The following is a 72,089-nucleotide window of genomic DNA, read 5'->3' as shown; positions in this document are numbered from 1 at the left end:
AGGTGGTGAACGTCTTGCTCGGTGCATTCACTGAATATCCTATTAGTTTTTAAAAGGAAAGAAAAATTATAATAAGTTATCCAATCAATAGACTTTTCTGATTTTGCCCACGTTTCGAATAGCCAAAAGATGCAGCAGAGGGGCAGGATTCGTTTAGTCTCAATATAATTCAGGAGTGTTTGGCTCCAATAACCCGGTCCACGTACAAATCCAACTATCACTACGAACCAGAAAATTTTGATGTCTATCAATTTAACCACTTAAAATAAATTTTCGTAATTTTAAGAAATTTAGATAAGAAGTAGAATAAAAATCTATGTCCTAAAACTAGAATAGCGAGAAATAATAAAGAAAAAGAGCGCATTGGAAAAAGGTCGAAAAAGAAAAATGGTTGAAAAATAAAAGGTGACGGAAAAATAAAAGAAACTTATAAAACTTAAAAACACTTGACTAACCTAACCTTATTACTACAACTAACTTAAAATTATAATCGCAAATCGAGATTACTAATTGGAATGATAATTGATACATAGGTAAAAGTCGTCTAAAAATATTAAAGCTTACAGGAAAAACTAAATCCCAAATGAAAATAACTTAAAAAGAAACTAAAACTTAAAAAGGCGTCGCAAAATTCTAAAGCACCTAAATCTTAGTCTAAAGAAAAAGCACTTAAGGAATTCTACGGCAAAGCCTAAAAATCTAGAAGTAAAAATAACTATGGCAAAAACTAAGTTTAAAACTAAATATGAGCTAAAAATACAAATATTACGCTAAAACGATTAAAAAGGGACAAAATATAAAAATATACAAAAAGTTGTAAAAAGTATAATTTTTATAAAAATATTATTTTTATATTATTTATTTATTAAAACTATTAATTTTAAAATTTAATTAAACTAATTAAACAAAATAATAATAAAAACTAAAATAAATAATTAATTAAAACCTAATTAGGGTTTTATAATAATAATTATAATAATTACCCGTAATAATGCTTGATTAGGGTTCTGTGTACCCGTGTCAGAGTGGCTCCGCGAGTTGCGGTATTTCAAGCAGCGAACCCCGCGAGTCGCGGGGTTCTAAAATTCAACTCTGGTACAGTTTAAATTGACGCGTTTTTTTATTTTTTTTATTTTCTGTTTTATATTTTTCTGTTTTAAAATTTAAATATTTATATAATAAAAACTTATATTTAAAAACTAAAATAAAAATAGAACTACTTTATAATTTTATAAATAAAAATTGTAAAACTAGATTTATATATATATATATTATTATTTTTTTTTCTATTAGCGTTGCGCTTCCGGCTTTTAAGAGTTCCCCGGCAGAGGCGTCAAAAATAACTTGATGTGGTAGCGGAGTGTATATAAAATACTATTAAATTTTACAAGAAAATACTATTAAATACGATACAATTTTACACAAGATATTTATTTATTTAGAGAATGGATATACTTAAACCTTGCTACAACACTTATAGGCAGTGTACCTAATCGTACAGTAGTGTAGTTTTTAGTAAGTCTGGTTCGTTCCACAGGGAAATCTTTAAACAAAGCTTAACGCTATATTAGTTTACTTTTATAAAAATACAAATATATATACAAGTAATATTATTATTATAAAGGGGGGTTTTTTACCATTTAATGACCGGTTTGTCGATTTTAAAACTTTAGTCGCAGTTAAAACCAAATGTAAAATAATAAATAAATACAAGACTTAATTTAAAGCGTAAAGTAAATAACGATAATGAAATTGCGAATAATAAAAGTGCGATAAAATAAACTTGCGATAATTAAAAAGTACGATAATTAAAAGTGCAATTAAATACAATAACAATAAAAATGCGATAATTAGAAGTGCAATTAAATATAAAATAAAGGAAATTAAATATGAAATAAAAGAATTATGCTTATTTAAACTTCCATAATCATGATGTTTGACGTGTTGATTTTAGTTTTATGCCCATGGGTTAATTATCCTTTGTCCTGGATTATTTAATATGTCCGTCTGGTTTTTGTCCATAACAGTCCATCAGTCATAAATATAAAGTGCGAGTGTCCTCGTCAAATTATCCTTATACCCGAAGTTAAATATTCCAACTAATTGGGGACTTAAACTGTAACAAGATTTTAATACTTTGTTTGATAATTACACCAGGATGTCGACTGAGTGTAACCCAAGGTTTTAATATTTTGTTATCAATTATACCAAGTGTCCTTGTACATAATTTCACCCCTGTTTTAATTATTCTAGTGGCTATTAATCCATTCCCGTGTCCGGTTAAATGAACGATTATTCGTACATATAAATACCCCGCCCATCGTGTCCGATCGAGTGTATATGGTAATTTATAGGGACGCCCAATTGTAAATCTTTATATTAACATTAACAAACTATCATTTAGTTAAACAAATATAAAGCCCATTAATAGCCCATAGTCTAATTTCCACAAGTGTCGTTCTTTTGTCCAAACCCCAATTATGGTACAAAGCCCAATTACCCAATTTTAGTAATTAGCCCAACATCATGATTACTTCGGATTAAATAAGCATAATAATAACTTAGCTACGAGACATTAAATTAAAAAGGTTGAACATAACTTACAATGATTAAAAATAGCGTAGCGTTACACGGACAGAATTTCGACTTACACCCTTACAACATTCGCTAACATACCCTTATTATTAGAATTATAATTAAAATTAAAATTAAAATATAAATTATAAATATAAATATTACGATATAGATAGAGAGATGGATATATAAGTTATGAAAAATGATCAGAATTCGGTTGGCTTTATAGGGAATTTCAGAATTTGGGGCTCCGCGACTCGCGGCCCTTTTTGCCTTCAAACTTCGCGAGTCGCGGAGTTTGTAAATACAGCTCACTCCTTTTGGAGTCTTTCTTGCCGACGGATTTTTATAATTTATATAATATATAAATAATTATAAGAATTATTTAAATATTATATTATATTTATGTGCATAGTTGACTTGTAATTTTTAGTCCGTTGCGTCGAGCGTTGAGAGTTGACTCTGGTCCTGGTTCCGGATTTTCGAACATCCTTGCGTACAATTTAATATCTTGTACTTTGCGTTTTGAATCTTGTACTCTTGTAATTTCGAGACGTTTCTTATCAATAATTGGAACCTCTTTGATTGTCTTTTGTACTTTTGAGCTTTTTGGTCGTTTGCGTCTTCAATTCGTCGAATCTGTCTTTTGTCTTCACCTTTTATTATTTAAACGAATATCACTTGTAAATAGAACAATTGCAACTAAAAGCTTGTCTTTCTTGAGGAATAATGCTATGAAATATATGTTCGTTTTTAGCATTATCAAAGGGTTATCCAACCCATTTTTCATCCACAAAACACACTTCTATCATATTTTCTCTGCCAAACACAAACCCACTCCCAAAAACCCTAATTTCTTACTTCAAATTCGTGATTTCTTCTATCAATTTCAAGCTCCAATCATGTTTTCTAGGGTATGGTTACTTGATTTTCACACTTTTCTTTCTCAATTACTTGAATTGTATGTTTATATGTATAAATTGGTGAAAGATAAGTGTGGGGTGTTTGATTTTCATGATTCATGTTTAGATTAACATACCTTAGTTGTTTAATTACCCATATTGTCTTGATTTTACAAAAATTACATGTTTTTAGGGGTATGCTCATGATTCTAGGGTTTGTAGTAATTGAATCCGAATTTAGGGTAATGAAGTCAAGATATTGAGTTTGTGTATGATGTCAATGAAGCTTGTAAAATGTTTAATTGTTGTTGGTGATATAAATGTCAATTTGGCCGGGTCATAATTTGAATGTTCTTGAATTTTTAGCATATTTTTGAATTGTAATGATCTTATGAAATATGTATGCTTGACTTTCACTTGTTTAGGCCTGTTGAAGTAGATTGATGGTATGGTATGCTATAATGTAGTGCGTTATAATGGTCCTTTTGAGCTAAAATTGTGAAAATTTGTGTTATGATTTGTGATGAATATCATTAGAATGCAAGTTTAAATGCTATGACCTATGAACGCAACATGCTTGAGTCCTAAGTTGATGCTAAATTGTGAATTTGTGATTTTCATTTTTGAAAGTGTATTAGCGAGTTTGTGTTGACTTTGGTTGACTTTGGTTAAAAATTTTGAACATACGCTTTTGCTTAAATGAATCATAATGCATATGAACTATGAATGGAATGACTAAGTGCTCTTGCTATCCGGTTATGTTTTTAGCTAACATTAACCCAACGGTTTCTATGTTCTTGTGGTTTGGTGTTATTATGTTTTGCAGGGACAATCTAGCCGAAGAGGTCAACCCAAGAGAGGCAGGACATCAGGTTTGGTTCCACCACCACCACCACCACAACCACATTCATCATCATCATCTAGCAAGGAAGAAGAGGAGGATCTTAATGATCCTCAAGTTTGGTTGAGACAAGTTCAAAATGACAACGATTATGCAGAAATATTTGATAGGATAAACAGTAGGCCTATAAATGCCACGTGGAACTTTATTTGGGGCCCATTGGATGAGGCGAATATGCACCAACATGTTTCCCGTTTGCTAGCCATCCCCTACGATAGGATCGTTACCTACGCATGGGAGCACATTTTTAGCATCCGCGAACCAATTTTTCCGGTGTTACTAAAAGAATTTTACTCAACTGTACGGTTTAATAATGTTCGGGATTATTTGTCGAATGATTTTCTTCGGTTTCGGTTAGGGGCGAATATAGAAGGATAAGCAGATTTGAGTCGTGCAGAGTGTTGGGGATTTTTGAGGAACTTACCGACAACCAATTGGGTGATTACTTGTGGGGTTCCGATTACGTTGGTCGAGTTCCCTTTAATGAGATTGCTTATTGGCGAAGAATTTGTAGGCCAAATGCATCTACACCATTCAAATTGAGCAGACACAGGTATAATGAGATTGCATCCCTGGATGATAGACTTCTTCATCGACTTATCGCATGCACTTTCAATGCGAGAGTCGAAGGTAATGAAAAGGTTAAAACGTTGGATCTATGGATAATGGATCAAATAAAACGGGGTTACTATACTAATATTCCTGGATTGATAGGAAACTATTTTCTGGCCATCGCTACCGAGACACGGAGAGAAAAGCCGCTTCTTGGAGGCCACTATATCACGAGGCTTGCTCGTCACTTCAACATAGATTTCAGCCGATTGATGGAGTGTACTAACGTCATGAAACCATTAAAGAAAATTTCTTATATCAACGCTGAAATTCTTATGAAGGATGGAAATGGGCATTTGGTAACTTTTGTTGCAGGTGGCTCGAGTAGTAGTAGAGCAAACGTACAGCAGGAACAGCAGGTAGAGGAAGAAGCAGAAATGGAAGCCCAGACAAATGTTCAAGGTCAAGGTCCTTGGTATCCGTCTCAATCTGGTTGGGATGATTTGGTAAATAGTATGAACAGTATTAGGTTGGGTCAGCAAGAAATGGAGCAACGCCAGGTTGCTCAAATACATAACCAGGGATGGAACAGTTATGGTATTGATTGGAATAACCATAACACAGAGTTATATTATTCCAACCCCGATCAGTACTATGACACAACACGTCTGACACCTCAGTACTACACTAATCCAGAACACCCACCTCTGCCATACCCAATTTATAATAATAACGATGCGATGCAGGATGCCAGGAGCCGATTTGAGCAGGAATACCCACGAGGACGCCGAAGCAGAGATGGCTCAGAAAACTACTTTTGGCCTTACAACAACTGAAGGCCTGCGAGCCCATGATCATTTTGTTGAAACATTTTCGAACAATCAATTTATTTGTTATGGTGTGTTTTAAAACAATGTTTGGTTTGTAATATTTAAACTAATCGTGTGGTTTGATAAACGGTTGTGGTTGTAAAAACACCGTTATTTTTAATATTTGTGTAGTTTGTTATTTTGTGCAGCGTGGTTGAACTTCAAAGACTGGCATTAAGTTCAGCAACATTTGATATTATGATGTATGTATGTTGATAATCGAGGAATGGATGATGCTCTTATCCTGGCAGTAAGTTCAGCGGCATTCGTCTACATGTTCCACGATTTACAAGTCAAAAAAATTTGAAAATTTCTAAAAAACACCCTATCACTTTGCCCTCTAAATTTAATCATTTTTCTGATTTCATGCAATGAGGGCCTTGCATGATCTTAAGTGTGGGGTGGGAGATAGAAATTTATCGAGAATTCGTTTTACAAAAATTAAGGCGTTTATGATAAAAAATTTAAATTTTTCAGGTAGCCTTAGAAACAAAAATTGTCCAAAACCATTTTACATACATTGTGTTCTAAAACTAGAAAAGAAATGTTGATTTATGTTTTAAATTATTAATAGTCTTTGAAGTTGCACTATCATTCAATTATTTGAATGAAAATCCTACTAGTTTAGTAAAGCTAACTGGTAGGTCACTGGTACCAAAACGAGTGTAAACCGTGAGAGAGCGGTGATTGCATAGCGTGGTCGGAAACCGGACCTCGCGCCAGATTGAAAACCCTAAGGACGATCCTCATTGTTTCTCCTAACAAGGACAATGTTGCGTCCGACCACTTCTTATGACCAATAGGATGTATCTATTCCATCCTCAAGGAAGTAAAGTCTTCCGAATGACACACTTACTGATTCAATTCAGAAGATGTAGTCCAGACCAGTTGTAGGGTGACGAAAAATCTTGAAAAGTCATTGCTAAAATCGACTGGAAATCTACCAGGCCTCAACATCAAACAGGGAAACTGGTAGTCAAAGCTTTTCTCAATGAGGGAGAATTGCTGGCCAAATGGGAAGCGCACCATGATACACAAAATGTCAGTGAATTGATCAGATTCCCAGTGGATAACCTCCGGAAAGGTAAGATATCAGCTTTTAAGCCTGATAAACCTCAATCTTTACGGTTGACTTAACGGATTAGATGATTACCTCATGATTATCGATGATATCTGGACATAATGTGTATCCTCCTAAACGTATTATTTTCTTACCAACATCTAACGAAGTTAGGTACTGTGGGAGGGATTGGCTTGACCAATAGCGGGAAACCCGCACTCATTTTTCAAAAATTCAGAAAATCCGACAAAATCGGAAAACGTGCCTAGTATTAAAACTAGCATGATATTTTCAAAACCATAAAACGTTTTCATCAAGGTCCTGATTTCCCTAGGATCAAATTTTTCGGATACTTGACTCTAAAACTCCCAAAAATGTGTGTGTGTGTTTCCATTGTGTATATAGCGTGAGTGTAATTACAATATATGTTTGTGTTATACTTAAAGCGTGTGTTAATATAGCGTAAGTTTGCATTTCATATAAATGTGTGTGTTTCATGTGTTTCGCGTGACTTGTGTAATGTTTGTAATCTATATTGTGTAAGTATGTTTGATATTGTTCTACTTTGTAAAGAAAGAATTGCTTGAGGACAAGCAAGGTTTAAGTGTGGGGTGTTTTGATATTGCTCAATAACATTATATATATCTATCGCAATATCGTGTAAAATACTCTCGAATCAAGGATAATGAAAGCGTTTCTACAAGTGATAGGCCAAGATATGCAAATTTGTATCGGAGAGTGATTTGTAAAGAGTTTTGATGATTTATGACCGTGGTTGATCCCGATACAAGTTCAGGTCAAATTAGCGCTCTAAAATGGTAAAACAAGGCTTCAAATGATTGGGACTTCGTCCATTTGAAGAGAGAGTGCAAGAAAGCAAGACAGTAAAATTTAGTACAATGGGACGCCGTCCAGATCTATGGGATGCCGTCCAGCTTTTTACACTTGGACGCCGTCCAATAAATTGGGACGCCGTCCAAGCCTTTAAAATGGGATGCCGTCCAAAACCCAGGACACCGTCCAGAAGTAGGTTTCAGCCTACTTTTTACTTTCTGACCTACTTTCTCCACTTTATAACCTCATTGATTGAAGACCAGTTTACCATATACGAACCAGAGAGTACAGAGACGAATTTTGGGAGCAATATTGGAGAACTCCAAGCTCTTGGAAGAGGCTCAATATCAAGGCATCAAAGATCAAAACCTTCTTCATCCAAGAACTCATTGTTCCTGTAGGTTATTCCTTGTTCTAAAGCAATGATTTCCATTGATAATCTGATTGTTATGTTGTCTGTTACCATGATTGTTGGCTAGTTTTTATAATGTTTGTCTAGATTAATAACCGAGGTATTGGATGTAATCTTATTGATTGTATGTACTATGTGTGAAAGATTGAAGCTTGAATTAAAGAACCATGCTTATTGATGTTTAATCATTTGTATCTAGTTAATTGATATGTTGTTGATAAAGAGAACTCTTGTTGATGTATCATATTGGTTTACAATCAACTTGTCTTAGATTAATTGTTTACTAAACCGGACCAAGGGGGTAAATTAGATCAATACGATTAAACGATATAGGAATGAATTATGTAGAGCGAACGCAAAGACAATTGTTATTTAAGTCTTTGATTTTGCTAATCAACTAGTCACAAACGAAAAGGTCTAGGTAATAGGGAACCCTCACTTAGTACTTCTAGTTTGAGTACTCGCTAAAGAGAACTCTTGGCGGGTCGATTTAGGTGATTAGCACATTTCATAGTTATTTGATTACAAACACGAGAACTATAGAGAAAAGGGAACCCTTGATCTTGTAATTGTGTTTGCGTGTTTATTTAAGAGAACTCTTAGTGAACCTATTAGATAACTTACACACATAATCATTCAATTAGGACTTAATAGCAAAACTTACATCCAATACCGAGGGTAAAATATCTAGATGAACATTTCATCTCTTTGATCTAAATCAAACAATCTTAATTGCTTTCTTTGCACTTATTTTCATTATATAAACTTAAAAGACCAAAAATATTGTTTTTACTTTTAACCTTCTCTGATTTGGCTAAATCGTTAAAAAGCCACAAAAACATAATATCTTGTACCTTTAAGTTTCATTTACTTAGTTAATCATAATATAGTTTCTAATTCTAGTTTGACTAATACAACTGTCCTTGGAACGATACACGGAACTAAACCATTATTTATACTACTACACGATCGGGTACACTGCCCGTTAGTGTGTAACAGTCTTTTTAACCGGTATTTTTCCATACAATAATTTATATACCTGATTTCGCACATTAGCTGACTTTGTGAGTCGATCTACAATCACCCAAATGGTATCATATCCACCCACAACTCTTGGTAACTTAGTAATAAAGTTCATCGTAGTACCTTCCAACTTTCACTCAGGAATATCAGGTTGCACCAGAAGTCCGGACGGTTTCTGATGTTCAGGTTTAACCTTAGCATGGGTCAAATACATAGACACATAAGTAGCCACATCAGTTTTCAAATTTGGCCACCAATATAACTCCTTAAGATCATGATACATCTTCCCTGAACCAGGGTGAATAGAGTATCTTGACATATGGGCTTCATCTAAACAAGTTGTCACAGATCACCAAATTTCAGAACCCAAAGGCGTCCCGCAAGATACTGAGTGCCATCGGTTCGTACCTCAAACTGTTTACTCAAGCCTCTGACCTTCCCGTCACGAAATTCTCCTCCTTCAAGGCTTCTTGTTGAGCAACAAGAATCTACCTTGCGAGGTTTGTTCGAATTGTCATATTAAAGGTTCTACACCTACGAGGTTCAACTCTCTCTTTTTGACTTAACGCATCGGCCACAATATTGGCCCCTCCTGGGCGATGAAGGAGTTCACAATCATAATCGTTCAATAACTCAATCCATCTTCGTTGTCTCATATCGAGCTATTTTTTATCAAGAATATGTTGAAGACTTTTGTGATCAGTGTACACTGTACTTTTGACCCAATATAGATAATGTCTCCAAATCTTAAGCGCAAACACAACAGCTCCCAACTCTAAATCATGGGTTGTATAATTATGTTCATGAATCTTCAACCGACGTGACGCGTACGCAATAACTTTCTTTCGTTACATCAAAACACGACCAAAGCCCTGATGCGAAGCATCACAATAAACAACAAAATCATCATTACCCTCAGGTAGTAACAATATCAGAGCGGTAGTCAACTTCTTCTTCAGAGTTTGAAAAGCAGTCTCTTGTTCATCCTTCCACTCATACTTCTTCCCCTTGTACGTTAAAGCAGTCAGAGGTTTCGCTATACGAGGGAAATCTTGAATGAACCTTCTATAGTAACCTGCCAACTCTAGAAACTGACGAATCTTAGTAGGAGTCTTCGGAATTTCTCACTTCTCAATTGCCTCAATCTTGGCAGGATCAACTTGTATTCCCTGTTTACTGACAACATGTCTAAGGAATTTAACTTCTCTTAACCAGAAATCACACTTAGAGAACTTAGCGTACAACTCTTCATTCCTCAACAAATCAAGTACCAACTTCAAGTGTTCTTCATCACTCTTGGAATAGATAAGAATGTCGTCGATGAAAACAATAATTAATTTGTCCAGATAAGGTCTACACACACGGTTCATGAGGTCCATGAACACAGCAGGTGCGTTTGTCAATCCGGACGACATAACAAGGAATTCGGAGTGACCATAACGGGTGCGGAAAGCGGTTTTTGGAATATCAGATTCTTTAACCCGCAGTTGATGATAACCGGAACGAAGATCGATCTTAGAATAAATGGACGAACCTTGGGGCTGATCGAACAGATCATCAATTCTCATAAGGGGATAACAATTCTTAACAGTAAGCTTGTTCAACTCGGGATAACCAATACACCATCGGAACGAACCATCTTTCTTCTTAACAAACAAAACAGGAGCTCCCCAAGGGAACGAACTGGGATGAATGAAATATAGTTGCAACAATGAAGGAAGAAATATATGGAGTAGTCACATCGGTGGCATAGATATTTAAGGCAATTCTCTCAAAGGAGATAACGAGGATCACGAACTTCAAAGTAAATTTTCATTACATTTCCGAAAGGAAGACGTACAAAAGGTGTGATCTTTCAACGAGAGTGAACTTCCTCGCACAATGAGTGAGTCAACCTAGGAACCATCCTTATTCTTAAATTTAGGTGTGGCTGAAAAGGAACGTGAATCATGGGTTATAACGAATAGTCGTCTCCAGGTGAAATGAATCTCCAAAAATTATTTCGTGCACCTCAAAGTATTGAATCATAGGGTTGATGTTTACGAGGGTGTTGCAATTAGCTGACAATATCGAGAGTAGAAACTTCTCAAATGGTCTAGTGCAATATCTATCTGTGATACCAACTATAACAATAGTTGGGGCAAAAACCCACCCAGTGCCTTTCCTGATAAAAGGATGACCACTGAACGTACCTCAGAAAACTAGTTTATCCGTCCGCATTTCGCTCATGTCCAACCAATTGAGGGAAAATTTTATGAACGTAAAGACTTACCAACAATTTTATAAGACCGCCATCCAAAGTGGCGTAAGAGTTTCTATCAATGAACTTAATGGTAAGTTTCATCCTTAAACGGAGGATGAGAAGAACTGTGATCCACACTCTGTATAGTAATGTGAAAATTTGATAAAATCAATCAAAGGAGTTTGAAAAATCTTTAAATGTTTGATGTGACAACATAAACGGAACGAAGTTCTTAGTAAATTTAGAAGTATATACAACGTGTACCATTTTATATAAAACAAATTGACTTAGTCAAACAGCTCAATAAATGAGTGGTTTTAAAATAATTTTGAAAGTATGAATTAGTATATACTAGCCAAAATAGGTAAGGGTAAACTTATTCATTCGAATCCATACGTACATATATGATTTTATAAATTGTATACATGAAAAAATATTTCATTAATTATATTCGCCCATAAATCTCGTGAGAACCGCCCAATTAAACAAATGTGTAAAACTCCCGATGATAAACAGAGTATCTGTATTTCAGAGGTTACAAGTTGAAGTAAGATCGTGGAAGATCGAGTAAAGGACTTGAATCATCGTGCAACATTTGGCCAACAAATGTTACGAGGTCATGAAAACCAATGAGTTAAATGTTGTTTTGACTATTATCAGGACATAAGTCCTTGGGCTAAAACTGTTCCCGAGCGAAGCTGTTGCTAACAAGCGAGTTATGAAGGATAGAACATGAGATAGATAATCTGGTTAAAAAGAGCTTCTCGTATATCAACAAATAAGATAATGAATATTTTCTCTACCCATGTAATACATCGGAATTTTAGAATGAGTAGTGTAAAAATTTTCTTTGACTCGCTTTCTATTCCTCATGTCAAAATATTGGGACTTCTTTATGAATTAACGTAATATAATCACGTTGGCCTGACGCCATTATATTTCACTAATTCATAGTTCCATTCCAATAGCACTACATGAGGTCAGGACACGCGATCAACCTCGAATTTCCAAACAATTTCTCTAAAACGATTTCTTAAACAATGTGCTAAGGATAGCACAAGAGACAAAATCATCAAAAGTAATGAATAAGAGTAACGATGCCATAAAAATGTCTTTGAAGTATCAAGAATCTTTAAATGTCAAGAATGACGTTTCCGATTCGTAACCCAAAGCACAAAGGCACAATGACACAAAGGCACGTAATATAACAAGAATGTTATATACCTAAACATAACAACTGACATTGAAATGCCGAGCCTTTAGAAGTCAAGAATGACATCTCGCATAATATAACTAAAGCGGTATATACATAACCATAACAGATGACATAGAAATGTCGAGAATTTCAGAAGTCAAGAATGACATCCCTCGGTTTCACTAACCGAGGTGTCCTTATAAAAGATAAAATCTCATGAGTCGGAGAATATGTTTAAATCGGAATGGGAGTTCCTCCCAGATTCAGAACATAACAGAGATATATGTATGGTAACCATATACCTACTTATAGGATACAAATAACCACATATAATAATATGCTATAGGTCGGGATGTAGACTAGACTCACTAATGCACCCTATTGACTCGGGTAACGACATCAATGCAGCCTAATTCCCTACAACCTAGGCTCTGATACCAACTTTAACGACCCGTCAAAATACACTTGACGACCATCGTTATCTTGGTCCCACAGCTTGATCATAACTCTAAATGAATTTAATAAATAACCTTGCATTCTTTATTTAAAAATGATTTCCTATCAAGGAAATATACCAAAATATGTAAGTTTAGAAAAACCATACATAAATACTTAATCAAAAGTTGACCAAAACAAAGTCAACAAACACCCACAATTTAATGTATCAAAATAGAATGCAAGTTAATGTTTAACAAAGCTGCCATCATAAATATGCAGACTCTCTAAGCACAGCGGAAGCAATCAATCATGAACCTAAGAATAAAACATGCGAGTAACTATCAACAAAAATGTTGAGTGAATTATAGGTTTAATATTGCAAACAATATTTAATTTGAACCGTAAAAATTTATGTTTGAAAACATAAAGCCTTATTTTGGACCACAAAAATTATATGCTCGAAAACATATAAAAATATTATTCTATTAACCCGTGAGCCACCTGGTAACCACTTAACTAATTCCACCCTAACCAAACACAATATACACTGAACATGTGTATCTTCAAATAATTACGAAGTACTAAAACATTCTGTCTTCAAAAATTGCTAGCTCGACTAGCACGAAATGGGGTTGTCAAACTCGATAGATCTATCCATAGGATTCGTGTTCACCAGTAGAAACCAGTGATTACAGTTACCAGACTAAGGAATATTTTCGTTCAACTTACAATGAATAACTTAAACCAACTTCCACTTGTGTCCAGTATAAAAATAAAATAAAATGCATGTATTCTCATCCCAAAAGATATAAAATAGAAAAATGGGACTATAACTCACCTTAACGTAAACGAAGTAATAACACAGAACGTGAACCGCATAAAGTAAAGTGATCAAGAATGATCACAACGTCAACCTATAAATAAAGCAGGTCGATATAAATAACTAACTTAGGTCAAGTCTTAGTATGATAGCTATAGTACTTGTTGCAAGTAAACATAGAACATCACTCAATATGCTTCGGTTTGATCAGGACAGCGTAAAAACACGTACTTTCTATTTTAAGAAAGTTTCTATTTTAGGAAAGTTTCTATTTTAGAAAAGTGTCTATTTTAGGAAAATTTCTATTTTTGGAAAGTTTCCATATTTAGAAAGTTTCTATTTTTGGAAAGTTTATAACTTAGGAAAGTTTCCTTAATTAGAAAGTCAACAAAAGTCAACTGAAAGTCAAAGTCAACCGAAAGTCAACTCAAAAGTCAACCTTTGTCAAACATAGTCAACATTAATTTTAAAAGTATAAATTATAATAATAATATAAGTTATAATGTTATTTAAAGTAATATATGTATAATTATGTCATAACATAAATTTAAATAAATTAAATTGAATTATTAAAGTTAACATAATTTTAAATGATATAATTAATATAACATAAGTATTTAATTAATTAATTAAATATTAATCATAACATAAGTATTATTAATTAATAATAAATTTTTAATCATATCATAAGTATTATTAATTAATAATGAATTATTAATCATATCATAAGTTTTAATTATAATTATTAAATCATAAGTATTTAATAATTAAATTATAATTAAATAATAACTAAGCCTTATAATAATTAAATAATTAATTAATCCTTATTATAAGTCTTATTGTAATAATCTCATAACATAAGTTTAATACTTACCACAAGTATTTTTCATTAATAATAAAAGTATTATTAATCATAAGTTTAATTAAAAGTTTCATTAATCAAAATGTAATTAATAATGATATACTAAATATGTATATCATAAGTCTTAAATTTAATTAATCACTTTTATATCATAAGTAATTTAATGATAATGAAGATCATTATTTTATATCATAAGTTAGATGTTATAACCATAAGTTTTAATTACAAGTTCATCGGGTCATAACTTGAGCTCCGGGTATCGGTTTTCGGTGAGTCTTATATATATCCTCGCCTAACCAAACCACGCGACACATTAGTGCACTCAAGAACACTCTAAGAACATCCCCCAAGTCGTGACCAACAGCTATATATAAACTTGGAGCTTTAATCCGTTCAAAAACTTGTTTTAGTCATACCGGGTGATCCGTGGCTCGGATTTCGATGACCCGAACATGAATGTTCATCCAATCATCAATGCTAACACACTAGTACACCCAGGAGAGTCCAAAAATGGTCAAAAAGTCGAACCAAAACTGATCAAGTCGTTTTTATATCTTAATTCCATCAAAACCCTAAATCCGGCATAACTTTTTATCCGAAACTCAAAACAACATGAATCCAAAGCCTAAAATTATTGTCTTGATGAGAGGAACTCATCTATACACTTTATTTAATCAAAAACATCTGTTAAGTATACTGATTTTAAACAAATAACTGCTGTTCGCTTTTGATCAAACCGAAAACATATGAAATCGAGCATTTCTAAGCATCAAATCAACAACACAACAACATACAAGTACTATAGCATCAACATATAATCAAAATCAGTAAAAATGAAAGAGAAATGAAAAATTAGGGTTCATGAATATACCCCAATCAAAGAATCAGAGTATGGTTGCGTAGATCTTGAAATAGTGAATCCGGATATGATAAAAGCCCTAAATCTCCAATATAAAATTGTTGAAGAAGATGATGATGATGGTTGATGATGGTGAACGTCCAAGGGAGAAAGAAAAAGAGAGGGGGAGGTGAAAAATAAAATGTAATTAGGTTAAATGAAGGAGTAGTGAACCAATTTTGATCAAGGGATAAACAAGTTCCAAGTTTTGCCAAATTACCCCTCCCCATGGGGTCTCAGCCGAAACATGCACAAATGCGGGCCCACATGGCCCACTTAGATGTATAAAGAGTTTACTTGTGGCTCAAAAGCTCGAACGGAACCCGAAACGCGAAAACGCCGCTACGCGATTAAATTTTCGGAGGAATAACGCACACGCTACAAATAAAATATATAAACACAATATATAATCATATGATATAAAAATATCATATTTAAAATAATTTGGATTTAAAAATTCCAAAAATTTTGACCGTTGGTTTGAAAACCGAAAAGATTCGCCGAATAGAAATCCACGACACGTAGAAATGCACGTTTTAAAATACGAATACAAATATTCATATAACACATAATAATTAATATATTATTACTAAAATAATAATATAGGTCATAGAAATGACGTGGCACGAATAACCATTAACGGACGTTAAATAATAAACGGTAAAAGATAACTGAAAAAGTAGGGTCATTACACACATACTACACTAACTCAATCACTACACTCTCAATCTCAATCTTTATTCTATATCAAACACTCTCAACCTTCAATTTATATATCCACAAACAAACAAAAAATCAAATGGCTTTGGAAGATTTATTAATTTCTGAGAGCGAAAGCGAGACGGATAGTGATAGCGCAGAGTCCGATTCCGATGAAGATTTAATTCAAGAAGGTTACAACACGCTTAACTTACTCGATTCGCTTGATGCAATGGACGAAGAAGATGAGGCTAGAAATTCTTGTACAATTATTAGAAGACGCCGGTTACAAAGAGATCGTATTGATACGGGTAATCGTTTGTTTCGCGACTATTTCTCGGATAATCCAACATTTTCTGGTGATTATTTTCGAAATCGATTTCGAATGAGTAAGTCATTGTTTATGCGTATTGGTCATGCTATTCTAACGTATAATTCTCAACCGAGACCCGATTATTTTAAATTTTTTGATCAACGATACGATGCAACCAGTCAACTCGGTTTCAATATTTTTCAAAAGTGTACATCGGCCATACGTCAATTGACGTATGGCATTGCGCCTGATGCATTCGATGAGTATTTACACATGGGCGCATCAACGTCTCGAGATTGTTTAAAAAATTATTGCAAATGTATTATTCATATGTTTTCGCGAGAGTATTTAAGGAAACCAACTGAAGGAGATGTTCGTCGATTTCATGCCAAACATTTGGAGATGCACGGGTTTCCGTGTATGTTAGGTAGTCTCGATTGCATGCACTGGCCTTGAAAAAATTGTCCTGTTGCGTGGTAAGGGCATTACCACAGGGGTGATCACGAAGGACCAACAATAATGCTCGAGGCAGTTGCGTCCTATGATATGTGGATTTGGCACGCTTTCTTTGGTCCAGCGGGTTCGAACCATGATATTAATGTTCTTAATGAATCGGATTTGTTCGAAGGTTTATTAGATGGTCGAGCTCCTGAGGTCCGTTACACTATCAACGGGCACGAATTTACTAAAGGGTATTACTTGGTAGATGGCATATACCCAGAATGGGCAACACTTGTCAAGTCGTTTAAATGTCCACTTGAGCCAAAAAAAATGTAAAGTTTAAATGTTTTCAAGAAGCCGAGAGAAAAGACGTTGAACGAGCTTTCGGTGTTCTTCAAGGTCGTTGGGCAATACTAAAACACCCAGCAAGACCTTTTAGTATCAATAAAATATGTCGAATCATGTACACTTGTGTTATACTTCACAACATGATCACCGAAGACAACGAGCGCAACATATGCGACCTCTAAAAGGATTATCTCCGCGAACGAGAAAACATGCCGCGACGTACTTGGACGGAGAGAGTTATGCTCCAAGATCGGGTGGATCGAGAGATGCGAGATAAAAGAGCGCATAATGTCCTTCTCAACAATTTGATCGAACACATTTGGACACTCCCGGATGATTATATTGTTCGAAACAATTAGCGTTATTTATTGTGTTTTTTTTATTTATGTATTGCCTTTTATTTTTTAATTATGTAATGTTTTTAATTTTTAATAATGTAATGTTTTTATTTTATTTAATAAAATGTTATTTGTATTTATTTATTGTATTTTTAATAATTTTAAATTGGTTAAAGTTTGAAATGGAGTGTATGATAGTGAGTGTTTAGTGAAAGGAATGTGAAATGAATGTTAAAGGGTTTGTGCTGATGTGGTGCTGATGTGGCAGTGAAAATGTTAGTGAAAGAGCTGAATGATAGCAAGTGGCCTAAATCAAAATTAAATTTCACATCAGCGTCATCCTTTTCTACAAAAGTTCCTCATTACAACTCCCCTTCCCCTGACATGGCCATTAGCAATGGTCTTAGTAAACACTTTGGTCTTAGTAAACACTTTGGTCACGTGTTATGTTTCGATTGGATCCAAAATTTTACTGGATCACTATTCTATCAAACATAAAAATCGAACCTATCCATGAAGACAACTAAGTTCGGGGAAAATTGACGGAAAAAGGTTGGATTCAGTTGTTTAATTGCTGATAATTATGTAAACAACAACAACAACAACGAAACCCATTCCTACATAAGTGAGGTATGAGAGAGGTAAGATGTAGACAATCCTTTCTCTGTCCTAGAATAAAGAGACGTTATATCTCCACTCAGAATGAAACACTCCCAAGAGTAGAGAAAGTCATCATTCCCAATGTTCTATGGATAGAGAGATTGCTTCTGAATAGACCTAAAGGGTATATTATATGCGGGAAAATGTGTTACATCAGTCTGGTTGAGGTGATACTCGTACCACTCATGTGTGTAATAAACTTTTCGAAGTAAGAAGGCTTACGTGGCACACACGCTCCTTTACGTGTGCACACTACCATATATTTCGAGAATGACGACTTATTTCTAATGACGACATTTAGATAAGTATAAATATAGATATAGATTATAAATAATTATTAATAATGAATAATTAAGTAATTAATAAAAAATAAATATGTTCCCTCCGTCTTAATTTATATTCTTTGAATAAAAAACACGCAGTATTAGAAAAAAATCCTACTATCTTCATTTGTCATCAATAAAATATTGTCTCTTTCCACAATAACCTATTTGAAATGGGAGATGATCATCACACACTATTTTTTAATCCATTTACATTTAATTACTTATTATACCCTTAATTATATATACAATAATAATATAAGTTCAAGTCTCTAGATTGATATAGGGGCATAACTGTAAACTTAGGCACCGTTTGGCTCTCGGAATTCTAAAGGAATTTGATGGAACTGGAATTAAATTCCTTAGACCGCTCCGTTTGGTTGACATAATTTGAAAGGAATTATATTCCTTGGAATCTTGAGATTCCTCATCTATGGAATGTTCATTCCTCCAAGATGTTGATGGATTTGAATTCCTTTCAACATTGAATTTTTTGGGTCGCTACTCTAGAGCGCCTTCTTAGCGCTCATTTTCAAGGCACGTTTTCAGGGAGCTATTCGGCACGCATTTTTGGGCCGCGTTTTCGGGTCGCGTTTTCGGTCCACATTTTCCTGTCGCGTTTTTATGCTGCGTTTCGTGGCGCGTTTCGAGTCGCGTTTTTGAGACGTTTTTCCCGGACCGGGTCAGTTTTTGGTGCGCGTTTTCAAAGCGTGTTTACAGGGCGCGTTTCCGGCTCAAGTTTTCGTGAAGCGTTTTCGCAGGGCGCCCGGAAACGCGTACTTTCGCAGGGCTCCCAGAAACGCGCGATTTCGCGGGCGCCCGAATACTCGCGATTTCGCGGGCGCCCGGAAACGCGCGATTTCGCTGGCGCCCGGAAACGCGCGTTTTCGCGGGCGCCCGGATACGCGCATTTTCGCGTGCGACCGGAAACACGCGATTTCGCGGGCGCCCGGAAATGCGCGTTTTCGCGGGCGCCCGGAAACGCGCCTTTTCGCAGGGCGCCCGAAAACGCGCATTTTCGCAGGGCGCCTGGAAACGCGCTTTCGCAGGGCGCACGGAAACGCACGTTTTCGCGGGCGCCAGGAAACGCGCTTTTTCGCAGGGCGCCAGGAAACGCGCGTTATCCGATTTTTCGCGGGGCGCCCGGAAAGGCGCGTTTTCGCGGGGCGCCTGGAAACGTGCGTTTTCGCGGGGCGCCCGGAAACGTGCTTTTCGCGGGGCACCCGGAAACGCGCGTTTTTGCGGGCCGTCCGGAAATGCGCGTTTTCGCGGGCCGCCCGGAACGTTTTCGCTGGCCGCCCGGAAACGCGCGTTTTCGCGGGCCGCCCGGAAACGTGCATTTTCGCAGCGCGTCCGAAAACACGCGTTTTCGTAGGGCGTCCAGAAAACGCGCGATCTTGCAACGCGCCCGAAAACGCTTTTTTCACAGCAGAAAACGCGCGTTTTCGACACACATTCTCAAATCGTGAATCTAAATTTTTTTTTTTTTTTTTGAAAAAGTGAGTCTGGAAATGAACACAAAATTTAGAAACGTAATTCTTTTTATAACTTTTTAATTATTTTATAAAATGAAATTCAATTCCATTCCATGTAAAATAGAACACATTTTTCACATTCCATAGAATTTATTAATTCCAATTCTTTCGGATTCCAATTCTTTTGACACATTCCATTCCATCCAAAAACATTCCACGAGCCAAACGGGGCTTTAAAGAACAAAAGTGTACATTGATCAAAAAGTGGTGTGTGAGAATCACTTCTCATTTAAAATACAAAATAAACTATTACTCCCTCTGTCTCAAATCTATTGTCCCCAGACAAAAACACACAGTTTAATAAAAAGTACATGACGCATGTAATTTTCTGTTAACTTTTCAGTTTTACCCTTACTTTTTACTATTATTTTGTCTTGCATGTATAAAGTATGGACAAAAATGAATTTTATTATATTATTCTTTTTCATTTATGAAAGTGTACAATTAATTTGAGACATTTAAGAAAAGAATAGTGGACAATAGATATAGAACGGAGAGAGTAAATTGAAACTATCTCAAAAATGTGGCGTATTAAATTGAAAGGGTGAGAGTAAAAAATAATAATAATAATAGTAATAATAATAATAATAATAATAATAATAATAATAATAATAATAATAATAATAATAATAATAATAATCTATACTATACATTAAAAGAAAAACAAAATTGAGGTATACTTTTTTAACAACTTTGAATCTGGACCCTTAGATCAGGAAAATGACCTCCATTGCCCTTACTTGATAACCATTGGATCAACCTATAACCTTATAATTCAAATCAGTCACTTTAAACTTCCCATTTTGCCCCTTATCCATGAAAAAATACGGGACATTATGCTAGGAATAGGGGTCAATCCATTACTTCCATTCACGCAATACGCTCCAATCGCATGAACCTTAAATTCAAATTTTAATCAGCATATAATTCTCTCATCAAGAACATGTTTCCTCCACAACCGATTCACAATCGTATTGCGTTGAACTCCATCTTTTTGTATCTGAAATCAATATCCATTAACACACGAAAAAATGCGCCCCACAATTGGATGTTTTCAGGTTTACCAGTTTAAATTTTTATGTAATTTTCTAATTTGTTTACAAAAATCAAACTAATTGTGTTATGGTTTTGTTGTTTAACAATCGATGGATGCAACTTACCTATATCTGTACCTGTAATCTTGAATTATTTCGTATGAATTCAAAAATTGTGATTGCGTTGAAGTTGTTTCTTCTGAAAATCGATTTTAGGTTATATTTCTATATTTTTAATTACCATAAAATCGATTTAATTGTAAACTGAATCCTTCAATGTTAGTAATATTTTGAATTATTATCAATTAATTTGATTAAAAAAAATCAAACTAATTGTTTCAGGGTTTTGTTGATTCAAAATCGATGGATGCAACTTAGTTATATCTGTAGCTGTAATCTTGAATTACTTCGTATGTATTCAAAAATTGTGTATTGGTTGAAGTTATTTCGTCTGCAAATCGATTTTAGGTTGTATTTCTAAATTTAATTGTATACTGCATCTTCAATGTTTAAATTAATTTGAATTATTATCTGCCTAACGTAAATTCATATGTAATATAAAACTAATGGGATTATTCTGTTTGATTTTTATTTTTTTCGTTGCAGGTAATTACTGAACATGTTGCCTTGAACATGTTAACAGAGGTATGTTACTTTTCTGTATTATTTCACTAATGTAAGCTGTTATGCATATTTTTTTAATTGTCCTCTAAAATCATCTAATTATGTAAGTGTATCAATTCATAATAATTAGTGATTTGTTAAAAAGAATTCAAATTTCAAACTTCACGAATAATTAGGATCCTGGTCAAAAAGTATTCTTTTAGGAAATGATTTCGGTTATTAACGATACCGCGTATTCAAATAAAGCAGTGATAGTTGTTACCAAAATTGTTGGTTCTTATCTTTTGCTAAATTACCTCCATTAACATCATCCCATAACGTAAGCCTTTAGTATAAATATAGCTACAATCATCCATTGAATTCACACCAAACAACTCACTCCTTCTCATATTCAAACACTCTCTACTAAATTGCGACTTGTCCTAACAAAAAATGGAAGCTGTCAGTGAAATCACCCCGTTGAAACTCATCACTGAACAAACCGGTGATGTCATGATCAGAGTTAAAGTGCACATTACCTGGCGAAAAACATATTGGAAAAACCCCAATAGCGCATCATCTTTTGAGATGATATTTGTTGATTCTGAGGTAAATTATGCAATGCAACTTATCGCATTCATTGACAACTGTTATATTTTTGATTTTGCTAATCTTAACTTTTAACAAGATTTTTTTTATACAAATAGGGTACTAAAATACGGGCGACATTGGACAAATCTGTGATGACATATTTTGGTAGCACATTCAAAGAAGGAAACTATTATGAAATTGGTAGTTTTCGTGTTGGCAAAGACAACGATGATGTTCCTCTTCTTGATCATCAGTTTAAGATCCACTTACTACGTGGATCTAGAGTACGAAAAACTCAAGCTTTTGATATCCAGAAGGATGTCTTTCGAGTTGTCAACTATGCTGACATTAATCAATCTCTGTTGAAGGAAGATGAAATTTTTGGTAACTCTATAATACTTTCATTCGTTGACTTTTTAACAAATCAATTATATATATTTTATAACATGCATTAATTATGTCTGTATGTCAAATTTTGCAGATGTGGTCGGAAAGTTAGTTGAACTAAAAGAGCTACGTGTCACACGCAGTAAGGGTATTGAAACAAAGTGTATTGAATTTCAACTCCAAGACTTAAGGTTTGTATTATTGAACTATTACATACAATATTAACTAAATTTGATAACCTTCATGAATACTGATTATATACCTAAAAATTGACAAAGTGGTGAGAACATTAAATGTGCACTTTGGGGACAACATGCATCTCACCTTCATGAGTTTGTTTCTGCTTTGGATGATACATTCAAGAACAATGTTTTCATGCTTATCCACAACTTCCGACTTAAGGTTTGGGATGGTAAGAAACATATACACGTTCAATATATTAATACATTTGTTAATCATTATTTATAATGACGATTACTCAATGAATTTAGATTATTTCTGATATATATAATTTATGTTATAATACAGATGCTCCCCAAGTTAGCAATATGTTGTGGGGATGTCGTGTTTACTTAAACGAGGCAGTTGCACCCGTTGAACAGTATAAGTCATTGTAATTTTTCTTTTATTTTTTGTTTTATTAATCAAGTATACGTAGTTTATCATAACCATTATTAGAACCATTTTATACTAATTTAATTCATATCATGTTTAAAAATTTAATGTGTGTCTTATTGATCAATGTCATAGGATGGTTGATACTCAGATGGATCCGGGGGTGAATCAGTTAACACCTGCTGCCATTAATGTTGGCATGAAAATCACTACTAATGTCGACAGATTCACTGCCCCCACCCCATACCTGATCGAAGTTGCTCTTGCAATTTCAAAGGTCAGCTTAAGTATCCACACAATATAATGCATCTAAATATGTACCAAACGGGTAACATTCTTTATGGCAATACTCATCAAACTATAGACAACATCAACTTATAATTTTTATATGCTTACAGCCAACAACATTCGTGATGCTTGGTAGAGTGTTAGAAATTGTCAAAACTGAAGGTTGGTTTGGCTACAAGTGCAACAAATGCAACGGTAAAGTCATCAATAGGTTTGATGTTGATTCTGAATCCACTATGTTAGAGTGAGTTCAATGTGAGGTTGTTGAAAGTTATAGTCCCAGGTATTTATTAATATCCAAACATCTTATAATTTCTATCAGTTTCTAAAGATTGTACTTTATATCACCATCACTTTAATTTGTTTTATATAAGGATTCGTTTAACATTACGAGTTGGTGACAAGAGTGGAAATTGTTATTGCTTGCTTTTTGATGGCCAACTTGCTAGCATGTTAAATAAAAGTGTTAACTGGTTGAATAAGCGTGCAAAAAGTGTAAGGATTCCATTCTATCTCATTATATGATTTCTAATTAAAATTAAAATTGATTTTAAAATGTTATATATTTCCTCTTTAATTAAATTTCTTAATTAACACTATATATCATAAACAAGATTAAAGTGAATTGTTATTATAGTGTGCAGACCCTTCAGATTATCCGCCTGAGGTACAACAGCTGGAAAATAAAAAGTTTGCTTTCATGTTTAACATCAATAGTAAAAATCTTGAGTACATCAACTCTGGTTTCACTGTCAACGATGTTACAAATGAGGATGATGTTATTGAAGCTTTGGAAGAAAAGTTCAAGAACAAGTAAAGCAACGACGAGTTTAATGATCCTACTGCTTTCCATAGTACTCCGTTGAACACTTTCAAGGTAACATCACAATATAATCTCAACTAAAATATTGTACACATTTATCTGCATACATTGAAAGTTTAAGTGTATATCATAATAACTTAGTTCTAAACATAATTCATCTGTACACAGGTACCTAAGATTGAGCCTGCCTCTTCTTCTGAAGTTAGTGTTAGTACATGGACTCCAGGCAGCTCTGGTAAGAAGCGTAAAAGTGAATCTCCTCTCGAAGATGAAGCAAATGAGACACCTACTTCTGGTGCTACAAAAGCAATTGAGGATTTGAAGATACCTCGACTTGCAGATGAGTGAAGTTATTGTCATTGATTCCAGCTCTGACAAGCACATGAGTGATTGTGATCCTGATAGTGAAACTGGTTTTGATTCAATTGAAGTTAATGATTTGGAAACTACCGTAGCTGATGAAATAATAGGTGATGTTACTGTCAAGTTTAGGATGCCAGAAGGGAACGTATGGGTAAGTGATTGTTGGTTTATATAAATGTAAATTATACTGTAAAGAATCCATTACAATCTTGAAATAGGGTATTTTATTGTTTATTACATAGTACTAATGCATTGTTCCATTTTTGTATCTTGGTGTAGGGTTTACCAAATGATTTGATGAAGGTAAGCAAGTTGACGGCTGGTAGGGATATTATAGTTACAATGGCTGATGGTAATAGTTACAAATGGGGTCTACTTACAAACCAAAAACGTGCATGCAAAAATTTATATGTATCGGCTGGGTGGTACGCATTTGTTCGGGTGAATGAGCTCATAGCAGGTGATGAAGCCGATTTGACGTATAAAGCAGCAGAAGACAAGTTTGTGATGTCTCAAGTTACACGTTATGTGTAGTTCAGTTTGAAAAGCTGTCACGCACCAGCATTTTATTAATCGAATGAAGAAGATCCAAAAATGGATTTTGAAGGTGTGTGAAATGTTTGATATTAGTTACTGATGCTATTTCTGTGATTATGGTGTTTAGGAATATGTAGTTAAACTATGTGTGTCAGTTTGTTTTTATGTTTGGTCAATCTTTTCAAAATCTATTGTGTGAAGGTGTCACACAGAATTCTATGTGTTTTTTGTTCCTAAAAACAGTTATGGTGAATATAAATCACCATGGTTTTGAATGATGTTAAAGGAAGGGACTAATGTGTTTAGTAAATAAATAATGTTACCACTCTGTGATCACATACTTTGCAAATACTATATTGCTCATTCAATTTTTTGTTAAAGAGTAAATGTTTCCATGTTTAAGTGGTTATACAGTGCATCTATCATTACATAGATGTAAACGTCTCATAGACAACACTTACTTAAAGGTAAACAAAGTATCTGAATGTAAGTATTACATTCGTGTATTTAAGTTAGATGTAGATTGTCATACTTATAATGTGGGTAATGTTATGAGTTTAATACTTAATTTAGTTGCTTCAAAACTATAAGTGAAAATATGACTGTATATTTTGATTAGCTATATGAAACAGAATAAATACGAATAATTTCGAGTGATTCAATCAACGGAACAAAACAATCATCATTGTAATATATTTGTTACCAATTTATATTAGTTGGTAATCGATGATTTTGAAAGCTTTGATCGGCGGAAACATAAATCATCTTTGCTAATAATACCATATTGATATTAAAATAGATTGACATTAATGCTAAATGAATTAAAATAGTCATGAGATATAATGCTAAATAAATTAAATAGATTGACATTAATGCTAAATAAATTAAAATAGTTATGAGTTTAATCTAAATTGATTGACATTAATGATAATTCCGAATGGTTTTAACCATTTTGTAAACAGAATGACATTATAATAGATTAAAATAATATTTTAAAAATTACTTATTCTAAAAAACTTCGGAATTTATTCAATAATTGTTAAAGATTTGGTCAAAACAATTGTTATTGTTACCTAAAAAATGATACAATTAACATATTTCCTAAAATAAAATTACCTATTTTATAAGTATTACCAGTAGCAAAGTTTCTGTTTTCTTTCATTCTAAATGCAAGATCTGTAACGAAAATTTTGTAATCAAAATGGTTAAAACAAAGCAAAAAGAAAATAAGAGTGATTCAATTCAAGGAACACAAAGGGAAAAAAATAATGAAGTGCATCATCAACAACAAATCGATGAAAAAATAGTTGAAGAATACGAAATTAGTCATTAGGAAAAGGTATGTATCTCTTGACATTGATTATAATTGTTATTGACAAAGAAAAATCTTAAAACTTTTATGATGTTTCAATTTTTATACCTTTTATTTTCTATAGGTCTTGAAAAAAAAAATAATCAAAGAGAGGCTAATCTGAGATGCAAGTTGAGAAAAAAGGTTACTTTCATTATTTTATTGTATTTACGTTTATATAAATCCAAATTTTATAACAACATGATGAGGAAACCTATAGATCCTTTAATGATATATTAAGATGAAAAAAATGAGATGAAGTAAAAATAAATAATGTTAATGTATATATTATTTGATTTACAGTTATTATTATATAAATAATTCTATTAATTAATGTCACTCTTTTTACATTTATATAATACTTAAAGTTTATTATATAAATTCTTAATAAACGAATGAATATGAAAAACACTAATTAATTTATTTCCCTAATGGTAAATATTAGGCCTATGTAGAGGATTTGGAAAAACAGGTTGAACAACTCTCAAGGCAAATTCAAATACAGCAAGATCAATTTACAAAGGTAATCTACGTTATTTTAATTGTTGGACATTGTCTATTAATAAAGCCTGTGAATAGTACTATTCATAACTTTTGTCTTTTAATTTGAATATGAATATGAATATGAATATGAATATGAATATGAATAACACAATTATTTTTCACTTTTTATATTTGAATTTTTTAATACTTAATTGATAACTAACCAAAAATACCTTATTACAGGAACTCAGTCAAGGAAATAGAAATAGTGGTACATTTATATATACATTACAATTTTAAATAAACATTAATTTCCCCAAAAAAAATATATTATGTTATAATCATTCCTAACTTTATTATTTTTTGTCCAAACAAATCAATCAATGCAAGATCCTCTCAATTTTGCAAAAGTCTACTCGGATTGGTTTGAGGAACATCAAGTACTTATTTATAATTTGCGTAAACAAATAATGATCAACTTCGATGCATCTCGAATTAGACCACTATTGGAGGTTATTTTTTCACATTATAATCAACTGTTCAAAATGAAGCAATCAGCAGCGAAAATTGATATCTTTAGTACTATTTATGGTTGTTTGATGCCACCAACAGCACGTTCTATAATGTAGATGGGTGGTTTCCGTCCTTCTGATGTTATTCAGGTACAAATATATTTTTTTGTGGTTAGATATCATTATGTTTTAAGCATTATAATTTTTGTTACAATATACATTATTATATAAAAATTTTATAGTTAATATTAAATCATGTGGAGCTATTCAATGAACAACTGAAGAGAATGCTAGAATTGAAAGAAAGTTTGATGAAGGAAGAAAGTGATAATACTAAAGAGATGGAAAGTTTGCAAAAACATATATCAATTTCTTTATCAGGAACTGATTTTGTTGATAAGGGTGATGAATGTGCTATGACAAATTTTTCAACAGAAATGTCAACTTTAACAGAAAAATTCACAATTTTAATTGATTTACTGGAAAAGGTAAGAAATTTTGTTCAAATTATTATTATACCATACTACAATTTAAGTATTTCGTACAATAATTTATTTTTCATGTGTATTATGTAGGCTGATAAAGTACGTCAGAAGAGTTTAACTGATATGCAAAGGATATTGAAAGAAAATCAACAAGTCTCATCGGTGTTCACCATGAATGACTATTTCAAACGTTTTTTTTTACATTGAATCAAATGTGGGAAAGTCGTCAAAGAAATACTTAGATAATATTTAACTATTTACAAATAATTGGACTACAATATTGATGTTGAATATGTTTGTTCAAGGTTTGCAATTTTGATAATCGTGTTTAGTTTTGAAACTTTTCAATACAAAGTGGAACAAATTTCGTACTACTATTTAATCATGCTAAATATAACATTTGATACGAAACACCAATGATGCTCCACGAAGTTATTGAGCGTATCACGATGGACTATTACTTTATAAAGTATTGCTACCCAATATACTACAATTACCAATCACATTTTTTGATTCTTCCCTTAAAGCCGTTTTACTAAATCCATTAATACATGTATGGCTTCTATTCAAATGCCAATAAAATAATCATATTCAAATGACTTGGATGTGGTTTATATGTGAACAACAATACATGGATCATGATGATAAACAGATATACACATACAATTAACTTAAACAATGCACACTCAATAAACTTATATTCTAATCGTATTTGAAAAGAACGGTCATATAATCTAATCTTATTAACGTTTTTTTTCAATACATAAATCCTTTATTACAGTTTATATTAAATACTGCTGCTACGAAATTGCTTCTACGAAATTGCATCAAAGGAGTTTTTAGGTTCTACCAGTAAACTTTGCTTATCATATATTTTGATGTTGATAACAGCTAATATCGTTGCAGCATTACACGATATTATTGCTTATAGATAATAATTGTATATGTGATTGCATGAAGTCAACTTATATAACTATTGCCACTTAAAATAAAGATAAGTATTGAAATTGGTCGAAAATCTCTTAGTATTTTATATAAAAATAGATTATCCTTCATTGATTTCTCTTTAATGATAATAATTTGATTAGAGTATTACAGAATGTAAACAAATTGTTATCAAAAATAGAACCAACCTTAATTATAAATACCTAAATGCTTTATTTGCTTTTCATTCACCCTAGCCTATAGTTTTTAAACACATTACATTCATTTTTTCTGATGGACGCTGCTGTCATCTTCAATAACTTGAGAGAGCTACATCCTGACATAGATAATCCTAGGGTTCGAGTTCAGGTTTTTGCAGTCTCGCGAAAAATGAACTACAGGAATCCTAACACTTTAGGAAACTTGGAAGCTATTTTGATTGATCAACAGGTAAACAGTACCAAAATTACAATGATTTGACAAAAAATATTTCTGTTATTAAGTTAACTATACATGATTATACAGAAAATTAGTTTTATGATGATATTCTAAATTTTTTACAGGGAGACAAAATGATTGCATGCGTTGAAATTAGCCTAATAGCATTGTTCGAAAATATGTTAGTTGAAGGTCGATTTTTGCAAATTGATGGTTTTAGCTTGGTTCCTTACCAAGATCATTATAAGCTTATTAATACGATGTGGAAAATCCGCTTTGTGCATCATACACAACTACTTCCATATCTTGGATTTCAGCTACCTAATGACGGTTTCCATCCAGTTAATTACAATGACATCAACAACTCAGTTCTACATCCAAGAATTGCTTTTGGTACATTTTTCTACTTTTAAGCCATACTGTTAATCTATATATCAATGCACTGTGATCTGCTTGGTCTTACCATCGTCAACAATCGTAACATCATCATATAGTTATAATACATATGAACAATTTAAGTCGATGGTATTTATCTTTATATGTAGATGTCGTCGGACGTTTGGTTGAACTATGGCATCTGCGCGTCAATCATGTTTATGGACATATTCTGCATTCCATTACCTTTACACTAGAAGATTTAGAGTAAGTTTCATTAAAATTCATACAACAACTTTATATATAAATTCATATATCTTATATTAAAAGATCCATGACTGATCATCACTAGAACCAAAATACTAATTTGAAATTAATTTCTTATACATATTTATATAAACAGGGGAGCTAGGATAAGAGGAACAATCTGGTCTACTCTAGCAGTTCAATTACACGAGTATGCTACAAACCATGCCAATGATGGTGTTCCATTAGTATGTTTGCTAAATAATGTCTTCATCAAACAATTTCAAGGTAACCAACTGATTTTAACATTCTGTTGTAGAAATATTTTGTATTGTTTTTTTTTTTTTTAAATAATGTACACAAATAATTTATAGTAAATCATTTAACTTTTAGGTCATACTTTTATTTCCAACAACCCTTGGGGTTCGCGCCTATTCATAAATGCTGCTATCGATTCTATTGAGGACTACAGACGAGCGTAATAAAGTTTCTACCTATTTAAATTATTAAATTCCATAGTGTTAGATTATAGAGTTTAACTAATACTTATAACACTTATTAATATATAGTTTTGAAGGTATAAATGGAGAAGGTATTTTGGAAGGCCATAATGAAGGAAACAATCCAGCATTTATTTTTGTTGATTGATGCTAAATAACTCAAAATTTTCTAAGGTTGAAGCTCATGGTTGGAATCAACAAGCAATGCTTATCTCAATATTTTTTTAATTATTTGTTAAGTTTTTTGTTTGAATAATAACATGTTTGTGATATGAAACACATGTTTGTTTGATTGTGTTTTTGATTTCCATGTTTGTTTATCTGGGATAATACATGTTTGTTTTGATTGTGTTTTTGATATACATTTTTGTTTGATTGTGTTTTTGATTTCATGTTTGTTTTGAATGTTTGCTTTAATCATTGAAATTTTTCTTCCAGTCAAAAAATTATTTAACGAAACTCGCGAATCCGCGGGTCTTAAGCTAGTAATAATAATATAATAATATAATAATAATAATAATAATAATAAAAATCAAAATAAAACAAAACAAGGGGCGCTACAAATCCAAGTAGTTATATATAAACGCGTCGCTATTGTTTCTCTTTCCTTCAATCCACCTTTTTCCCCCTAGGAAAGAAAGAAAGAAACTTCAATTGGGTTTTCAGTTCAACGTACCAGTTTACTTATTAGGGGGGTGGACCGGTGGGTTCATGTATCTGTACAATTTTATAATAATTCGACTACTACACAAAATTAAAATAATAATACAAGGCTTATAAAATTCATGTGGTTTCTTTCTCTATTAATTGGATCAATCATACAAAGGCTCTTTTGATTTCCAAGAATTTTGGAAATTGTGATTTCAACAACAGTATTTTGTGTACCGTTCGTGGCTCCCTGAAAAGGATTTATGTTCTTGTAAGGTACAACAAGTTTTGATTTTTATTTGTGGGGTTTACTCAATTTAAGCAGTTTCTTGTTTTTTGTGTTCAATCTGCTTCAAATTTGGAAATCTTCAATTTGTTAAAATTTTCTTCAGTTCTTGTGTAGAATTTTGGATGTAAATTTTAGCAATTTAGATGTTTTTTTTTTTTTTTTTTTATATATAATTGTTGAAAGTCACAAACTTTATCTAATTTCTGAAATGGGTTTTGGTTCTTGAAGTTTATTTGCCTAATTTGTATCTGGTTTACAGTTTACTAATATTTTCCTTCTTTATTCTCTGTTTTATAAACAGTTGTTGATCTTGAATTTGATTTGATCAATTTATGGAGCAACAAATGGATTGAGAAGATTGTGTATCTGTGAATTCAAGAATATAAATGTCTAAAACAACTTTAGGTTATTTTGGGGTTATCTGTTTGTTATTAATCTGTGTTTCGGCATCCGAAAATGGATTTTCGGGTTGTCATTGTGAACTTGAAGGTTTCTTTGGGTACAGAAACATAATGGAAACTCAAAGAGTGAGTGATTTCTTGATTGCAATTGCTTATTTTTCAATCCCAATTGAGCTTCTTTATTTTGTTAGTTGTTCAAATGTACCTTTTAAATGGGTACTTGTTCAATTCATACTATTCATTGTTCTTTGTGGGATGACACATTTACTCAATGGTTGGACTTATGATGCTCACCCCTTTCAATTGATGCTTGCTCTAACCGTTTTCAAGTTTCTTACGGCATTAGTTTCTTTCGCGACCGCAATTACTTTATTTTCGCTCATTCCGTTGCTTTTGAAAGTCAAAGTTAGAGAATTTATGTTAAGAAAAAAGTTTTGGGATCTTGGTAGAGAAATGGGAATGATCAAGAAACAAAAAGAAGCCGGGTGGCACGTGCGTATGCTCACACAAGAGATACGAAAATCTCTTGATCGACATATGATACTTTACACTACGCTCGATAAGTTATCCGAAACTTTAGATTTACAAAATTGCGCGATATGGATGCCAGATGACGCTAAAACGGTTATGAATCTCACTTATCAATTAAAAGGAGGCGAATCATCAACCGTTGATCGAATTTTTATACCGATCAACGATTGTGATGTTCAAGAGATTAAACGAAGCGAAGTAGTGAAACTATTGGAACCCGAATCAAGATTAGTTGTGTTTAGTAGTGGTGGGTCAAGTCAACCGGGAGCCGTGGCTGCAATCCGTATGCCAATGCTTCGAGTTGCTGATTTTAAAGGTGGGACCCCCGAAATGATTCAAGCGTGTTACGCGATATTGGTTTTGGTTTTGCCAGGTGGAAATTCTCGATCTTGGACTAATTCCGAGCTCGAAATAGTCAAAGTAGTTGCTGACCAAGTAGCCGTTGCGTTATCGCACGCTGCGGTTTTGGAAGAATCTAGACTCATGAGAGACAAATTAGTGGCCCAAAACCAAGCGTTACAGCAAGCAAAACAAGATGCAATGAGAGCGAGTCAAGCTAGAAGCTCGTTTCAAACGGTTATGAGTAAGGGTTTAAGAAAACCGATGCATTCGGTTATGGGTTTGCTTTCGATTCTACAAGACGAGAATCAAAACGATCAACAACGTTTGATTGTAGACACAATGGTGAAAACAACAAACGTTCTTTCGATGCTAATAAACGACGTAATGGACGATTCTTCTAAAAATAACGGAAAGTTTCCATTAGAACTTAGGTCGTTTCGTCTTCATAGTATGATTAAAGAAGCCGCTTGTCTTGCGAAGTGTTTGTGCGTTTGTAAAGGTTACGAATTTAACATCGATGTCGATAAGTATTTACCGGATAATGTGATGGGAGACGAGAGACGGGTTTTGCAGGTGATTTTGCATATGGTTGGTAATATTTTGAGCTGGGGTAATGGCGGTGGATGTTTAACGTTAAGGATTTTAAGAGAAAATGGAAGCGTTGGAAGGAGCGATCAACAATGGCGATCGTGGAGATCAAACTCGAATGATGAATATGTTATTGTGAAGTTTGAAATCGGGATAAATGACGCGTTTTCTTTGTTGGAACGGTCTTTTAGTGATCAGAGAAACCGTAGAGCTGTTGCAGAGGAAAGTTTGAGCTTCAGTATGTGCAGAAAGTTGGTTCAGGTTAGTTTTTATAAAATCTGTATTTTTTTTTTCTTTCAAGAAAGTTGTTGCATGATCTTTGTAGTTCATTATGTTATTGATTTCATGTTATTCGATAAAAATTAGGATTTTGCTAATGACAGCCCTAAGGACTGTCATTAACGTGCAAAAAATACTTATAAACTTCAATAACCGCCTAATAAACTGCCATGTACAACTCATTGATGCACACACGCTAACTAACAAGACCATTAAGAGTCGTCGTTAGAAAAATTCTAAAAATTATTGGCTTATTTATCTTAAAATTGATGTTGGTTTTTGGCAGATGATGCAAGGGAACATTTGGGTGGTCCCGAATCCTGTCGGGTTCGATCAAAGCATGTCGCTTGTTCTTCAGTTTCAGCTTAGGTCATCAATCATGATTGGGGTATCCGAAACAAGTGAATCCTTAGATCACCACCCTCAAACAAACTCCATTTTTAAAGGTCTTCAAGTTCTTTTAGCTGATGAAGATGATGTAAACCGGGCTGTAACCCGTAAACTACTTGAGAAACTCGGTTGTGTTGTCACAATTGTGACGTCAGGTTTCGACTGTCTCACTGCGCTTATGCCACCTGTAACCCCTTATCAAATCTTGATATTGGACCTGCATATGCCGGATTTGGATGGGTTTGAAGTTGCAACAAGAATTCGAAAGTTTAGGAGCCGAAGTTGGCCGTTGATTATCGGTTCGACTGCAAGTGCTGATGAAGATATTTGGGAAAAATGCATACAAAGTGGAATTAATGGAATTATTCAAAAACCAGTTCTTTTGCAGGGTATAGCTGATGAACTAAGAAGAATATTGATCCAAGTCAACAGAGTCTCAGTAGGTCAAAGTCAAAGTCGATGATCCGAGAAGAAAGTGGTTGATTGATAAACTAACATAACTAACTACAACTACAGAATATTCTCTATAATGTAGGTATTTTATACTATAATATACATAGGTTAGAGGTTAGAGATGAAGTAAATGCAGATTTAATTTCTGTATTAAGATTTTATGGAAATCATTATGAAGTTAGCAAGTTCGTGGTTAACACAAGTGTTTATCAATTTTTTTTAAAGCGTATTATCCGGTAAAATTTTATTGATAATCAATTAATCAAATACGTCAAACAACCAACCAAACCATTACAAACCACGCCGATTCACCAAACAAAAAGAACGGCGTTACCAACTACAAAACATGTTGAGAGATTTTCCAATCGGACTTTATCTTCCTGACATGAATTCTTCCAACTAATAGACATGATTCTCAATCTAGTCGTGTAGAAAATCGCTTCGAAAATCGCTTTAGCCCTTCTGGACTTTTGTTTATCATATTTTTTGCACAAGCAACATGTCTTGGAATGATCTGGGTAAGTCGGAAACGGTTACCAAATAATTACCAAATAATCCGGTTTTGAGTAAAGAATACTAAAAAACCATGTAGATATTATGCTACAAAAAGTCCGTGCCAAGAAAAAGAAAAAAGATAATGCATGTTTGAAAATGACATGTGACATGAACATGTCATATAGGTACATAAAGTGCCCAAAATGAGTGGATGATAACATGTTATGTTTCGATATTAATATGATGAAAAGAAAGCGAATGTAGATGTGTGCATGAATTTGGTCAAGAAGTATAGCGACACCTTCCAACATATGTTTTAATCTTACATCACACTTGGGACCCAAATTCCCTCACCTCTCCTTTTATTGATTTAAGGTTTACTTCAATATAGGACTACATATATCTATTCATAATTTTGTCATTTTTAGTGGATGTTGATTGTACCCAAGACATTTGCATCAATGCTTTATTGTTTGAGAAATCAAGGGTAGTTTACCATATATTACTTACTGTATAGTGAAGTGATTAAATCATGAAAGTATTTCTGGTTAATATGATTTACTTTAGCCAAGTACCTTTTGTAGTTGATAAATCCAATGATGGAATTCATACACATTTTCTAGTTTTGGTTTTTTTTTTTTTTTTTTTTTTGAAAGTGGGGGTGTACGATGTACTGGTGCAATATATAGACCAAAGTATGTGCGTGTGTTACGATTCACATTAGTTAAGGTTTGGGATCTCACATCGGTGGGTGAACAAACTTAATTAGTGGTTATAAACTTGGGTGTTCCCTCTTCCTTCAAACTAGCTTTTGGGAGTGAGTTCTACACTTGAGTTTATAACTTGATCGGGCTCTCCTCCGGATTACTTTCTTCCCTTCTTACTTAGGAGACCCATGGTTGGCTTTGGATCTTATCTGGTTCGTCCCAGTAAGATCATATCAATTGGTATCAGAGCTAGCCTCATCTTTCGATGTGTCCAACGAGGACATTAGCCCTTTAAGGGTGGGGTATTGTTACGATTCACATTAGTTAGCTTTTGGGAGTGAGTTCTAATTAGTGGTTATAAACTTGGGTGTTCCCTCCTCCTTCAAGCTAGCTTTTGGGAGTGAGTTCTACACTTGAGTTTATAACTTGATCGGGCTCTCCTCCGAATTCCTGGCTTTGGATCTTATCCGGTTCGTCCCAGTAAGATCATATCAGCGTGGACCATAACTCATTCACAATTTAATTTGGAGCCACCAATAATTCAGTATTGGAAGATGAATGGACGTAAACAAATAAGTTTTGTAATTCAACAATGTTATGATTGGTGTTGAAAAATATATGTATAATTAAAATTCGATATATATACATATATATATATATATATACATATATATATATATATATATATATATATATATATATATATATATATATATATATATATATATATATATATATATATATATATATATATATATATATATACTAGGTTTTTGAGTTGTATGGGTGAGTAAAAAACCATACAAAATTAATTTAATTTATAAAAAAATAAAATAAATCAAAATGTATACAATCTACCAGATGTTTCAAGCAAGAAAGAACACATGATAAACAAAGCAAAGCTACAAAAACAAACATATATTTATCTTTGCCTAATATCAGCACCTTCGGTCAAAATTGATGTGAACTGATTACGTTTTCAAAAGTCGTAGGTTCTCATATGTCGTTGAAACACATCTAAACAAAATTTTGAAACTAAATAACTCAACATCATCATGGATTGACCATCGCCTTCTCTTGTATATCAACCTACATCATCAACAAAAACAAAGAATCAGCAAAATGCTTACTTTTAAATCATCAATAAAACTGACCAATATGAATTATTTAGCCATAACACTCATAAATGTGAATGCATTTCTTGACCAAGTTATTTAGCCCATCTCCAAGGTTTGAAGTAGTTCCTACAGATCAGTAAAACTATTTGTTAGATTCAATTAACAACATCAAGATTTTAGATATATAAATCTATAAACTTTAATAAACTCTACATTGGGTAATCTTGACCACTCATGACTCAAATACAGATTGCAGGGATTACTAATTCAGGACATCACCAAATGACACATTTCTTTAAACAAAATATGAACAGATTAAGAATAGAACAAAAACAACCATACACTTTAATCAACACACAATAATTTCTGGTTGAACGATAACAGCCCATATTTTTAACACCAATTATTATGAACAATCATTAAAAAATTACAGCAAAACATATTCTGTTTAATACATGAAGCACGAGATTCACATAAACGATGGACAAATACTTTAGTAAAAATATACAATATAAACGTTCATACCAATAAATATTGGTTTATCATATTTTCACATAAATGAAATTAACAGTTGTTAATAATTATACAAAATCGTCAATTGGAAATTCAGTTTATGAACGATTGGATAAACTGATTGTATAATCGATTTGAAGAAGACACCATCTTCTAACAAAATAAACCCTTCAGCATGGATGATGTTGGTGAATGAATCCCAAGTTCTATATTCTATTTGTGATGTCTTTTGTATTTCAGCCATGAATGAACAATATTGGTTGATGTATGTGTTTGATATAATTAACCAATGTCGTGAAATGGTTTAGAGCTGCATGGTTGGCAGCTCAGACCATCGACCGATGGTAGGGACCATCGGTCGAGGGACAAAGAACATCGGCCGAAGGTCCTAGACCATCGGCCGATGGACACTGTAGACATATATAAATATGGGTGTCGGGTTTCATTCAAAGGTTACAAACCCTACACCCTGTGGCCGACCCTTATCGATTCTGCAGTTGTCCTTGACCAAACCCCAACCGAATACATCCTCTTAGGCGTCGATTTCATCAACCGGGTTTCATTCGTTGTTGTAAGGGACCAAGAATGAGAATATAAAAAGGAATGGATGGTTATCATATACGTCATATGACGGTGACGGTGAAGGTGACCTTAGCCATTTTTAACGATCCAAAATACAATGAAAACAAACCCTAGGTCAGTGATCTGAAACCCCAATTCGATTTTAGGGTGACAGCTTCCAATCGTTGATCTTAAACCCCGATTCAATTTTAGGGCAAAAGCATTCAATCGTTGACGGTAGGTGGAAAGGGTTCTGCATAACGATCAATACAGATTAATCTCAAAACAAAAGCTTGAACCCAAAACAAAGAAAAGATAAACACGCAACAAAAAATTAGGGTGAGTAAGGGTTGAATCATCGACGGCTATCGTTATCGTTGATTTTCTGTTTATGTTAGAGATATGATTTTGTGAAACCACTCCTCATTCTGTGAAACCACAAATTTCGGTGGGAAAAGTTTGGTGATACGGAGTATAATTTTGTGGGTTAAACCCTAATTGTAATCTATACATATAAATCTATACGTATATACGGAGTATTAAATTATAATTAATAATTAATTCAATTTAATTAGAAAATTACACATAAGCAAATACCTTTTTATTTTATACTACCTCCGTCTCATTCCAATGGGTCAGTATTCCATTTTGGACTGTCCCATTCTGATAGTCTACTTCCATAAATAGAAAAGAAAGAGGATATTTCATTGGTGGATCTGGTGAGAGAAGATATTTCATTGGTGGAGAAATAAAGTTAGTGAGATTTCCTAAAACTGCGCGTTTTTTGTCTGTGGACTATTGGAATGAGACGGATGGAGTATATATATATACAAGGTTGCAAAAATCGGAAAAATCGGCCGAGTTGTCGCCGAGAAATCATTTTGGAGTTGCTGCCGAGTTTTCGTTTTGGTATCGGCTAAAAAATCGGTCAACGACCAGTTTAATCGGTCAACGACCGATAAATTGAGTTTCTCGGTCAAAAATGGTCAAATCTCGGTCAAATCTCAGTCACATCGGTCAAATCTCGGGTATTATAAAAATTATCCTAAAAGTCAACGAAAGTCAACCGCCGAGAACTCCCCGAGTTCTCCGAGAACTCCAAGAAATGGCCCGCCGAGAACTCCCCGAGTTTCGATTTCTTCAACCTTATATATATATATATATATATATATATATATATATATATAGTGGTAGGATCAAGGGAGAAGTGGGGTAAGCAAAACTTTTTTTTTCGTTTTTTGAAAAAACTTGTTCACGAACATTATAGATTGGATGAAAAATATGAACATTTAATAAAGACACTTTGTGATAAATGTTTTTATTTTAACGAGAAAACGCTCGAAGAAGTAATATATAACTATTATCGCTTGCCTTTCAAAAAAAAAATATATATATATATAACTATTATCGTGTTTTTCGAGCGTATGTTGAGGTTTTAGATATTATGGTTTAGATATTAGGGTTTATAGGGTTTAGATATTAGCGTTTAGAAATTTAGGGTTTAGGGTTTAGATTTAGGATTTAGATTGAGTTTTTAATACGAACAGTTTAGAGTTTAGGGTTTAGGGTTTTGGGTTTTAGGTTTAGGGACTAAACCCAAAACACCAAACCGGTTTTGGGTTTTGGGTTTTGGGTTTAAGGACTAAACCCAAAACACCAAACCCTAAACCCTAAACCCTAAACTCTAAATCGGGCTAAATTTTACTTCACAAAACATGAAAAAAAAATGTTAACATTCTTCACGGTCAATATTACCTTGAATGTTATTTTTGTCGATCGTTTTCCTGCCTAAATAATAACATTCATCACGAAGTGTCTTTTCTAAATGTTCATATTTTCGTGTAATCTTGATGCCTGAAAAAAAATTCCAAAAAAAAAAAAAATTGCTTCCTCCCGCTTCCCCCCGATTGATTACTTCCCTATTGATCCTGCCTATATATATATATATATATATGGTCATAATCAAGAGGGAAGCATTTTTTTGAGGGGAAGGGGGAAGAATTTTTTTTTATATTATTTTTTGAAAAAACTTTGTTCACGAACATTATAGATTAGATGAAAATATGAATATTTAAAAAGACACTTTGTGATGAATGTCATTATTTTGGCGGGAAAACGTTCGAAGAAAAAAATAAAAACATTCAATGCATTGAATGTTTTGCTGCTGAGTTTTTTTTAAGGGGTTAGAAATTAGGGTTTAGAAATTAGGGGTTATAAATTAGGGTTTAGCTATTAGGGTTTAGAAATTAGGGTTTTGGGTATAGAAATTAGAGTTTAGGGTTTAGAAATTAGGGTTTAGATTGAATATTTTAACACGAACGGTTTAGAGTTTAGGGTTTAGGGTTTTGGGTAGGGTTTAGAAATTATGGGGTTATAAATTAGGGTTTAGCTATTAGAGTTTAGAAATTAGGGTTTTGGGTATAGAAATTAGGGTTTAGGGTTTAGAAATTTGGGTTTAGATTGAATATTTTAACACGAACGGTTTAGAGTTTAGGGTTTAGGGTTTTGGATTGAATATTCTAAACCCTAAACCCTAATTTCTAAACCCTAATTTCTAAACCCTAAACCTCTCAAACGGCCGCAAAGGAAGAGTTTAATAACTCTAACTTCGATTTAATGAAATCGGACTTAATTTTAAAAGAGATAAGGGAGAAAATCACACTCTCTAATTTTTTAGAACAAGCAAGCTGTGAATCAGCATGTGAATCATCATATGTGGCTGCTAGAAAATATGAGATTCCATTAAACCCTAATTTTAGGAATGATAGCTCGGATAGTTCTATTGCCAAAACTGATTTTGTAAATGGAAAAAAGGTTGGGGTTAATCTTGGGCTTAATGGGGATTATTTGGCCCAAAAATTACAGGATTGTGACCCAGCCCAAAAACCTGATATTAAACCAGCCCAAAATAAAAAACTGTGAGGATCGCTCCAAATACATATGGACGAATACGTCATTCATCGATTTCATTGCGAGGTATTTGACCTCTATATGATACGTTTTATAAACATTGCATTCTTTTGAAAAGGTATACCATAAATGAATATTTAAATCCAAGGTTTTCGACATCTGATGATTTCTACATATAGACAATCACCGTAAATAATGGTTTACATTAATACTTCCGTTGACAATGCAGTCAAAATAGATACATAGTGATGAATTTGTGAATGCAACATTTTTTCGAATAAAGCATGTATGACTTCATGCACATAGCTTGTATAATATATAAGCAAACAACGGAAGACTTCTAGGAAACCTGAGAATAAACATGCTAACAAGTGTCAACACAAATGTTAGGACCCCGAAGTTGTATAGTGTTAATGTAAATTAAGCTTAATTGAAGGTTCCTTAGAAGAGGGCTATATAAGGAACCTATGTATTCCTAATTAGATAGCCATGGTATTGTAACTGAGTTCTAGAAGATGTGGAATTTAATTTGTACTGATTCTCTCTAGTACCGAGTCTCCTTCTTACATACCGAATCTCATTCTATCTTATCATTTCTCTCAATCTCAACATGATCTGACCTATCATTTGGTATCAGAGCTACCAGGAAGTGATTCTACATCACTATATCGATCCAGAGATTGTAGTTTACAGAATCTGAACACTCTCGGTATATTGAATCAGATTCGGTATTATCGAATTTGATAATCTGACGTTCAGATTCTTGTGATAAGTTCAACGAAGGTGTATTAGGTCTATTAGAAAGAGTTTCGATCATCATTACAGCTTTTTAACTTCAATTATGGAGAATCAAGTTGATTTTTAGAGTTTGTGGCTAAAACTCTCGGTATTGCTTAATTCAAGCTTGATTCTGGTGTTTTGTGAAGATTTAAAGATTCAGTTGTGTTCGTGAGGTGTTAAATCACATTTCTGTCGGTTCAATTTCTTCAATTCTTCAAGTTTTGAAGATTTGATCAACATTCAGTATCGTAACTGTCATACCGAATCTGCTTCATTACTGGAAATTCATCTTAAGTGTTGCAGATTGTGGTGTGTTTGTGATTCTATCTCATTCGGTTTGATCATACGCAGCTAATTGGTGTGGTTTGAGAAAGGATTCTGTTATATTTCTAAGTTTTAGACTTAGACTCGGTATTGTCAACTGCTACAGTTGACATTCGGTATTCTATACATTCGGTATCTTTGATATTTTGTGTGATACTAACTTGTTTCCTTGTGCAGCAAGGTTACAGAATCTAATTCAAAGGGATTGAATTGAGTTTGAACTTCAAATTCATACAGAATCTGACTACCGAGTCAGATACAGAATCTGATTTTCTGTATGACTTAATCCATTAGTTTTAAGTATTCTGAGGCTTCAAGTTGTGTGGTTACCGAATCCATACCGAATTTGGATATGTTACTTGTGATTCTTATCAGTTTCTGATACAGAATCTGATATACCGAATTGTTACCGAATCTGCTACAGTACCGAACCACTTACCGAATCTGCTACTGTACCGAATTTTTACCGAATCTGACATTCTTGTTAGATTTTATACTGAACCCTGATCATAGATTGTGTTTAATACCGAATCTATACCGAATCTACCTCAATTTAAGATGTCTACTCAAGATACTCTTATCATTGGATCAGATTCCCGACCTCCAGTGTTGTTTGATGGCAAGTACACTCAGTGGCTTCATCGTATTACTCAGTACATAGACTATAAGGGTGAGAAAGCTAAACATATTTGGGCTTCTCTGAGAGATGGTCCAGTTGTTGATTTTCATCCGGATACTGGTATGCCAATTCCAGTCTATGAACTTTCTGGTGATAAACGTGAAAGAGCTCAGGGTGACATAGAGGCTAAGAATATTGTCATGCAAGCTATCCCATATGAGCTATTTGAAAATGTTGATAGCAACACTACTGCAAAAGATATATGGGATGAGATCAAACGACAACAAGAAGGTTATGACATGTCAGACGTTACTAAATTGAATAAGGCTCTGGGATTGTATGAAGATTTCAAGCAGGAACCAGAAGAGCAACTCAAGGATACCTACCGTCATTTCAATGGTGTTCTCAATGAGTTTAAAAGGTGTAAGATTGTAAAAGTACATGCTGAAGTCAACATGAAATTCCTCAAAAAGCTCAATGCTGATTGGCTTCCTTATGGAACCATTGTTCGATCTACCAAAGAGATTGACAAGTTGACTATTCATGAGCTTATTGAAGTTCTTATGCATTACCAACCTGAGGTGTCTAAACTTCAAGAAGGAAGGAAAGAGTCATCTCCAAGTGATCCTCTTGCTCTAATTGCTAAAAAGAAGAGCAAATCATTTTCCAAAAGCTTGTCCAAGAAAGTGCTTGTTGAAGAATCAACTGATTCTGAAGAGTTGAATCTTTCTGATGTTGATGATTCACACATTGAATTAGTCAAGATGGCCGCCATGTTCACAAACGCCTTGAACAAACACAAGTTTAAAGGCAAATCAATCAATCAACGCAAACACTCATCATCTTCCCCGTACTACAAGAAAGCTGATCAATCCAAACAACAACGTGCTGGTGATTCCAAGAAGGAAGATTCAATCTGTTTCAATTGTGGCAAAGCTGGTCATTACTCTCGTGAGTGCAAAATGCCTAAGAAGAAGGACGCAGCTTACTACAAGAAGAAAATGTTGATGGCTAAGATTGTGGAAACTGGGGGAGAGCTGAAACCGGTTGATGATACTTGGTTTAACTGGACTGATGATTCAGACTCAGAGGTGGAACATGCAAATGTTTGCAAGGTGACCAAGCTCATCAAAGCTAAGGAAGCATTGGAGAATTCTGACTCAACATCTGACGATGATGAGGTACAATCAACTGAAATCTCACCCGATTTTATAAAAATGCAAAATGACTTGATGAAGAATATGGTCTCAATGTCAAAAGAAGTCAAAGACTTAAAATCTGAAAACAAGGTTTTAAAAGACAAAATCAAACTTTCTGAGACCAAACCATCTTCATCCAAATTACAATCGGAATTGCAAAAGTTGACCGTCCAACTCAGCTCCTCGAAATCTGAGTTGGAAGATCTTAAAAAGACAATTCATCCGATTAAAGTCGAACGAACTGATTATCGTTTAAAATCTGAACGACTTGCAGAAAAAGTTCAATTCTTAGAAAAAGATCTTTCTGATTTAAAAAACCAGCATGAACCCACACTTTCAAAGCTAAACAAGAAAATAATTCATTTGGAAAACGCAATAATTGAAAAAGACACTGAAATCTCTCTTCATTGTCAAAAGAGTCTGTTCTAATGAAAGCTCAACTTGCTCAATATGAGGAAAAACTCTATCGAACAGAGCAATCCAAAGCTATCATGGATATGGAACTTTTAAAACAAACGATTTTCATGAATAGACCAAAAACGATTCATGGTGAAAAGTGGAGGTTGGATTTTGAAGATCCTAAGATCTTAGATGGAGCTTCCAAAAAGATTCCAGGATTATATCATTCTGATTACTTTCAAGCTGGTTTACCACCGCATTTTGTGCATTCTTCTGATGCTGATTTTGATGATATTATTGTTAATCGCAAATCTAAAAAATATCATCAAATTAGCTTAATGTATGAGAAAATTAATGCAAAAATAGGTAAATCAAATCCTGCTTTCTTGAAGGAACTTGTTGAAAATGAAAAGAATGTGCAATGTGCTAATTATGTGCCGACACGTAGATTGGTTTACATTCCTACACTCATGCTAGAGAAATACATTTTAATGCTTGAGAATGACGTGTTTAACAAACCTAGTTCCAGCATTGTTAACATAGATGAGGTGTTTGATGAACCAACTTTTAATGTGAAACCAGTTCTACCTGCTTTACCTGCATGTTCTGATAATGTTTTCCGTGAAGACCTAGCACATGAACTAACTGTTTTCTTTGAGACAGAATCTCTAAGTTAAAATTCTTTAGATGAAAAAGTAGAACCTCATACTGAACCGATCATTGAACCTTTGATAGATTTTGAAAGTCAACTTGATCCTTTGAACGATTATTATTTTCATTTACCTGCTGTACGGAATTTGAATCGTATAGTAGCTCAACTATAAAAGGAGAATATTGACTTGCAATTTAAGTGCCAATCATTAGAACAAATGCTTGCCCTGTGTGATAAATTACCTTCACTGCCTAAGAAAGAATGTTCCTATGCTTTTAAGGAGGGTGAAGTGATAGTTTCTGCTGAAGAATTATGTCTTGAGATTAAAAGCTTAAAACAAAAGATAATTCAACTGAAACAGGCTAACACACTTAAGCAATCGTCTAATGTTGAAACCAATGTGCTTGAATGTATTGGTGGGATTACTAAGAAGGGAAAGGGAATGTCAACATCTAAGGATGTAAAACCCATTACTATTCTTAAAAATCCTCTCCGTTCTCAATTTGGCAATCGTGGTTCAAAAGTTGTTTCTACAACTCAATTTGTTGTCAAAAAGGTTCATTCTCTTGATGGTTCTGTGTCAAGTGAAAAGATTCCTATGATTCCAATGAAAAAAACTTCAAAAGCGAGTCTTTTAACAACATCAGTTAAGTCCACACAACACACAAGTCCTAAACCTGATTTAAGTGAGTATTATGCAAAAGAACGTAAAATCAAATTGGAAATTTTGCAAAATCAATCATCTCATGTGTCAACTGAAGAGTTTGGACGTCTAACTAACAAAGGTGTTTCTCGTGTCACAGGTCATAATCCAAACTTGAATTACAAATCTGTATGGGTTCCTAAGTCCACGACTAAGAAAGTAGCAACCAAACTAACGCAATCTGCTAGTCGGCCTTGGAAATCATCTCATGTTTTTCAATTTTCGTCTGTGAACAAAACATCTACTTGGAATAGGTTGTATGTTAAGACTTCTGATAATGATGTAAAACTTGATATTATGTATGATGCTTCATGTAATGTGTTTTTAAATAATGATTTATTGTCTAAACTGCATGATGCTTTACGTGATTATCTTGTCGTTGATCCAAAGTTTATTGTTGGTACTAACCGTAGAGGACCCAAGAAACTTTGGGTACCTAAACTCTAGGAAATTCACATTTACAGGGTTTCGACGTCTGTGTTTGGTATATCGATTCTGGTTGTTCTCGACACATGACGGGCGATAAATCCTTGCTTGTCAACTTCATTGACAAATTCCTAGGAACGGTTACTTTTGGAAATGATGAAATTGCAGCGATAACGGGTTACGGAGATTTTATGCAAAATGAAATAACAATCAAACGGGTTTCATATGTTGAAGGTTTGGGGTGCAGTTTATTTAGTGTAAGTCAATTCTGCGATGGAGATCTTAAAGTTCTGTTTGAACTTCGACAATGCTCGGTGCAATCCACCGATGGAAATGATCTTCTTGTTGGTAAACGTTATGCTTCACTATACATTATTGACCTTAATGATGCACCTTCACATACAACCATGTGTTTGGCCACTCGTTCTACCAAAGAAAATTCATGGTTATGGCATCATCAGATGTCACACCTGAATTACAAGGGTATCAATCGACTAGTCTCCAAAGACTTAGTTGATGGTATTCCTACCTTTCACTATGATAAGCATCATGTGTATTCATCATGTGCGATGGGTAAGCTGAAACGGACTAATCATCCGCTTAAGCAAAACCCCAGTACTTCATCGTCTTTGCAACTATTGCATATGGACTTATGTAGACCCATGCGTATTTCTAGCCTCGGTGGCAAGAAACATGTGCTTGTCATTGTCGATGACTATACTCGTTTTACATGGATTTTTCTTTTGCGAACTAAGTCAGAAACCCCCGCCATTATCATTGAGTTCATTAAAAAGACTCAACGCTCTTTTAACAAACATGTTAAGAGCATTCGAACTGATAATGGGACGGAATTTACGAATGACCTTCTTGATAGTTATTTGAAAGACCAAGGCATTGAACATCAGTTCTCTGCTGCTCGGATACCCCAACAGAATAGAGTAGTCGAATGATGTAATCGTACGTTATGCGAAGCAGCTCGAACGATGCTTGCTTACTCCAAACTACCTCCAAAAATGTGGGGGGAGGCCATTTCAACTGCATGCTATACCCAAAATCGTTGTATTGTTAATAAACATTTTGATAAAACTCCATATGAGTTATTATATGGTAGACGCCCGAATGTCAAATATTTCCGTGTCTTTGGTTGTATATGCTATGTGCTTAACGATTTTGACAGCCTCAGAAAGTTTGATCCAAATGGTGATCAAGCCATATTTCTCGGTTATTCTTCGAACAAAGTTGCTTATCGGGTTTATCACAAACGGACAAAATGATTAAAGAGAGCATCAATGTCAAGTTCGATGAATTTTCGGGAATGACTTTTGAACAACTCAGTTCAAAACTCGATCCTAACCTGGCTACTTCTTCTTCCACGCAAAACTCAATTTTCTCGATGAAGGGTGTTCCTATGGTTACATCAGAGGAACTGGATATCTTGTTTGATAGTATTTATGCTCCTCAACGGATTTCAAATGTTCAAACCGTACCGGTTACACCGTCACAGTCAACTACTGTGGAGACTTAACAAAGTCTTTTTGATGAAGATACAACACCAACTGATTCACCTGTTGCTTCTTCATCCTCCCTACCACCTCCTGTTACTGATAATCTTGAACCAATTCAAGATTCATCAGTTGATACAACTCCAGCTGTTTCTCCAGATACTCAATTGAATCCATTAGATAACGTTACATCAGATCAAGCGGATCAAGGCTCAACGTCAACAACGGTTGATGTTTCAATGGATACCACTGATGTACAACCTATTCCACACAACCGATGGACTAAAAGTCATCCAATAGATCTTATTATTGGTGATGCATCTGCTCCAGTCTCAACTCGAAGGGCTACTTGGAATATGTGTCTATACACTGCCTTTTTTAGTAAGATTGAACCAACAACGGTTGCTCAAGCTTTACTAGATCCGAACTGGGTGGTGGCAATGCAAGAAGAGATCAATCAATTTGAACAGTTGAAAGTATGGCGATTGGTTCCAAGACCAACTGATCAACGACCAATAGGGGTTAAGTGGATTTTTAAGAACAAGAAGGATTCTGATGGAATTGTGGTTCGGAATAAGGCACGTCTTGTGGCTAAGGGATATCGACAACGAGAGGGTATTGATTATGACGAAACGTTTGCTCCGGTTGCTAGGATTGAGGCTATTCGTCTTTTCCTTGCATTTGCTTCTCATATGAAGTTCACGGTGTTTCAAATGGACGTCAAAACTGCTTTTCTGAACGGTCATCTTCAAGAGGAAGTCTATGTCGATCAACCAAAAGGATTTGTCAATCCCATTCATCCAAATCACATCTACTTCTTGGAGAAAGCTTTATACGGTCTGAAGCAAGCACCGCGTGCATGGTACGAGACCTTAACAAAGTACTTGCTGGACAACGGCTTCTCTCGTGGAACGAATGATACAACGCTATTCATCCGTAAAAACCACGGTCACATTCTCTTGATTCAAATTTACGTTGATGACATTATTTTTGGTTCCACGTCCCTGGCCTTATGCAAAGAATTTGGTGATCTTATGGCCAACAAATTCGAAATGAGCATGCTTGACCAGTTAAATTTCTTTTTGGGGTTACAAGTAAAACAATTACCAAACGGGATTTTTCTCAGTCAAACAAAGTATATCAATGATATGCTAAAACATTTTAAAATGACTGCTTTAAAACCAATGACAACCCCAATGAGGAATTTACTGGATGCTGATGCTAATGGGGAACCCTTTGATGTTACACTTTATCGAAGCATGGTTGGTTCTTTAATGTATCTGACTGCAAGTCGACCAGACATTACACTTGCTGTAACTGTCTGTGTCCGCTTTCAGTCAAACCCTAAGAAATCTCATTCCAAAGCGGTTGTTAGGATTTTTCAGTACCTTAAAGGTACACCTAACCTTGGGATCTGGTATCCTCATGGATCCGATTTCAATCTCACTGCTTACACTGATGCGGATCATGGCGGTTGCCATGTTGATAGAAAAAGCACATCTGGATCAATTCAGATGTTGGGGAATAGGCTAGTTGGTTGGTCATCCAAAAAGCAGAACTGTGTGTCTTTAACAACAGCTGAGTCTGAGTACATTGCTGCAGCTCATTGTTGTTCACAAGTTTTGTGGATGCAAACTCAACTTTTAGACTATGGCTTTAAGATTTCTAAGACCCCGATTTACTGTGATTCACAAAGTGCTATTGCAATTACAAGCAACCCGGTCCAGCATTCTAAGATGAAACACATAGATATTCGCTATCATTTCATTAAGGACCATGTAGAGAAAGGGGATGTAGAGTTATACTTTGTGCCTACCAAAGTGCAATTAGCTGACATGTTCACTAAGCCTTTAGATGAACTTAGGCTAAAATTCTTGATCAAAGAGATTGACATGGTAGAGTATAGTGCTTGATATTCCTTAGATCTGTTGGGACTTATTCTTGAGATCTTGTGTTTAGGGGGAGTAGATACTTTCTAGGAGGAGCAACTACTTTCATATGCTTTGGATATCATCTTTTAAGGGGAGCCTTTAGAATTATGATAACTTCCTGGATATAATTGTTCAATGGTTACATAAGGGGGAGGTAACTCATTGATATCATATTTCAAGGGGGAGTTAATTCATTTTCTAGGGTAATTTATCAAAATGATGATTTCCGTTCTTGTATATCACATTTTGAGGGGGAGAAAAAGGGAGAAAATGAGAAAATTACTCAAAAATATTGTTTTTCAAAAGTGAATTCATAAATTTTTTGTTTTATATCTGAAATAATTCACTAAGGCTTGTATACATCTCAGTATGCAACCCATTTTAACAATTAGTATCACTGAAGATTTGTACTTTGTTCACAAAATTCAAAGTTCTTTTAAGTACAAATCTTATTTTAGAAAATTCATAAAAATTGGAAGAGATAAAATCCAAAAATATTTGTTTTTTACTGGATAAAATGCTATTTTTAGCATTATACCGAATCTGACATCCAACAGTACAGATTCGGTAAGTTCAAAGTTTTCAAAATTGTCTCAGAATTTTTTTTTTCATAAAAAGATTGAAATGAATATTGAGAGAAAAAGTCAATTTGTCAAGATTTGAAGTTAAATTGATAAAGTTTTGAAAATTGGACTGAAATCGGTATAATAGGCCCATTCTGTAAAGTTCATTCGGTATTTTACCTTCGGTATCTATAAAAGGAGGGTCAAAGTCAAACTTACTCATTTACTGTTGTTAATTACCTAACGAGTCTGCTTGATTATACCGAATCTGCCTAATCTACCGAGTCCGTCTCTCTGTATCTTCAAATTCTTGGGTAAATGTTCATTTTAATTAACATACTTATAGATCTGAGATAATTATGTGTCTATCAACCAGAAAAGATCAAAATAACTAGATTTTAACTCTCAATTTTGAAATTCTGTTGATTTTACCGAGTCTGAGTTGTATTCTATTAATCCTTGATTAAACTCAATTGATTTGGTTAATTAACATGAATTCTTGTCTAATCTGAGTTATATTGATTGATCTATCATTTGACCAAGCTTGATTACATGTTTAATTGATTGTTTGATGGATTCTGTATCTACCGAATATGTTCTATCTACTGTACCGAGTCTGTTCATACAATTAACATGTTGCTATGCTTTAATTGATTGGTTAATTGATTATGGTTGTGATTTTACATGATAGAATATGCATGTTTGAGTGTCTTTATGTTAATTTTGGAGATACCGAATCTGTTCTTCTCTTGATACCGAATCTGACTTTTGGTACCTTGAAAATTTCTGATTTTTATCTTCAAACACTTAACTTGTTTATTCTATATCTTTCTGATCTGAAAACTCAAGCTTATTTGGTTACAGAATCTCAAGTTTTCATGACTACCGAATCTGCTTGAAATGTGTTTAAAAATTGACTAAGTGTTGTTCTGATTCTTTGTGTAGTATAATTGACTTTGCATGATAAATTTGTATTGTGATAAATATCATATGAATGTCATGATTGTCAATTATTTGATCATATTTGAGAATAAAAGATTTTTATATTTTTGAAAAAACATAAAAATCTTAAAATAGAAAAGATAAAACATATACAAAGGATTTCAAAGACAAATAAGAATAGAGATATATGATTTTTGAATATCTTGTGGTCTTCTATTTCTTATTTGTACAGCTAAATGGCGAACAATCACTTCATCAACTCTGAAACCAGTATTCCCTGCAACTACTGGACAGCAATTCTAGAGAGGCACACACTATGGCCTGCTCTCAGTACTACTGCCAGTGTAGCTGTAACAGATCTGGAGTTACTTACCAGAACAATTAGGTTTGTGGAAGCTACACAACCTACTACTGAAAATCCAGAGGGAACACAAGCTCATTTTGAATTTCAACTGAGAGGAGTTCAAGGGAGGAGGAGTATCACTAAAGTTGATTTCAGGAGGATATTCAGACTTCCTGTTGTGCAGAATGCTCTTGCTTTTCCTGCTACTCAGCAAATGATGACTTCTGTCTTTGATCTTGGTTATGTTAGAGCTACCAATGTTCCACCAGCTAAGTTTCAGAAGAAATATCTGCACTCAAGGTGGTATGTGATCTTCTCAATCATCAACAGATACTTGCTGATGACAAGGAGTGGATCCGATAGCTTGACTGTGCCAATGCTGAAAGTATTCTACTCTTTCATAAGAGTAGAGGCTCCTGACTATGCTGAGCTTTTATGGGATCCTGTTCAAGCTCAAGTTGATAAGCCAAGGGGTTCATACATCCCTTGCGAAAGGTTTTTCTGTATCTTTATCCATGATGCTATAAATGCTTGTAGAAATGCAAATATATTTGTACCAGGTACACATGGATTACAGATGAAACGATTTGGGGAGCTGAAGATGAATACCCCGATGGTGTCTGATAATCAATTCACTGCGCCAATTCCAAATTGGCTAGTGAGGCTAGCTGAACCCCAAGACGCTCGTATGCGTTCTTATTTTGAGGCTGTAGGAATACCTCTTCCGAACCCGGTACAACAAGAACAAGTTGAACCCGCCGCGGTTCCAGCCCCAGAGGTTGTAGGGGAACCTGTAGTTCAACCACCCGGGCCAGCTAATCCTCCACTTAGGGTGAACCTTAAACGATCTAGGGCAGCACACCAAGCTCAACCCGTGAGGATCAGGGAACCTAGTCCAACTAGGATTGAACCAACCCTTTCCACAACACCCGAAGTGAGCAGTGACACCGACACTTCAGCAACAGCATCTGAATCATCTCCCGAACATTTTCCTAAGAGAACTCGATATATACCTGATGAGATGATTCAGACTCCGCCAACCCAACGAGTAACTAGATCTAGGACTTCGACACCTATCGTCCACCAAACAGTTACTACTACCGTTGGTGATACGGACCAAGACCTAGAACCAATTAGGTCACCCTCACCCATCTCCGTATCACATCCAATAATAACAGTAAGCTCTACGCTAAATGAAGCGCAAGTTTCGGTAGGCAATAGATCTAAACGCACAGATGATAAAAAGGCCACTAAGCCCATCCAATCTAAACAGGACTTAATAATAAATCCTACAAAGCAAGGTGCTTCGGCATCTAAGGAAGTAAAGTCTTCCTCTGCAGTAAAGTCTGCGTTGACTCAATCGATTAAGGAAACTCAATCATTGAAGTCCAGAACGGCCGAAGGGGAGCCGAAAAGTCTTGAAAAGGCACCCTGCGTATCGGCTGGAAATCCTCCTGTGCCTCAACGTACAACAGGGTCTCGAGGTCCGGCTTATCTTGATGAGGAAGATCTGCCGCGTCCCATGGAAATGAGTCAACATGACAATCCTTCGGGATATTTATTAGACTTCCAGCAGACTGATCCCTTGATTCATGAAAGTGATTCATTGGATCAAACCACTTCTCTTCTGGATTCTGAATCTCAGGGTCTGGAGGAAGAGTCTTTAACTGAAAGAGATTTACCACCTCATGGTATATCAATGATTTCAGGAGTCGGAGATAGCAATATCTCTGCGAGAGCTAAACTGACGGGTAGTTCTGCTACTTTGTCAGAGTCCCATGAGACCAAAGTCATGGAGGCGAATGCTTCAAAAGAAACTTCGCCGGTGATAACTCCGGTTGTTACCCAACCTCCATCAGAAGGGGATATCACGAATCTGACTAGTAGTATGTACAGCCCTACATATAAGAATAATACCGCACAATCATCCTTACCTGCCCTCACGGCAACTCATACACTTCCATCGACATCGCCTTCAACAGGTACTACTGCTGCTGCTGTTCCCATTGTTACTTTTCCATCATCACCCTCTCGTTTACCACATTTCTATGATGCTTTGGAGCAAGAATATTTCAGTCGTATGTTTTCTAGAGTCAATCTTGATGTTCTTCGACGTACTTCGCTTCAAGCATTGTTTCGTGCTCGTGTTCGATATCCACTTACTTCATGCTCTTCTCCTTTAAGTCCTCACCGTGATGATGCACATGACGATTCTGATCCTCAGAATAGCCATGAGGGGGAGATAGGAGTAGATGGAGAATATCTATCGGTGAACATTTCAACCAAGGGTGGTGATGTGAGATCTTCATCGGCTTCACAAGCTCAACGAGTTCAGACGGAATCATAAATGGTTTCTGTACATGATGAAATTAATGATAAGGAGCCTGAGTAAGTTATAATTCCAATTGTTCATAAAGAGGCTGATAGTGGACCAGTAGATGAGGATTTGAACTTAAGTGATTTTTATCTTAAAGAGACGGATGATGATGGGTTTGTCATCTTAAGCAAGTTATCTTAAGTATCTTCAATTCCGGAAGATGTAGAGATTGTAGATGAAGGGAATCCTGATCCAGTAATAGAAAGTGATGATGAAATGGATTCTTCTGATGACGAAGAAGACAATCTTTATGTTGATCCAAATGAAGATGATATCTTTGATCATATTGAAGATGATGATGTTCCAAATGATGATGCAACAAATCCTACTGATCATTCATCGAATTCTACACCTTCATCGAGTTCACATCCAACAAATGCTAATGAAAGCTCAACTTCTGGTACATCTACATCAAGTTAATCTGTAAATTCCAGATTCAAATACAACCATGGAATATTCTTTAAGAATCAGGAACAAAGATTGTTATTGGGAGTTGAACATGATTTTATAACGTTACGAAACACATTCATCGAAGAAAATGCTTACAAGATCTTCCGCATCAAAGATACACCAAGGAGTAAAAGGTTTACTTATATAGGTTCACGATTGCTTCCAGCAAGTAAAAGGAATTGGTATGAGTTTATGTGGAGGAAACATATCAACAAAGATGAAGATGATTTGTGGCTTCAAAGAAAATATCGTATTTCAGAAGTGTTGAATATTGCTCAAGTCAGAGTAGAGATAAGTGAAAAGAAAGAAGTCATCAGTCAGTTCCATGTTATAAGAGAAGATGAGAAAGAGTACAAGTTCACAGAAGCAGATTTTCATAATCTTGATATGCTTGACATCATTCACATCTACAACTACCTCAGTATCATCACCATTCGACCTTTTGCTAAAGCTCAAGCTTTGGAAGCTGTGAAAAGATACATGATGGAGACAATTGAACTGATGAGACGTGAAGATTTTCAAATAGGTCTCGAAGCAAATAGGAAAAAGATTCGAATAACGTGTCCGAATCAATTTACGGAGGGACTGAAGGATATGAGGATGTTTCAAATGCAATTCGAACCCGAAGGGTTTGTATTTGTAAATTCTCAAACGGAAAAGGTGTTCATTCGTACTGAAGAGCTGAACAAATATTCAGATGGAACACTTAAGGCTGCACTGAAGTATCTTAAAATTCGTCAAAGCAAGGTTGATGACTTTGATACAAAAATGGGTCTTGGAGAGTTTATAAAGCATATCAGAGATCGTTTAAAGCTCAGAATCTGTACAAGACAGTTTGAGATTCTTCGTGGCCAGAGAAAGAGAAGGTATTTCAAGGAAATGGATGAATATCCATTACATGAGGGAGATCCAAGAAAAACGTGGGGAGTCTGGAAAACTTCTAAGCAAATTTCAGAAAATCAAGTAGAAGTTTCAAAACCAGATGGCTCACGATGGAAACTAACGTTTGGACCTCTCAAGATTTCACAATAGGATTATATTGTAAAGTTCACATTTAACACTAAGGGGGAGATTGTTAGGACCCCGAAGTTGTATAGTGTTAATGTGAATTAAGCTTAAATGAAGGTTCCTTAGAAGAGGGCTATATAAGGAACCTATGTAGTCCTAATTAGATAGCCATGGTATTGTAACTGAGTTCTAGAAGCTGTGGAATTTAATTTGTACCGATTCTCTCTAGTACCGAGTCTCCTTCTTACATACCGAATCTCATTCTATCTTATCATTTCTCTCAATCTCAACATGATCTGACCTATCAACAAAGGTTGGTGAGTTCATAGTTTTAATGTTTCGTATAATCTGTATATAAAGGTGGATCACAAGATTTCAGTTATTTCATCCAGAAACGTTTATTAAAATATTCTACAAGATTGAGCACCCTGGTAACTAAGCTTTAACGTTATAATAAGTACCCCTGTTTTAACATACATGCAACCAACATGTACAATACACGCAATCCAACATGTACTAAACTCAAATAGCATACGTCTGTTTTATAGTTCAGGCTAGGGTTTCTATACCTGGAACAGACGGGGATGTCAAGCTCTATGGATCCATATACAACTATTCGCGCCCACTAGTTCTTATAACTGGCAGTTACTAGTTACCAAAGCTAAGGGATTTTTGGTTCAAACTCAGTGTAGAATTTAGTATGTACTTGTATCCATTGCGTTTAAAGTAAATTGCATGTATTTTCAGCCCAAAAATATATATTGCAAAAGCAATTAAAAAGGGAGCAAATGAAACTCACCTTAGCAGCACATAATGTCGTTCACCGAAATGTGACCGAAACTCGAAATACCAAATAACCGTAGATTTCAACCTAGAGAACATATGTTGGTCAATAAATGTCTATCAAGCTAGGTCAGGTCATAGTGTATCACAATCCTAATGCTCGAGATCGACATACAAAAGTTATCAACAGTCATTTCAAAAAGTCAATTTTGACAAACGTTCAACAAAACGAGACGTGCCTTATATAAGGATTCATTTACTCGGCTGGTAATATTTAAAAATCCAGTTTATCAATCTTATATACAAGTTGTTTAAATATTAATTGCAGATTCAAAAGCAATTTCAATTAACGTTAATCATAATTCAGTTGACCATATCTTTTAATTCGTTCATCGAAATTACGCGATTTCTAAATGAAAAGTTATTGATTTTTTCGCCAGCTTTCCAATAACATGCATATCATATACTTTTTATCAGTAGTATATGTATTAAATTCGCGATTCATCGTAAACTATCTAACGACAAAATTTTGCATACACGCATGCATAAACATATATACTCGAGCACTAGACATGGATACACTATTAATATAAAAGATAAGATATGAATGCTCACGTATCAATATTGTGATTCAATATTGGAGGAAAGTACGTTGACGCAACGAAGATGATAAATACTAGGTTTTACTTGCAAATAATACCCATGAACATTACCTATAACCTCCATAGCTATAACCCATAGTTTCCTTAGTTCTATCTTGCTCGAAAACCCATTTCGAAAGTGACCCGCTCATGACTTCGTCGTAGTATTTTATGTATAATACTAATTATAACACTAATACTACTAATAATAATAATAAGATTAATAATAATATTAATCTTTAATAATAATAATAATAATAATAATATAAATAATAAAAATAAATAAATACATACGGAGTAATATAGGGATTAGAGAGATTGTGAATGGATCGAGCAAGCAGAAAACTTCGGCTTTTATAAGCCTGATCTGGGCCCCATAACTCCGCGATCGCGGAGGGGTTGTGGGTGCTTTGGCCGCGATTGCGGCACAACAACTTCCAGCTCAAATTTGTTTGTCACTTTGTTCGTCGACATAATTAAATATATAATATATATAATTTAAATTAATTAATTATATATTATATTTTATTCCCGTGCATAGTTGATTTGTAATTTTTATTCCGATAAGTCGTACGTCGTCACTCGACTTATGTCCCGGTTCCGGTTTTTCGAACGTCCTTTCGTACACTGAGAAAACTTGTACTTTACGTTTCGTGACTCGTACCTTTGCCAAAATATAGACTTAAATTATCCATAGACTATACCACTCGAAATATAACTATACATGTGAGTGTTTTGGTCATTTACTTCTATAAATCAATGGCTCGTTATCTAACAAGGTATATTTAATAATATAGTTTTAAATCAAAACGTTTTATGACCAAGTTAATATTCCAACTTATCATATTGTTAAATATATAATTTCAATATTAATTAACACGTTATAAAATACACATCGCATGTTATTCATATATCTAACACTTTACCATTTTCCGAATACCGTTAAAAATGAACGATTTCTCAAGAAATAATTGTGCCGTTGGTCCCTCCATTTTATCCCAAAAAGCTAACAGCGTCCCTCAAGTTTTTTTTTTGGCTTTCAGCGTCCCTCTATTATCACTTTTTTTGATTACGCGTCCCTCCGTCAACTTTCTGTTAAAAAGGCCGTTAAGTCATGTCATGTGCCTTGCATGTGAGGGTAAATTCGTCTTTTTACTATTTTCTTCACAAAATGGGTCCTGTTAATTACTACTAGTACTTATGTTTGACATTTTTTTTTATCACCTGATGCAACTACACTTTGTGAAGTTCATAAAGCTCAAAAATTCAATTTAATCAAAAGGTGTTAATCACTTCAAATTGAGATCAGATTCATGTTCCTAAACTTCATCTTAAGATTCGTGATCGATCACAACTGATTAACAACAACAAATTTGATGAGATTTGATTCGTGTTCATCTTATGGGAAAAGTGGAAGTGTATTGGCCTCCGGATCGATCTGGAACGAAATCGAGAAAAGTAAAACTGCAGTGTTATTAGGATTCATTACGTGAAACTATCTTCAAATTTACAGATTCTAATTCGATGATTCTGGTTCGAATTTCGAAGTCAAAGTTCATCTCAAAAAGTCAATTGTTTTTACAGATTCTAATTAGATGTGAGTTTTGGTTAGATCCGTAGATTCATACAATTTTGAAGCTTTAATTATTGTTTGCGAAGCTGTAATTATTGTCATTCTTATTAATTAATTTAGTTTATGATAAGATCTAATTTTTTTGTGTTTAAACAATGATGTTTGTGGTGGTCAGATGGTGGTTGTAATAAACACGATGAGGTTCAGCTTTGCCATTAATATGCTTGCACAAACTTTGCCATTTTATTAACAGTTATCATCTAATATGATTGGACTCTCATTAAATTTCCCTCTTCATTAATTTTAGGATATTCACCATAAGATTAGACCAGATGAGGTTCAGCTTGTTAGGCGAGATTATACTACCAATGAGGGATGGGAAACTTTCCTTTCGTATGAAGACACACGACAGGTAAATACCACACTATTCTTTCCGCGTTCACCGTTAACTATATCCACCAATCAATGCACTGCTAAACAAAGAAACTTTGCAATGTTATTGTACTGCACCTGAATTGTTGCTTCTTTATTCATTATGGTAGTATTTGATTTTTTTTCTTCCAGTAGTGATATATAGCTTTGGTGTTATTCGTCACCTGAATGTTAAAAAATAACTTAATGTATAAATTACAGAGTTTTATTTTCAATTTTTCTCATGCTTCTAGCTTTGTATGTTAAATGAAGGCGCTGATCTTTTCTTTTATATCTTCAACAAGTTTTCTTTGTGCCTAATTTGTTTCTTAAGATTAACCTTTGACAGTATCTTTTAATGACTGTCGGGTTGTGTAGAATTTGTTTTGCTCGTATGATATCTGTTTTAACTGGTACCAAACACTCATAATGCTGATAGGCCTTATATTATTGTCGACTTTGGTTGCTGGCTGAATTCAGTAGTATCTATATCCTCTTGAATTTATTTAAATAGTTATTTACAAATGCCCTTGGTAAACTTTCAATAGTAGAGAATGTGTGATCTTTATAGGAGTCAATATGGGTGGGTCGATTAACAGGTCAAAATAGTTCTTGGTTGGAACATGTCAATTATCAGTGTGGGTTATGAGCTGCTGGTCGCGTTGTTTCTGAGACACTTTTAGTTTTAAGAATTTAATTCAAGAACATAGGTAACTAACCAATCACTTTATCATATTTTTATTTATCAAATTCAGATGATAATGATAATTCTTCAATTTATATTTATCAAATTCTTTAATTCAAAAAAAAAAATGTTTTCAGGTCGAAATTACTATTTATCAATTTGAATTATTTATCACTAAAGAATTTGTAATTTTAGTTTAAAGAATTTATAAATTAAAAATATATAAATTATAAGATTTTTCATTTTTTGCACCGGTGGTCCCTCGATTTTAGTGAAGAAAAGAGTAAAAAGAAGAATTTAGCCTCACATGCAAGGCACATGGCATGACTTAACGGCCTTTTTTAATAGAAAGTTGACGGAGGGACGCGTAATCAAAAAAAGTGATAATAGAGGGACGTTGAAAGCAAAAAAAAAAACTTGAGGGACGCTGTTAGCTTTTTGGGGTAAAATGGAGGGATCAACGGCACAATTATTTCATTTCTCAAATTAACGTAGATCTCACAACAGAGACCCGTAATAATATCATAATCCTTAAGGGACTCAATAAATATCTTTTAATTCAATCGTTTGGCATAATCTTTTAACTCCATAGTTAAATATATCAATCAGATAATCAAACCAATAAGTTTAATGCACAGTATCATTTACTTAACACTTTGTTACGTTTTCAAGTTATAGTATATATATGTATCTATTTACATATAATTGTTCACGAATCGTTGAGAACAATCGAAGGGTATTTGAATAGTTCAAGAATTTTGAGATTCAACTTTACAGACTTTGCTTATCGTGTCGGAAATATTAAATCATATCGAGAAGTTGGTTCAAAATAAGTCGAAATTTTCCGGGTCATCACAGTACTTACCCCTTAAAGAAATTTCGTCCCGACATTTGAGTGAGGTCGTCATGGCTAACAATAAAAATGTTTTCATGACGAATATGAGTTGATAATTAGAGTTTTATCACCGTTGAATAATATGGATAAAACAATCCAATTACTCGAAGCGTATGAGAGAAATTATCGTAAAAGAGTGAAATGAAGGAATAGAGATTCGTCTTAATTTTTGACGTAGTAACGATTGATTTCCGGAATTTAAGGAATAGAAAATCTTCATATTCTAAATAAGATTTGATTCTTCGGGAATTAAGGAGATTAAGATTTTCTCTAATTAAATACGTAATCTGCCTCGATTGCTATGTCTGATATTTCACTATAAATTGACCTCTTCCGTTTCATTTATTTTCACCACTTCTATAATCTTCTTCCTTATTTCATACTTCCTAATAGATTGTGAAAATGCTTAATCCAGTTCTGATTCTTGATATTTTCTTGGCTATCGTATCCTTCATTCTTCTTTTTCATCTGCCACCAGAGGAAGTTATATTCTTCTACTATTACCTTGGGGTTATAGTGTTTTTCATTCTCCCGTGTCTTTATATTGCCATACGCATCGATATACTTGGTTTGTAATTTATGTGTTGTTGTCGGGCTTTATATTTTCCATTATATTTCGGAGCTTCATGCTTTCATTTTCTCTTCCCGACCTTAAGTCAAGCGAATAATGGTCCAGAATTCGTAGTTATATATTTCAGAATGAACATAGTTAATGTTCTAAGAAAGAAATTGTAATGGCACGATCTTGATTTGTCAAATTACCAGAATATCCGGAAAAGACCGAATTATCAAGAAAATATTTTTTTGATATATTTAGAGATTATATAGAATGAAAGAGTTATGTAACATGGTTCATGATGAGGGTATGATCTGTGAACCTTTGTCACGTTCCATTAGAAACTCAGCATGACTTACTGTAATATAATCACGTTGATCAAGTGTCATTATATTATACTAACTCATGCTTCAGTTCCCAACACTACTTCAAAACATTCATATTTTAAATTCTAATTTTTTTATAATTTCATAAACTAAAACAGTTTCTTTTATGATGTAACACAGATAGCGCAAAGAGATAAATTATTTCGGATAATAATAGTTATGAAGATATCTTCAGAAATATCGAAGATATTTATAATGAAAGATACGATGATATCTTAGAATTTCTAATATCGAAGGATGATGAAGAAGATTTGTTCGTAACGGATTTTGAGTCAGAAGCAAGGTATTTGTTAATGACTTCGGCAAATACTGAATCATTTGGATTCTTTGAAGGCAGGTTTAGTCTTTGTGATTTGTCCACAGCCTCCTTCATGATCTGCTCAATCCGTTTTCCAGTTCCAAACCTTCTCTTTTACTAAGCTTTAACACCATACTATTCCTTATCATCAAACTTTTGACTGTTAAGGTCGTTTACAGTTTTTTCTGCTTCATCAGCATTTTTTCAAAATTCGAAGAACTAGTTTCGTAGTTTGGGGTGTTTTTCAGAAACTTCACATTCGAAGTATGTAAGTCTAGAAGATAGACATTATATGTATATATATAACTGTTGGCGTAGAATTGCTACGAAATTCGAAATACTGATTGCTAATTCCCGGTAGTTGGTATGACAATTACCATTACAAGACGTGGATGAGTACATGATAGGGTTTCTATGAGTATAAGGATTTTTCGGAAGGTCAAGGATCAATGAAGTTGTTGGGTCATACACTAGGTATGCCTTTTTGTTTTTAATTTTCGCAAATAAGCTAAATTATAATAAGCTAAACTAAACTAATCTAATTCTAAGGTAATCTAATTTAATCTAAGGCAATCTAAGGTAATCTAAGGTAGTCTAATCTAAGGTAAACTAGAGTAATCTAAAGTAATCTAATCTAATTAACTAACTATCCTATGGTGGAATATGTTTTTGGTTCTGGCTACCGATTCCCTGGTATTTCGGTAACAAAGTTCTGCACAAACTATTCAATAAACCAAGTGGCCAGGCCGACTACAGAGAGGCAGGATCCTTTTGGTCCCAATATAATTGGCGACTGTTCGGAAAATCCAATAACCAAGTCCGTGTATAATTGTATTTCTTAGACACCACTAAATGCTTGTGAATAAGTTTGATTGAAAACAGTATTTCCTGATACCAGCTCCCCGGCAGTGGCGCCAAAAACTAGTAGGTCTCCTGATATGGCCGAAACGGACGGTTTTTATTTGCGCGGTGTCGTTAGGTCGCGGCTCGCAGGATCAGCCACTCGTGGGAGAGGGTACTGTTTTAAATTTATATTAGCGGGGCCTAAATCTTACTACTCCTTATAAGTAAGGGAAGTATGACCTAGAGTCGTATTTTTGAGATATCAGTAACATCGAACCTATATTGTAGCCTAAGATAGTTAGGGAGTAGTGAATATTTATTTTGGGATTTTCTAGTTTATAAGATAGTTAAAGTAAATGCGATAAAATCTGTAATTCAGATAAGGTTAAAGTAAGTGCATACTATGACTTCATCAGTTATTCTGCCGAGATTATGGAATGCTGGCTCATGAATAGGCAGAGGCCCTATATTCATTACACTTGTCCTAAACGCCCCTGTCATAAGAGATGTCACTGGGTACTGCGTTAGGCTTGAAGATTCTGAATAGACAGCAACGTCCCTTACCCTCGACGCCCGTGCAGTCTGACTACAGGCATACACGTTCAGACGGCTCATCCAATTGAGTGACTCGGTTGGGTGACGTATTAACATTCCGAAATGGTCTAAACTTTCTTAAGCATAATAGAATACATGGTTTACCATATCCGAGAGACGTGATGTGTTTCAATGCTTTCGTTAATGATTGGTAAAAGATAGTTAGGCCCTTAAAAAGAGTTCAACCATAAAGAACACCATGGCCAAGTCAAGTCTGACTTCCATGAACACGTTCGGTTATCCTAACGGTCCAATCCTTTATGTGTCTAAACAAACAGTTCCTTAATTAACTAGGAATCCCTCAAGCGGGGTGCAATGCTTGAGACCGCGTTATGGTGCAGTGTACTGGTGAACACTAACCGTGTTCCATGGCCTTACTTAGCAGAGGTACAGCTTACAACAACCGCTGTGCTTCAGCGTGCACGTACGAAGTTTATATGCTTGGTGACTACACTAGCATGGTCTAGGACCGACAATGTTCTAGGGGCCTAGTCAGATGTTTCACTACGAAAGAGTCCTCAGTCGGAATCCAAAGCTCGATAGACTTACTACAACCGGTGTGCCTCGGTCGATCTTACGTTGTATCCGATAGACTTCTCTTACCAAGGGGTGACACAGTTAGTGTACTCTGAATCGGGGTTCGCGACTTCCCAATAACAGAGCCTATAACTACGTTCTATTAGTTGGAAAAGTGATTGAGTTTAAAGCATAATCGAAAATCATTTCAACAGCATACACAGACCATAATATTATTTCGGCATTATAACTGCTTACATCATAGCATACACTAAAGATAACTACTCGCTAATCATGGCAATAATATCATAAAACATTATATAAGATAAAGGATAGAAGTACCAGTAGATTAAAAGAGTTCCGAATACAAAAGTGACAACTTCAAGACTCCAGACCGCTCCTAATACAATCTTCAGCGTTCGCCTCCGGGTACTTAATTTCCCGCTCGGAGGTGAGAAGGCCTTGAAAGTATGACTAATATTGTACAAGAGAGAGAAAGAAGTGAATTGAAGTGTGTGTTGGAATGAATGACAAAGACCCTTTAAATAGACTTGAAAATTGCCAAATACGCCTGGCAGGCCGTTTGGCAGGCCGTATGGCAGGCCGTATGCAAGGCAGGCCGTTTGGTGGCTCGTCTGGTGGCACGTATATGGCATGCCGTTTCCATACTGGCAGGCCGTATGGCAGGCTGTATGGCAGGCCGTTTGGCTTGCTGGTCAGCCTTGATTCCTTGGATCGTAACTTGATTTCTTGTCTTTCACCGTTTTCGCTCTAGAATCTTCGTTTTAGCTCCGATTCTCTTGATTCTTTTTGCACCGTCTTCGTAATTACTTATTCTTCAATTCTAACTGATGAAGTGGGTATTTTGCCAACAAAGTTCGAATCTTTCTTGTTTTTGGGCCTTAATACCGGGGTGAAAACGTGACTTTTTAGCCGATATCAAATATCTCACACTTAGACTTTGCTTGTCCTCAAGCAAACTCTCATTTTAAAGAATCTTTTCGGCGTTTCTTTTCTAATAGCCTAAGCGGTTTGCTTTTTATTATAAGAGCAAAAAGATAAGGTGAGTCATCTTTGTTATTATCTCTGCAAGCATGCGAGGAGGTTACATGACATAGGCTAGCCTTCACGGGTCACTCAAATACCTCAATTTTTTAGGGTTCCCTATAGATCTAAGAAATGAATACGCTCATAGCCAGTCATGCTGCACCCATCGTCATAGGCTTGATAAAGACTCAAATCCTTGCTGCTAACGCGAGAACGGTAGTAATCTCAGCTTTATGGGTTATTTGTCAATGATGGAGAAGGAATTTTGGAGTGGTAGTGAAGTTGTTTTTGAAGGGTGAGATAAAAGGGTAATGTAGTCTTTATACAGACCTTTATTCAGATAGATAGGAGTGCTGAATTATTTTGAGAAGCACTTTTGAACTTTTTCTTCATTTGATAATCATTTTCGGTCGAGTTCTCTTCGGCATTTCTCTTATTTAGTTCTTTCATTTTTTATTTTTTTTTGGAGACTTCATCTCGAGAAACTTTTTGCCGGTAAACTTTTTCAAGACCTTTGCCATGATACTTGAGAGGTTCATAACATTGGGTTTTCGGAAGGAATATCATTTTCCGGGTTTTCTGAGAAATAGTAAAGGTGATATGGATGTGATGGTGGGGTAGAAGTAGTGGAGGTGTGGAAGGCTTATGTTTGATAAATGGGTAGCTATTTTGATTACAACCGAACCACGCTTTGCTACTTGGAGATGTAGATCTAAAGCAAGTTCTGATTCTGAGCACAGATATCAACACTCTCAACGGAAAATAGTGAAGCATTAAAGATGAATGCTGGTCTTATTTGGGGTGCCTCACCATAATCAATTTAGGTCGATAATACCTTAGTCATGCAATGCTCTATTAGAGATTTCAATCTAACAAGATTTCCACCTTACTTAAGCCTTATTTTTATTGACAAACGTTTTAGGTTTTCAAAAATACTCTTTCGAAAAGGGTTTCTTTTGCAAAAAAAATTGAAATTTGGCTTAAGGACTTGGAATCTTCGTAATGGTTTATTATGATATAGCATAAAAAGATCCCAACATCCCACACTTAGACGAACATTGTCCTCAATGTTCCTAGTGTATCCCACACTTAGGAGTTTTAGTTGAAGATTTAGGAGTGTTTGTCTAGTGTTTTAATTGGGTGTTATCCCACACTTAGTGATAAGCTAGGATGTGGTATGGTTTGAATCTTGAGCTAGTAGCGAAAAGAAAGAAATACCCCTAGCAGATGCGGCTGGTTTCCTTGCTTCTTTATCGGCTCATTTGTCATCCTTTATTCTTCTACTCTACTTTATTGCACGGGTTGCCTCCCGGGAAGCGCTTTTGTTTAAGGTCGTTGGCTCGACCGTAGTGATTCTTCAAAAAATAAACATTCCTCGTTGATGGTTGTGATTTTGGTCTTCTTGAGGGAATGTGAGTCTTGGTGGATAAGTCCGGAGAAACTTTCGGACCAATAGTGGTAACAAGTCCGGTACTTCTCTTGAAGATCTTCTGAACGATAAGTAGTGCGCAGTTTCGGCTCTTGATAAGTCTTGAAGTCCGATGAGAATATGATCCACAGCTCTGCTGGTTGACCCATGAATGTCAATCATGGTTGCAGTGCTGGTGTTGATGATTTCCCTGACTGGATGCTCATTTCGGAGGTCTTCAAACAATGTAAGAAACTGTATCTTTAGAATCTCGAAGTCTTCAGAACGGTGATCTCCACAGTAAGAGTCTGTAGCTTTGCACAGATTAGTTAAGAGACGAAGCTGGAAGGAAGTGAACAGCAATCCTGATCCGAGTATTAATTTCACCGTCTTTGAGTATATCTCTCGACATCCAGCTTTAAATATGAAACTAGGATCTGTGGATTCATGGAAGATACTGCTTCGTAACATAGGTGGCAATGTTGACTCGATCTGGTTCAAGATGAGAGAACGGATTGTTTCGTCTTGCTTCCTCCATAACAGCGTCTTGTAACTCTTTGATAATCAGATCAGCGTGGTGATCAGTTGTTACGTAAATCACTAGTCTGTCTGGTGTGCTTTTGAAGTTATCTCTATCCAGAAGAGCGAAAAGACTGTGAATATCCTCGATCATTTGCAAATCAGAGTGATAAGTCGGGAGGCCGGTGGAAAGATCCATATGCTTCCGGATGAGAGTCAGTAGTGCTCGTTCATTTCGTGAGAACGGAAGCGCAGATCCGACTAAGGCATTATAAACCTTAGAGTAAATGATCTTCTGATCTCGACAGAATTTTTTCTCGAGAATAGTGCGAACCACTGAATTATGCTCTCGTTGCCTTTCTTCGTGATAGATATGATCGTGAAGAGAATTGATAAAGTCTTGAATGCGTTCTTCTAGGATTTAAACATCATTGTCTTCTCTTCAGAGATAGAGGTGGTGCTCTTCTCTGATAGCCATGATTTGTTCTGTTAAGCATAGTGAAAAATCAATGGTTGACTTTCGGATGGCTTCAAGAATGTCTTCAAATTCATCGGTATCATTGATGAAGGTAATCATGTCTGCATGTGTAGATATAACCGGAATTTGATCTTAAGAAGAGTCCGGCTCCCCTTGATCTACTTCGGTTGGAGAGTGTGAGTTAGTCAGAATGTCTTCGTGATGCTCTTCCTTGTCATCATCGGTATCCGGTTCCTCTGAGGATGCGTCTGATGAACGGGTTCCTTCAGTATTCTAATTCTCCACTTTGATACTTACAGGATCAATTTCTATATCCTTAACCTCAGCCTTGTCGTTCTTTTTGAAGCAAATGATTAAACTGTGATCTACCATTTCAAGCCTCATTATTTCTTCATGACGCTCAATGCTTGGAACGGGTGTTGTCGCAGTTTCTTTTACGTCTTCCATTTCCTCTTCCTCTTCAGATTCCTCCTCTTCCTCTATTTCTTCGTTGGAATCCTCTTCTTCCATTTCTGGGTCGTCTACAGACTGTGATTCGACACCCATCTCGATATCGTCGGCTGGTGGTAATGACTCATCATCGGAAGTGATCCGTCTGGTGGAAATAGCAAACATCTCTGCCTATCCAGAAAGATCGGTTGGTCGGTCAATTTTGAAGGTAACGCTCTCCCCATGTGATCGTAAGATCATGGTTTGATTGTACACATCAATGACAGTCCTAGCCGTATTCATGAAAGGTCTTCCTAACACTATTGGGGTGTGTAGGTCTTCTTTAATATCCATTACTACGAAATACGTAATTTATCGACTTTCACCAAGACGTTCTCAACTATGCCCTTAGGATATCGAATTGTATGATCGGCAAGTTGGATTGTCATTTTGGTTCGTGACAAGTCTCCTAACTCTAACCTCTTGTAGAGAGAGTAGGGGATTAGGTTGATACTTGGTCCTAAATCTGCTAGCGCATGAATGGTTCCAGATTGGTAGATTGAACACGGGAAAACGAATCAACCCATATCTCCTAGCTTAGATGGTAGAGAGTTTCTGAGTAATGCAGAGCTTTCTTCACTCAGTGGAATTTTGTTAGAGTCTGGTATCCTCTTCTTTGTAGATAGAAGCCTTCGGATGTATCTCTTCTGGTTGGGAACTTTGGACATAGTGTCCAAGAATCTTCCATCAAGTTTGAAGGAATCAAGCTTGGATGGTTCTTCTTGTAGCCTTCCAGGATAAGGTATGCGAACTGGAGTTTCAGGGGTCAGCTTCTGAGTATATGTCGATTTGTTCTTGAGCCTAGTTGACCTTCTCCGTGGTTCTTCCTCTGGGATTACGGAATCCATTTGCTTTGCTTCTTCTATGTGGGGATTCTGGATAGTATTACTTGGCAATCTTCCCTGCGGTCGGGTTTCAAGGAGTTGTGATAACTGTCCGAGCTGCGTTTTCAAACTTTTGAGCAGAGCCAATTGATTTCTCATTAGTATCTCCGTCTGATCTTGTCTGGTTGCAGTTCTCTGATTTAACTGTTGTTGTCCTTGGATGAACTGAGTTAACTGATCATCAGCTCCGAGAGTGGGGTTAGCTGCTTTTGTAATCTGGGTGGTAGGGGAATTCTCCTCAACTGGGGGACCAGTGAGTGGAAGTGGTTGATCGTAGGTCAATTGAGATTGTTGGGCTGGATAAGGTGGATAGCGATAGCGGAAAGGTTGATTGCTTCGCTGAAATTGATTAACCCTTGGTGGTTGATTGAATCCGGGATTTGGTGGACGAGCTGGGTATTGAACGTAACAGACTGAACCGTCAGGGTTTTCGTACTCAACTTGATAGTTTTCAGTAGGTTGCGGGTTGGTACAATTAACACAAGTCTGAGCTTGGTTAACCTACCGCGGTTGCGTCTTCAATTCTCCGAGTTGCTTGGCAAGAGATTCCATCTTATCTGTGAGGGATTTGATGGCCTCCGTTTGATTGTTAAGTGCAGAGAGTGGGGCAGATGATGAAGTTGTTTCACCACTGTTCCAGTCATGATGATGCATCGTCATGTTCTCGAGCAATTCCCATGCTTCATTTGCGGTTTGGTTTGAAAGGACCCATCCTAATCCATCCGGACGAAGTCCGTATCGATTACAAACGATTCACAACAGTTGATTACATCGCGAGGTACTTGACCTCTATATGATACATTTTACAAACATTGCATTCGTTTTGAAAAGACAATCTTTCATTACATATGAAGTTGACAGCCATGCATACCATTTCATAATATATCCAACTATAATTGACTTAATAATGATCTTGATAAACTCAACGACTCGAATGCAACGTCTTTTGAAATATGTCATGAATGACTCCAAGTAATATCTTTAAAATGAGCAAATGCACAGCGGAAGATTTCTTTAATACCTGAGAATAAACATGCTTTAGAGTGTCAACCAAAAGGCTGGTGAGTTCATTAGTTTAACATAAATAATCATTTCATAATTTTAATAGACCACAAGATTTCATATTTCCATTTCTCATAAACATACGTTCCATACATAGAGACAAAAATATCATTCATATGGATTGAACACCTGGTAACCGACATTCACAATATGTATATAAGAATATCCCCATCATTCCGGGATCCTCCTTCGGACATGATATAAATTTCGAAGTACTAAAGCATCCGGTACTTTGGATGGGGCTTGTTGGGCCCGATAGATCTATCTTTAGAGTTCGCGTCAATTAGGGTGTCTGTTCCCTAATTCTTAGATTACCAGACTTAATAAAATGGGGCATATTTGATTTCGATCATTCAACCATATAATGTAATTTCAATTACTTGTGTCTATTTCGTAAAACAGTTATAAAAACAGCGCATGTATTCTCAGTCCCAAAAATATATATTGCGAAAGCATTTAAAAAGGGAATAATGAAACTCACCTAATGTATTTTGTAGTAAAAATACATATGACGGTTTTGAACAACTGAACAATGTAGGGTTGGCCTCGGATTCACGAACCTATATCATTTATATAACTATTAACACATATAATGGAAATCACATCGTTTCGTTTATTACTATATATTATTTATATATTTGTAGTTATATAGAAATTATACTAAATTCTATTTAAAAACGTATACTTATATTATATCTTAAATTATGTGTTATATATATATATTTATTTAAATTGATTATTATCTATACTTTTAGTTATATTAATATATCTATATATATTCGATTAGTATTATATTGAAAAAAAATCATTAGTTTGTTATATGTATATATTTATACATACACATGTTAATAGGTTTGATATGTAGTTATATGAGATATTATTATGATTATAATATAGTAATAAGTATATTTTTATATACAAAATATTTATCTGTAAAAAAAATAGTTTTGATAATATTGATTCTTTTGATAAAAATAATAAAAATAATAACTTTATTAATAATGATAATAATAATAATTATAATGTTTGTAACTATGATCATAATAAAATTAATAAATGATAATCTTTATCATGGCGTTTATTTTTGTGATAACAATAGTAGTTATAATACTAATAATAGTGAAAATGTTGATAATAAATAATAATTGTAATATTCATAATACTTAATAATAATAATGCTAATGATAATAATACTAACACTTAATATACTACAATAATAATAATAACATTAGTGATACTTATATAGTACTTGTAACTACAATATTAATAATAATTCCCATGTTACTAATAATAACAATCATAACAATAATAATAACAATAACAATAATAATAATACTATAATAATAATAATAATAATAATAATAATAATAATAATAATAATATAATAATAATAATAATAATAATAATAATAATAATAATAATAATAATAATAATAAGAAAGAAACCTACCTTTAAAGGCCAAAAAAATTAATAAACTGCACAGGCCGGGACTCGAACTCGAGACCTATCGCTCACCCGACACCTCCCTAACCATTCTTCCATTTGTATATTTCTGACTTATATTTATTCCGAATTATATTTAACCTTTATAAAAATGTTCCTTCTTTCTTCTTCTTCTTCTGATGGACTAGTCGACCCACGAATCAACTCAACATACAACAGATAATTACCTAGTTTATTTGTGACTTGAATTATAACAACAGGGATTAGTTGATATGGAATCGTTTAAACAGAACAAAAAAATAATTAAAATCGCTGTAACAGCGTATTTTGAAGCACGCATGAACCCAAATTATGTTTCAATAATCTAGATTGTTTTAGCTAACAATTACAACACGAAATCAGTTTTAAACGACTCCTAGAAACTTTTGAAAACATCAATTGAACCTAAATTATAACAGTTAACTCGAATTCTTCGAATAACAAACGTTTGACTTTTTACTTCCAACACTTTGACTCGAAAATTCTTACTCTATACTACGAATTGGGATTTGAAACCTTTCAGAAAGTTTAAATGGAGGATTTAGAGTAGAACTACATTTATAGAATTTGAAATAAAAAACGAATTCTAATTTTGGCTAAAATGGATGAAGAACAGAGGTTTATAAGAGTTGTTAAAAAAATCTGTTATATTCTTCAAGTAATTGTAGTTGTAATTATTTATTGATAATGATAGGTGTATTACTCAAATGGATTTAAGTCTCATTAACAGAAAATCAATCAGTTTGATTTTATAAGATGAAGTCGACAGAATTTGAGCAGGTACCAAATTATAATAAAAAAAAAAGTTGATTGGAACAGCTAACAGATTTTGGATTTAGTTGATGTCTGATCTCTGATTCGTACGATATGGTGATTTGAAGAATCCACTAAACAGACATAAACAAAAAAATAAAATAAAGTTTGAAAGTGACCTTAAATAGAATTTGCTGTGATTTGTTTTATCTAATATCCTTAATCAATAAATATAATATAAATATAAATATTAATAATAATAATAATATCATAATACTACTACTAATAAAAATAATGATAAAAGTAATAAAAGTAATGATAATAAAATTTTAAATGTATAAATGATAACTTTCATTAGTAATAATGATAATAATAATAATAACTAATATTAACAATAATAATAACAATAATATTAATACTTAATATAATAAAAATGTTATTACTAATAATTTCTAAATAATAATGCTAATAATAATAATAATAACAATAATACTTGAATTAATAACAATAATTAATAATACATAACAACAACAATAACAATCATAATAA

At 34.4% G+C, this 72,089-nt stretch overlaps 5 protein-coding genes across 5 annotated transcripts; all 5 read left to right on the top strand.

Annotated features, from left to right (window-relative positions):
• The first annotated feature begins 16,381 nt into the window (after positions 1–16,381).
• On the top strand, positions 16,382–17,050 carry LOC139889879 (uncharacterized). Its single transcript, XM_071872795.1, has one exon. It carries the CDS (start codon positions 16,382–16,384, stop codon positions 17,048–17,050), a length of 669 nt encoding a protein of 222 aa, XP_071728896.1.
• Positions 17,051–22,329: 5,279 nt separating this feature from the next.
• LOC139889878 (uncharacterized) lies at positions 22,330–24,928 on the top strand. The gene is made up of 10 exons (XM_071872794.1): positions 22,330–22,485; positions 22,584–22,851; positions 22,949–23,045; positions 23,133–23,266; positions 23,383–23,455; positions 23,605–23,746; positions 23,868–24,001; positions 24,132–24,252; positions 24,395–24,535; positions 24,749–24,928. Exons 1-10 carry the CDS (start codon positions 22,330–22,332, stop codon positions 24,926–24,928), a joined length of 1,446 nt encoding a protein of 481 aa, XP_071728895.1.
• Positions 24,929–25,537: 609 nt separating this feature from the next.
• Positions 25,538–28,518, top strand: LOC139889877 (transcription factor TGA2.1-like). Its single transcript, XM_071872793.1, has 6 exons — positions 25,538–25,550; positions 26,917–26,975; positions 27,277–27,354; positions 27,944–27,976; positions 28,069–28,314; positions 28,402–28,518. Exons 1-6 carry the CDS (start codon positions 25,538–25,540, stop codon positions 28,516–28,518), a joined length of 546 nt encoding a protein of 181 aa, XP_071728894.1.
• A 1,011-nt stretch (positions 28,519–29,529) lies between these two features.
• On the top strand, positions 29,530–30,942 carry LOC139889876 (uncharacterized). Its single transcript, XM_071872792.1, has 6 exons — positions 29,530–29,685; positions 29,799–30,066; positions 30,219–30,315; positions 30,452–30,582; positions 30,688–30,772; positions 30,864–30,942. The coding sequence occupies exons 1-6, from the start codon at positions 29,530–29,532 to the stop codon at positions 30,940–30,942; spliced, it is 816 nt and encodes a 271-aa protein (XP_071728893.1).
• Positions 30,943–32,036: 1,094 nt separating this feature from the next.
• On the top strand, positions 32,037–34,902 carry LOC139893267 (ethylene receptor 2-like). Its single transcript, XM_071876419.1, has 2 exons — positions 32,037–33,854; positions 34,159–34,902. The coding sequence occupies exons 1-2, from the start codon at positions 32,118–32,120 to the stop codon at positions 34,723–34,725; spliced, it is 2,304 nt and encodes a 767-aa protein (XP_071732520.1). The 5' UTR covers positions 32,037–32,117; the 3' UTR covers positions 34,726–34,902.
• Positions 34,903–72,089: the final 37,187 nt, after the last annotated feature.

Source organism: Rutidosis leptorrhynchoides, chromosome 2, assembly GCF_046630445.1.
Source record: "Rutidosis leptorrhynchoides isolate AG116_Rl617_1_P2 chromosome 2, CSIRO_AGI_Rlap_v1, whole genome shotgun sequence".
Classification (NCBI taxonomy): Eukaryota; Viridiplantae; Streptophyta; class Magnoliopsida; order Asterales; family Asteraceae; genus Rutidosis; species Rutidosis leptorrhynchoides.
This window is presented reverse-complemented; position numbering and strand designations above follow the sequence as displayed.

What these genes read in the sequence shown, in the direction of transcription:
- LOC139889879 (XM_071872795.1), top strand. Translation starts at nt 16,382, where the DNA reads ATGGCTTTGGAAGATTTATTAATTTCTGAGAGCGAAAGCGAGACGGAT.
- LOC139889878 (XM_071872794.1), top strand. Translation starts at nt 22,330, where the DNA reads ATGGAAGCTGTCAGTGAAATCACCCCGTTGAAACTCATCACTGAACAA. An exon ending in CCGACTTAAGGTTTGGGATG is followed by an intron (nt 23,267 to 23,382) that starts GTAAGAAACATA and finishes GTTATAATACAG; the next exon opens with ATGCTCCCCAAGTTAGCAAT. An exon ending in ATGTTACAAATGAGGATGAT is followed by an intron (nt 24,536 to 24,748) that starts GTTATTGAAGCT and finishes ATCTGTACACAG; the next exon opens with GTACCTAAGATTGAGCCTGC.
- LOC139889877 (XM_071872793.1), top strand. An exon ending in GATGCAAGTTGAGAAAAAAG is followed by an intron (nt 26,976 to 27,276) that starts GTTACTTTCATT and finishes GGTAAATATTAG; the next exon opens with GCCTATGTAGAGGATTTGGA. An exon ending in AGCAAGATCAATTTACAAAG is followed by an intron (nt 27,355 to 27,943) that starts GTAATCTACGTT and finishes TCTATAATGTAG; the next exon opens with ATGGGTGGTTTCCGTCCTTC.
- LOC139889876 (XM_071872792.1), top strand. Translation starts at nt 29,530, where the DNA reads ATGGACGCTGCTGTCATCTTCAATAACTTGAGAGAGCTACATCCTGAC. An exon ending in ACATCCAAGAATTGCTTTTG is followed by an intron (nt 30,067 to 30,218) that starts GTACATTTTTCT and finishes CTTTATATGTAG; the next exon opens with ATGTCGTCGGACGTTTGGTT. An exon ending in CTTCATCAAACAATTTCAAG is followed by an intron (nt 30,583 to 30,687) that starts GTAACCAACTGA and finishes TTTAACTTTTAG; the next exon opens with GTCATACTTTTATTTCCAAC.
- LOC139893267 (XM_071876419.1), top strand. Translation starts at nt 32,118, where the DNA reads ATGTCTAAAACAACTTTAGGTTATTTTGGGGTTATCTGTTTGTTATTA. An exon ending in TGTGCAGAAAGTTGGTTCAG is followed by an intron (nt 33,855 to 34,158) that starts GTTAGTTTTTAT and finishes GGTTTTTGGCAG; the next exon opens with ATGATGCAAGGGAACATTTG.